General features: G+C 44.7%; 1 protein-coding gene across 2 annotated transcripts; it reads left to right on the forward strand.

Moving 5' to 3' along the window:
• The first annotated feature begins 5,938 nt into the window (after window positions 1-5,938).
• WSCD1 (WSC domain containing 1) lies at window positions 5,939-38,617 on the forward strand. 2 transcript variants are annotated; one of them, XM_055700793.1, is made up of 10 exons: window positions 5,939-6,010; window positions 6,250-6,294; window positions 15,262-15,958; window positions 20,869-20,983; window positions 22,747-22,931; window positions 26,117-26,238; window positions 32,207-32,372; window positions 33,880-34,044; window positions 34,751-34,951; window positions 36,877-38,617. In XM_055700793.1, exons 3-10 carry the CDS (start codon window positions 15,532-15,534, stop codon window positions 37,227-37,229), a joined length of 1,734 nt encoding a protein of 577 aa, XP_055556768.1. In that variant the 5' UTR covers window positions 5,939-6,010; window positions 6,250-6,294; window positions 15,262-15,531; the 3' UTR covers window positions 37,230-38,617. The 2 variants fall into 2 exon arrangements, with proteins under 2 accessions (XP_055556768.1, XP_005439745.1); XM_005439688.3 differs by lacking the exon at window positions 6,250-6,294 and having other exon boundaries at window positions 5,952-6,010.
• Window positions 38,618-72,089: the final 33,472 nt, after the last annotated feature.

The raw sequence follows: 72,089 nt of genomic DNA on the forward strand, positions 1-72,089 counted from the left end.
TTTCCTCTTAATTTAACAGTAGCTGCAACAGGCACCTTCATGGGTCTTGTCAAGGTACAACTTCTCTGTAGACAATGGGACGACACAGATGAAAAATACTGTGAGTTAAAACAAGAGTAGTGTCCTGTAGCTCTGAGTCTGAATACAGGAGAAACAACCTCACACATCATTCTTCATAATCAACACCACTCATGCCTCATCCCATACAGCACATATTTTTAACTTCTCCTTCCGAACTGCAGGTATTCTCAGCAGTCCCATTTGAGGGAGAGGAAGGTGACGGCACACCAGCTAATGCAGACGGATGCTAAAGGCCCATTATTCACACTCACCTTAAAGCTCTTCAGGTGGGCTTTTCAGTGCTCACCCTTTAGAGCGATGACTTTGCTTTGCCATGCTTGAGACTGCATTAGCACTTCAAACACAGAACAGGTATTTCTCTTTAAGGCATTTAAACTGCAACTGTGAACAAAATATTAAAACAAGCAGCCGCTTCAGTCAGCCTGGATTAAACAGAGCTGATCATCGCATAGCTTGGAGGCAGAGCACGCATCACAAGATCGACCCCTGCTCCCTGTGAGGGACAGAAAAATTCCCCAGGGAATGGGAGAAAAATAGTATTATTAACCAGACAGGAAATTAGGGAGTGGAGAGATTATGGCCAGGACTCTGAAGGATAGTTAAGCTTCCATCTCTCTTTGAAATCTGAAAAAGGCACCAGAACTCTCCTTGTCAAGGCTTTCAGACACCCCCACCCCATCTTAAGATCATATGGTGAGTGTGTGCCAAAGGTAGGAACTGAGCCCAGGTCCCTCAAGTCACTGGCCACTGTCTTAGACAAAATGTCATCATTTTCTTTTTTATCCATGTTGAGAGCAGAACCTGGCATAACCAACGACAGAAATGAGCCCCCCTCAGCCAGCCACCTTGTCGAAATTCAAATGCTTTTCCTGGGTCAGGTTTTCTACGGTTCTTTTTCTCTGGTCAGAGCTCTATTCCCAGTCCTAGAAAGTCCTCTCTTACTTTTTATTGAAGCCATGTAAAATAAAGCATTAAGCTAGATAAGCAGGCAGGATAAGATTCTAAAAACAGTACTGCCTCTTAGGATTTAATGGAAATCCAGATGTTGGTGAATTCCATATCCTGCATATTTAGAAAAACCAAAGTCCTGTTGATGAGCATTTGCAAAAGACCTCCAGATTCCTATGACCACCCCTAGATTTCACATCACCGTTTCCAGATAGAGGTCAATTATCTCAGCTGCCTTCCCATTTACCAAAAAAATGTGGCATTTCCACAGAAGCTCTCATTACATTTAACTTTCTGATTATTTTTTTTAACAGCATCATGTTTTTTGTCATCCACCTCCACGTTCCCAGGCTCACCAGACAGGGTCCTGCCTCCCATCAACAGAGGTGCAGATCTGGAGTGGTTCCCACGGCCTTTCTGGGAATCACTTCAGATTTGCATCAGGGCACAGAAAAAGCAGAGTTTGGCCTCCTATTTTCTCAACTGGAACACTGTATTGATTATTATTTTATCCATGTAATATCATTTTAGTAACAAAACGGAGCTGACATGAGCGCTGTGGAATGAAAGATAATTGCAATGTACAGAAAAAATGAAGTACCAGCACATCAAAGGGTAGGGGAGACCTTGCAGATTCAATATATAGATACTTCATACAAGATGCAAAGCATACTTGCTAAAATGGCCTCCCCAAAGTTACCATGGATTTAATCCCTATTGGTTACACTTGGGTAAGAAGAGAGCAAACTTAATGTCACTTGCCAGACAGTACTAATAGAGATTTGTTAATCATCTAATCACAGAATAGTAATTCTTTAAAAAAAATAAAAAGAGACTGTCCAATGTGATGCAGGTCTTATCAGTGCTGAGTACAGTGACAGCAAAGCATCCTATCTATGCTATATATATGATATATCTATCATACTATGGCATCTAATCCGTATAGTATAAATAAAATAAATAAAAGTATATATTGATTTCATTCAGCTGACTTAATTAAGCCTTTGCAAACCTTATGTGGACAACCTTACTTCAATTTATGAATGCCTTGTTTTGTTTACTGAAACTACATTATAATTCCCATCTTCACAGAACAGAGATTTCACGGCTCCCTGTGATTATTAACATCATCCTGTCCAAAGGGCTTACTGACTTCTTAGCCAGTCTCTCTAGACAAGCTAAACTGAAATAATCAAGCAAGCTTGAAAACAGTCTTTTGCTTGCTTTAACTAAGTTAATCAAACCAGTGAAACTTTGTGCAGAGCACCACGCATGCTGCCGCTGCCCGTGCCTGCTCCAAGGGGCCAGAGCAGCCGTGCCCCCACAACAGCGCACTCCCATGACTGCTACATAGTGCAATGCAGCATCAGCAGGGGACACGGAGCACCTCCTACCCTACCCCGAAATACTCCACTGCACTAATTTCAGGAGAGAGGAGTGTTGCCATCTCCCCTGGGGATAAAACCCTACCGTCCCTTTATTTTCCTTGCTGATCTCATCAACGTGGTGCCGGTTTGAATCTTGAGCAGTGACATGACACTGCTGCTTGCAGCCCATAGCCCCCTCGGCTGGGTCACCCTGTGGTAGCAGGGGTCTTGCCCATGGCTGCACCAGGACTTGCAAGCCTGCGCATGGTATTTTGTACACAAAATCCTGGAAACAAGCTGGCACTAAAGAGGGCTCAGTGCTGCAGGGCTGATGTTTTATAAAACCTAGCAGTTTGTCTGGGCTTTTCCTGAATTCAGAAATCAAGGCAGAGCAGCTACAAGACCCCCAAACAATAGTGGTTGTGTTCACATCAAATCTTTGACAATAGATGGTATGTCAAAGCGATAGCGTGTCCCCAGGCCACACTCATCGTGCCGAGCAGGTCTCAGCAACGCCTTCAGAAGCATGCCAGACGGTTGCAGACCTGAGCTGGCACTCGCTCTGGTAGCAAAGGTCCCAGCTGGCTGTTCCTGCCCGCACGCACCTTCAGAGACCACGCTGCCCACACCACCGGCGTGCCTGCTCCCACCAGCACCAGAACACTCCTGGCAGAGCTCAGCCACCCGTTCCATTCCTACCCACTGCACCAGGGAAGGGCTCCTGTGCTGGCACGGGTGTCCGGGAGGAGAGGTTTGCTTTCATGGCTGCAGCGCTGAATGATGCAGCCGCACTGGTGCAAGTGTCGCACCGCTGGTACGCTGCAGTGCAAAGCAGGAGTTTGGTACATTTTCAGCATCGTTTTTCTTGCTGATAACACTGAACTTCATTTCCTGCCACTGCTTTACCTGGGCAGATTCCTGTAATTCTATTGATTTAGGCCCCAACCCAGCATAACATTTAAAAATGTCATTACATTAAACATTTGATTAATTTAATTTCAGTAAAATTAAATTAATTTCAGACTTTTGCAGCCTTAAAGCTGTATGCACACATAAAGGTTGGATAGGTTGCAATCTAACAGACGCACAACTTTTCAGGGAGAGAATACTTCTCCAGCCATCACTATTTTAAAATCTGAATGTTACATTGTTAAGTCTTGCAGTCCTCCACTAATCAAAATCCACAAGATCACTGTACAATTGCAGCCCTATCAATACATTCGGTCCCAGAAAACATTTGTTAAGAGCAAAAGCATTTTAACTGTTCGTTTCCACATTTTACCAGGTCTGAAGGATCTTCAGATTTGTACAAATGTTGTAACAGCCTGAAATCCTTCCTGGATTTCTGTATATGAAAACTAATTGCAACTATTGCAAATTTGTTCATAGCAGGTTCTCCTGTCAGCAGCTGCCATTTTTTTCTCATCAACAACAACAGGCATATCTTGTGACTAAATGGACTTGCAATTGTCATTATGATACAATCTTTTCAAATTCTATCACGAGCCCCAAAGACCATGCTCACAGCATCGCAGCATGTAGTCAGACACAGCAAGGGATGCGAAGAGCAGGACAAGGTGCACAGTGCTGGGGGATGCACAGCTTGCCCACGATCGCTGGGACCTTGGGGGCAGGGCTGGAAGGAGACCCCCATGTCCCAGCTGTCCCCCATGGCGCTGGTGCCTGCCTCACCCGCTCCCCTCGCCCCTTGGAAACACACAGAGCACTACGGTTGCTGTTTGAAGAGGCGCCGCTGAGTGCAGGGTGCTGGCGGCAGCACCCTGGGCTCTGCTCCTGCTGCACAGCGCCTGCATGGGCTCAGTGCTTAGGCGAGGGGGCTCTGCTGCCCACCCAGCCAGGCTTCCTGCCCGGCACCCAGCCAAAGCTGCTTGCAAAGGGGATGCGGGGGGGTCAAGGATCTGGCAGTGAGCAGAAATGCAAAGTCCTTCTTTTTCGTCTACCATGACTGAAAATTATTCCCCATGTTCTGTAGCTAGAAACAGACTTTTTAAAGCAAAACACAACACGACAAAACATCCTTCAAAAAAGGAAAGGAAAAGTAAACTGAGAAACTTCAGTAGCCAGGCACAGCACAGTTTACTTACTAAGACAAGAAACACAGGTGGAACTAAAGCAATGCAAACACAAATGTGGTAAAATTACTCCCTTGATGCTGGCACCAATTAAAGATTGAACCTTTCCAGCACCACTGCGCTATTTGTTGCAAGGTGGCGAACAAGCGAGATCAATCTATAGCTCCCGTCTTTGGGAGCATTTCTAATCCAGTTCCGCTTCGCAGCTAGAAGATTTTGAAATTAGCTAGCACGTATGCAGAGATCTGAAACGAACAACCAGGTCCCTCTTTGCCTAAACTGCACAGAGATGGGAAAGCTGAGTGTAATTTAAGCAGCGTTAGCATTGTGTTGGTGGGTTCAGATCCCACTCACGGAGCTTGCTGTGTGGAGAGAGATCCATGCACACAGCATCACTGAAACCCACAGAACTGGTCAGAGCATGAAGTACCGTGCAGCATACAGAAGGGAAACAGGATCAGTTCCCAAGTGGCATCCAAATTCCCTCTTTCAGATCCAGGAACCCCCCCGGGTGCTGCTTTCTCACAGCCTGGCAGGTGTTTGGTCTGACATTACTGACCCACACTCCCTACAACTGCATCCGTTTTTGGCACCAAGAGACAAATCTCCACAGCTTTTGTTTAAACATGCAGAGACTATGGGGTGCTGCAAAACCACATGCAGTTACAAGCGTGCAGCCTACTCCCATTTAAATGCAGATGCTTTAAGAATAATTATAAATTGATCAATCTCCATGTGAACCAGTAGCAGAAAGGAGTCCATATGTGCAGCGAAGACAGCAGAGCAGGGCAGGCAGTCCTAAGGACACTAAGCAAACTGCCTTTCAGCTTGCACATTTATAAATAATTTACTTCTATCCACCTGTGCCCAGAATAACAATTTGCTGCCTGAAATCTCCGAGCTGGTGCCGGAAGGCTGCTGGGGACTCGCTTTCCTGGGACCCTCTGCACCTGTTGGGGAGGGGTCTGGGTCTCCGGAGGAGCAGCTCCAGAGGGATCTGCCCCTAGTGGGAAGAGGCATGGAGAAACAAACGCAGGAGCATCCGTTCAGCTGATCACATTAGGTCTTCATGCTGCTGCTGCTTAGGTATCTGCCTATGCAGCCATCCATGCGTTTAGACAAATATATAGACAGAGTGTATGGATAGGTCTGGAAACGTCTGTAGCTGCGGAAGGCTGCAGAGCTCTTCCGTGAAGCAGACGTAAAGGAGCGGCTCTGCTTCCCCGACCAGGGGGAGTGTTATGAAACACGAGTGTACCGACTGTGGCTGAGGATTCTGGCAGTGCAGCACTGAGGCTGCTCCAATCGTGCCTGTTGGCGCAGGAGGCCATGGAGCATTTCTCTCCCACCAGCCCCGGCACGGCGCAGGACCCCGGCACCCTGGCCCAGTGAGCCGCAGGGACCCCGGCGAGGGACCCCGGCGAGGGACCCCGGCGAGGGACCCCGGCGAGGGACCCCGGCGAGGGACCCCGGCGAGGGACCCCGGCGAGGGACCCCGGCGAGGGACCGTGACAGGCGGTGGTGAGCAGGGAGCATGTGCGGGCTGCGTGTTGGCTGGGTTAGTTACCGGTATTAACAGCTGGAGGAGCAGAGTGCCACGCAGCCAGGCAGAGCACGGAGGGGTGCTCCGGGATTACGGCTCTGCGCGCTGGGCGCGGGAGGCAGGAGGAGGATTAGTGGGGAAGGGCAGCGGGAACAGGATTTATCAGCTTTCCAGATATGCATTACAGCTTTTTATAATATTTCACTGGATTGTCTAGGACTTTGCCTGGCTACAACCGGAGTTCCTCGATCATAAAAGAAACGTGAGTTTTTTCCTCTTTTTCTTACACAGTTGCATTATCTGTGTCTGCAAGCTGCTTGTCAGCTGGCCTTGACACAAGTAATAACCAGACAACTTTTTGCAGAGGCTGAGGTATTAACATTCATCACAGTCTGAATGGCTGTTTGATTTATTAAATTTATCCATGGCATCTAAGTACACGAGGCTTAGCTGCATTATTTATAAATTGCAGTTTGCTCTCAAGATGCCCTTCTCTGGGCATCCACGAAACATTATACTGGAAAAGTAAGAATGGATAATGTGAGTGTGTGTTTGTGTCACATAGCCTGGTGAGGCAGACTAGAATGCTCGGCTTTTCTAAACAATTTCTGAAGCATCACTGTGCTAAATAAATAGAGTAAAAATTTTTAGTAGGTGGATGCCACAGGAATTTGGATGTCGAGGGGTTTATGAAAGACACTTAAATACCTATGATTTAGTTAAAGATCTGCATGTTATTATAATTCTAGTAGAATTCCTTGCACACAGGAAAAGATCTCATCCCTAGCTACTGTGGGCTGAGACAAAAATCAATATATGGTACCTATTTTACAACAGTACCTTGGAAAACTTCAGCCTACAGCTACAGCACCATGTTGGAGTTTTTTGGAAATTGCAGATAAAGCATCATTCGCTGGGTGCTTGAGTTCTTAAATATCAAAGGGACGTACATTATGCATGAATGCTTTATTACTGATCAAAATACTTTCTAGGTTCAAGAATACTGTTTGCTGATAGGTCTCAGTTTATCGGTGAATGGTGACAGCAGACCGCATGTTATCTTTTGAGTACACATCCCTCTGTGTACCGAATGCATACACACATACATATACATGTGTGTGCAAGCACACATATAGAGTGTAGATATGTACATGTCTGCATCTTTTCCACACTGGCATGGAATAAGACCTCCTGATTATTACTTTCTCACTGAGCTAAGTAGAAAGTATTGGATTAATGGAACAAATACCATATCGCCATGGTGTGCTTTCTGTGACAAGCTGTCAGTGGAACACTTTCCAAGTCAGCACTCTGCCTCACAACACGCCTTCCCGGCCCAGCTGCCTCCCGTGGGCTCTTCTGCATCCCTCACCACAGGCGACTGTGTTCACCAACAAAATCACTGCCTAGATTCACACCTACTTGTGCTAGAAAATTGGTCTCAAAAAAGTGGAATATCTAGTGAAAGAGCTGCCGTCAACCAAATTTGAACAAGTCAGCACTGACTCTCCAGCCTCAGGCTGCAGCTCTGTTCTGTGGCATTGCCTTTCACTTCCAAAGCTGAATTATCCATCAACTGTAAAACACCTCCCATGTACAATATGCAGTGAGTATCATGTATATTTTTAACTTGTGTATTTTCAACTTGATTTGACTAGTTTATGGACTATAGAGTTTTTTCTCCATCTTTCTGCTATCTCTGCATGAAGACTTTTTTTCTGCTGTATTTATCACAATGCATCATTATTTAACAGTTTTAACATGGTATCAGCACCAAAGATAACTTTGCAATCTAATTACATCTTGTAGCAAGCGCACTTGTAGCAAGCAGTAGTAAACTTGACAGAAAGCCCTCTCAGCTTGCAATGTTTCCACTACAGCATGTGGAGAAACTGTGGTGCTTGTACCTCATTTCTAGTTTGTTGGCAGACCTTATGTTGTGCTTCAAGTAATATTCAAAGCAGCACTGTTTCAGGAAATTGTTGCTCATGAGGGGGGATGTGCGTGGAGTCAGCACAGATCAATCCTCCAGCAGGTAAAACTTCGTAAGCTGGAAGAAGTGCTTATTGTTTCTGAAAGCCCAGACAGCAAGGCCAGATCTCTTGGTAGGGAAGCTGGCATGACACACCGGAGCTTCAGTGGTCAGGGCAGGCTGAAGGTCCCTTCACTTATGTCTCATTGGCCACCTCATTACTGAAAATTCCTAGATTATAAGCTGCATTTTGATGGGAAGGGGGTGGAAAAGTTTCTAGAAATATTTGAAAGTGAAATTATTCTCCAAATCAAACTATCGGAGGTGACTTGGGAAGAGATGAGGAAGAAACCCTTTTACTGTATTTAAATACAAACCCTCAGCAAGTTCTGCAGCAGCAGAACTGACTGACATGGTGTGTTTCACATGGAGCTTGATGCAGAATATCCATGAGCAAATCATGGGCACTACTTCATAGCCAGCTTTGCATGCCTGAGCTAGACATTCCTGCCTTGGAACAATGAAGAAAAGCAACCTGAGTTTTCCACTTGCCTTGCAGGAAGGGCAGGGGTGAGAAAACTGGAGAGCAATAGGACTGGTGTGAGCTGTGGCAGCTGGTGGAGCTCTGTGGCATGCTGCTGTGTGCGGCTTGAGTTGTGCCAGGGCTGTCTCCTGGTCCTGCCCGTGCAGGACGGCTATGCACTGCTGGGACGGTGGCTGTGGTTCTTCCAGGGCCTGTGATAAAAGCTTCGTCTGCGGGTTTATCGGAAGAGCGCGGGGCGAATGTCTGCCCAGGGCCAGAATTGGAGGGTGTTTCTGCCTCTCCATCTGCAGCCAAATGCTCTGGGAAGGCCAGGTTGTTGGACTCTAGATGGGTCTCATTTGAGCATTGCATTGTAACTGCCAGAAAGGTCAATGATCAGGTTATATTCCATAGACCCTTTCTCATAGAAAAGTACACATTTAAGTTGGTTAAGGAAATTAATATTATACTAACCCTTCATTGAAAATTTCCTCTCTTTTTGGTGAAAGAACATCCTAGGAAAGGTGACAGAATTACAAAATCACCTCTTCTTCTTTCCTTTGCATGAATTCCTAAATTACACTGTTAAGTTAGTGAGACAATTCTGCATGATGTTTTCTTAAGAGCCAGAAAAACTAAAAATGGACCTGAGCTAAAATTCATCAGCATCAACCTGTATCTTGATCTGAGTGGATTTAGGCTTAAGACAGTAAGAGTACCAGGACGTATCTTCTAAACTTAACTTTTAGCATGTCTGATTTCCACACAAATGTGGATCCACATTTTCATTTTTCTCTCTTTTTGCATGGTTTGGAAACTGGGATAATATGGAATTCCTCTGTCGACTCCATTCAAGGTATGAGGGGAGAGCTCAGACAGCCCACCTTTGTAGTCTTTTTTTAACCCCTTTCCCAAAACTCAAGCAATGGCTCTGGCCACATATGAAAGTATGGCTGTGAGAAGCACTTGCTGTTGGCCATCTCAGGACCAACAGAGGCAGATACTCAGGGTTACTCAGGATGCTTTTAGCTATTTGAATAAAGGAACCGCAAATATTTGATAGGATCCTGACATTAATTTTGGGGCTTCCCAAGAGTTTTTCTTCCTACACACATTCACACAGTATGACGTCGGCCTTGACTTTCCAAACAGCCTCAAGAAAATAGCACTGTGTATCCAAAAGAACGGCTGCAAGACACAATCCTCCAGCTAGATCCTAACCCACTACGTTTGTCCTCAAAGAAAGCTGCCAAAAGAAAGCAGAAAAGTGGAAGAGGGATGGATTTTTCTAAAAATAGTGTTCATGAGTCCAGTTCCCTTCAGTTTACAATAGAAAACACAGTCTTGCTTCCATGCCAAGAACTCTGAATTTGCAAAATCCTGCTGGTCTTTAGACAAATCAGCTATTGATGAGCTGCAGCTGTCAATGCAGCATTGACCTAAGTTTCTGCACTGAGTAACCTATTAAGTGACAGTCCTCAACAGAGCAACTCTTCATCTGCAAGTCTAGGGCTGTTCTTCAGTGTCTTCAGCTTTTACCAGCTTTCACAGCACCACTGAAAGTATTCAGTCTTCTCTTAAAAATGCTGTAACTATTCCTTTAGCTAGGGGAGTAGAATTTTCAAGAACTTTACAATTTTTCTTCTATTTCTCTTTACAAATATATTAATGCAGCTGCCTAGTGTGACATCTTCTGTCACACTCTACGAGATCATTTTGGAAGCATGGCACTGACCTGCTTTTCATTATAGCAATTTTTTAGTGGTATTTATACATCTGGTATTATATATGTAACAAATGAAAAATAAGGATTAAAAGAAAACCAGCACTTCAAATTGGAAACACCTCAGGTCTGGTGTTTAGTCCTGTCAGCGCACTTTGAGATGCAACGTACCAAGTTCACAGCCTGTGCTTTGGGATGTCTCAAGGCTGTGTATAACCTCATAGCATTATAAAGACACCAAGGGAAAGGCGTATTTCCAGCATGGCCTGAAATGATTAGCACACACAGACAACTCCCTTCTCTGCATCCTTCCCAAAAGAGCTCCCCACAGACACATCAGTGGTGCAGGTGTTCCCCTACCTGTTAACCACATTGTTTTTATGAGATATTGACAGAGCTCTAGAAAGATACTTTATCCTTTACCAGGCACAGTGGCTGTTCCCAGTGTCTAGAGCATGTTCAACCAGGGACCTTGCATCCTCTTGAAAATGGCCAGCTGCCTGCTGAGAGACGTACTCAGAGCTAGGCACTACATGGCTGCCAGAGCTTGTTTCAGATGATACCACTAATTCAGAGGATAACACTAAAGTTCCCTCAAGGATTGCTGCCTCTGCCACCCCACTCTCCTGGGCAATGACAAGATCCCACAGGAGCAGGCTCTGAGCAGCGTGGCCTGCAGGAAAGCTTCAGAAAAGCAAAACAGCTTTTCTGTGGATGCTGGTAGGACCATGCCTTGTTTGAGCATTGCAGCTTTGTGGAAAGCCTTTGGGAAAGCATCTCTTACAGCTGGCACCCAGCACCATGCGCTCCAAAGCCTGACAGCACCTGAATAAACAAATAACCCACCTGCAACAGTTTTCGGGAGCATTCCCCAGCACGGGGACAGCGCTCTGAAATCTTGGCTACCAGCCAGCAAATCCACTGGTGATCAAGTCACAGCAGATTTAGAGGGATCTTTCTTTTAAGATGTTGGCTTTCCCAGAGATAGCAAGAAGAATCACAGCGTTATCCATTTTAGGAAACTGATTGGAACAGATTCCTATATTGAGATACTGGGATGTCAGGTAAGATGCATTTTTCAGCTCTACATTCAATCCTGCTGGCATATATAGAGATCTTACAGAAAAAAAAACCCCTCAAACTATTTTTTCTAATGACGTTTCCAGTCAAAAAATTTCAGGCACAAACAGCTAAAAATGCCATTCAAACAACTGAATGGTTATGAGTTCCCAATAGCTAAAAATTTACCTGTGACTAGTAAAGTGAAAAAAATCCTTATTTCATAAAATAAAATCACTCAGTGTTTTTCTGAGCCACATAAAATTCTTGCCCTCAATAACCAGATAATTATCTATTTCATAAAAACATTGCCACCAGATGCACCACCATTTTAGTGGTGCAAGTGATCCTTTCCCTGCTGAAGGCACAGTACCCAGCTGATCTTCTGTACTACTGCTCACCATCTCCACAGCTGAGCCTCACCACTACTTATTATTTTCCTTTTTTTCCTCGTTGCAGCGTTAACCCTTTCATTGTTCTCTTCACCTAGAGGTCTTCTCTGCTGTTTAACTGTTCTCATTGCCCATCTCGAAGTCCTTTCAATTATCATTTTATGATTTCACTAACTCAACTCTCAACTAATATGGTCCTAAAACCCCTTTGGCTTGAGAACTGATAAATAGGAACAGAAGACTCTACTTTTCTTCCATTTTCCTTTATTTTTTTTAAGTGAAACATGTATGAAACAGATAAATGATACATTTTCTATTACCAGATAGTAGTTCATATCTTCCTCACTCTTTCCTTTTTAATATCATCATCAAAAGTGATGCATTTCAATTCTTTTAGGCATACTTTGATGATATTGCAATATGCCATTTATGGAAAAAACAAATGACTTTTTTTTATGTCAGCAGCATTCTCTGCTATTTCCCCAGTAAAAAGCAACGTTTAATTTTTGAGTTGCACATTTGCAGCAGTTGCTGTGGGCGGAGAGTCTGCTTATTTATTTGGTTGGTTTTTACTACAACGTACTGTCATGGTAACTGTACTGAGGGCGAATGCATCTGGAGGTAATTGATATATGTCATATTGACTGCAGTAAAATTGGCTTGTATCATTTAAACTTTTTCAACCACTGGGCAAGGGAAAAGTTAGCCTTTTGAGACCCAGAAGCAGCTTTTCCTTAGTAAGTAAATAAATAAACAAACTAGGCAGAGCAACAGGAGCAATGCCAAATGTTTCTTGATGTTTGGATGCAGAGCTTGCTGCATATTTAAATTAGGTTTGCTATCTTGGGTAGTAACTCCAGTTCTGCTGATGCATGGCAGGTTTTCCATCCTGCTAATGTGGGAGGCAGCACATCGCACCCTGCATAGCCATTGCTTGGGCAGACGGTGGCCAGATCCACCTCCCCTGGCACCAGGAGGCATTGCCGTGCGCTGCCCAGAAAAGTGGCAGAGCCTCTTGTCTGGGGATGACACCACTTCCAGCTGTTCCCCACTACCTCACAGCAAACATGAAGGAACTTTTCTGAAATTTGCTGAAAGATGCATGCAGTAGCACTAAAAGGGACTAAACTGGGCCGGTGATGCACTTTCAAGTATAATGTGCCCGACCATGGCTACACGGCTTCGATGCTCCTTCTCCAGCGAAGCTGCCACTCTCGGCACTGTGGATTGGCAATGCCTGAAGGGTCCCAGCCACCGCAGCACCTTCCAATGCAAATGACTGGGGAGCACTTGAGAGCTTTGCTCACTTTGTGAGCAAATCAAAACAGCTACGAAACCCGGAATTACAGTTGGATAAAGATGACTGCAAGTCTTACAAATTTATCTAGCCTCATCTTGCTACTAGGCGGGAAAGAAAAAAAAAAATCTTAAACCTTTTGAAAACCTATGTGATTGCTGCCACTATCATCGCACCTACGAGGGTTTGCGGCAGCATTTTATTAAGAGCCATACCTTTGCATTATAGATGACAGCTCAAACAGTGTGCTGTCTGCTCAGGTGCCAAAGCATGCAGCTGCCTCCTCCGTTGGCCAAGCCTTCCTCAAAATACTGTATGCTGTAAGGAGCACAGTAATTTCCCAGTTAGAATCTCAAATGGCTAATACATGCACACATCTTTCTTTTCAATTAGACAGCCTCTTTTGGGAATAGCTCAAGTTTTCAGTAGCCCCACGTTAGGAACAACTAGTGTATCAAATCATACCTATGCTGACAGACAGTATTTCTTCAGATAAATTAGCACAGTAACAATCAGCAGTATCTAATTATGGCTAATTTCCTGTTCATCTGCCTAGGTACTTCTGACCCTTTACTGTAATTCTTGAGCACTCACAACGTTGATCAGAGATTTTCAGTAATTTAACTTTAAGGGTCAGCTCTTTAGCTACTGTAAATCAATGCATTTTCTTTGGCTTTAGAGCTGATCAGAAGCGGGGGGTGGGTGTCAACTTCCACAGTAGAGAAAGTGGTCTTAATTTACTACAACATGCTATGGCCTTGAAGCCCTTTGCACCTGCTCACTCTCCCGAGTTCTTGGAGAAAGCGTAGCAATAAACACATAGAATATTTCTGGATATTACTCAGCCCTATACAATTGAGACCATGACACATGAACTTTAACAAAAAAACATTCTAAAAGCCACCTAAATCAGGTCCTCCAGACCACCCATCTTGTAAGATTAGAAAACGGGGACTCCTGCCTTGAGCCAACCCCATTTAGCAACGGAGGCTGAAAGGTCACACAAAAGGAATTCAGGCTCCATTGACAAAAGATGCAGCTGAGCTTTAATATATTTTTGGTCTGCAAGTTTTTGAGCTTTGTTTTTGATTTCTGCTTAAGATAGAAAGAAGTTCCACAACTAAATGACAAAGGGAATGGATGGAGACTTAATTGGCAACATCTATTTAAGAAAGAGGCATAAGTGAACATCCACAATACTTTAAATCAGATACCAAAACAAGAAGTACAGTGAAGGGACGTTTCTGTGCCAGGACTGTGGATTTCAGCAGTGTGCCCCAATTACAAGTTAAGCAAAAGCCATAATATTTTCTTTTCTGGAAAACACTGCATCTTTTCTCAACACTTGCCTGGCTCCACAGAGAAGTGATTGACTGGGAAAACAGGAACTTATGGGGAGATGCCAGCTTTTATTTGCTGCGGGAGGTTAAAGGTTCCCTAGAGCACAAAGGAGCTTTTCTTGCCCAGACAACCCCATCATGGTATACACCAGCACAACTAAAGCCTGCAAAGCTCAGAAGCAGTCAAGAGATATCTGGTGAAACCTGAAATTATTTTTTTCCAAACATTCACTAGTTTTTATCCATGGCATCCACACCTCAATATTTGGCAACAGAAATCTACTAAAAAAATAGCAGGATCTCTAGTTTCTTTTAAAGCAACATGCACAGCAACTCACAAAGCTCTGTAAGTACACAATCGTCAAATATCCTTCCAGCATAAAGCCTGGCTTTATTGCGCTGCAAAGAGATTAATAATCTTATCTATTGTGAGTTGATGCAATCTTTTTTTTCCCACACACACCCACACTGCTGTTTCCTTCTGATCTGCATTTGTAGCTTAGCTACTGTCTAGTTGAAAGGAAGGAATCTGATAATACCTTCCTAAAAAGATGCCTATACTGTGGCTGTCTGTTCCAGGCAGTGACAAAGAATGGAGATGTCAGCTATTGACAAAAGAAAACAAAGAACTTTTTTCCCAAACATCCCAAGAGAAATAACCTCATCATAAAGGTATTTCTTTTTCACTCCAAGTTAAAAGAGAGAAGGGAAAAAAAAAAAAAAAAAAGTAAGGCTGAAGATCTGAAACTAGCTTCTTGCTTAATCGATCATTCTCATTGGATTCTAGTTTTTGAAGTGCGTAATTATAAACAACAGATGGAGAAAAGCTGAGCTAAAAAGAAGGAGGGGGGTGGGAAATAGTCACCCTGATGATGGGTATTTTCTATTTGGATGTGAACCAACCTTGCCCCTTGGTATTTCAGGTTTCAGCATCGTCTGTCAAGCAGCTCAGCAGAGCACAACAATGGCATCACCCTGGGTGCGTGTGGGGCCCCTCGGCCAGGCAGGCGCCTGAGGCCGGCAGCAGTGCCGCGCCAGGCTGCTCTGTCTGCCACGGCCATCCGGCAAGAAGGCTTTTCAGCAGGAGAAGGCACCGAAGTGATGGGCTGAACTTATGGGAGGAACCAGTGTCCAGCCAGACGGAGATTCAGGGGCCTGTCAGGAGGCGTGAAGGGCCCAGTTTCAAAAAGGGCATGGCCAAAGCTTTCTTCAGGCTACAGAAGTTTCTCCGTCGGACCCAGTTTTTGCTCTTCTTCCTCACAGCAGCTTACCTGATGGCTGGCAGCCTCCTGCTGCTACAGAGGACCCATTTGGTTATCCAGCAAGGTTCGCGTGGGACCTCCACTAACCAGGCCCTGCCAGTGCTGGATGGGATGGCTGGGGTAGGGATTGTAGACCCCAGGATGCTGCAAAACCCCCGCCCCGGTCCCAGGCTGCTGGTGGGCATGGACGCTTTGCAGGAGCCAGCCCTGGACCAGCAGCACAGCCCACGGTGGCTCGTGACCCGCAACTCGGAGCTCAGGCAGTTGAGAAGAAGGTGGTTTCACAGGTTCATCAGCGATCAGGAGCCCATGCAAACAGCAGGATTTAAAGCAATGAAGCACACTGCTGAACACAAAGGTAAGGGAAGTACCCCTGCCCTGTCTTCTGGCATGTGTATAAACTGCACGTCCCCCTAGGACTGTCCCAGGTAGAGATGGGCGAGCACCACAATGCCCCTGCAGCAATGCCTTCCTCCTGGCTCATCACCACTTTCAAACCAGTTCTTAAGCATATCCACAGGCCAAAGTATGGTCCTGGTGTCCCTGGTCATGCTGGCTGTAACTTCCTCCAAAAAGTATTTTTATTGATTGAGCAGAAGCCCAGTGAAATATGCTTCCCTAATTTACATTATTTTCTCTTCAAGCATGCAGAAATGAACACTGTTTAACTGATTTTCTTTCTCAGAATGGGAATCACTTTAAAAGTGGATTTCATTAAATTAACTACCCAAAACCACGCAACACCTTAAGTCTAGAAGTGCCTCCTCACTGCTAAAGCTTTCTAGCATATACCAAATTCTGTTATTGCAAACACACTCACTGTTCCTGACCTACCCCCTGTGACCACCTCTGCAAACACATTGTCCTTAGGGGGACAAGATGTGGGCCATACAACCCTTCTGAACTGGAGACATGCTCCCAGTGTTTGGCAGATTTGCTGGAAATTTGCAACAGGCCAAGGGGAACACAAGGGGAATTCACGCCGCTGAACAGGTGTAGTGCATCAGTGGCCAGAGCACTGGGTACAAAACTCTACATTTTCCAACCCAAATGGAAAGCCATTCAGGTTTGACAGAAAAGTGAGTTCACTTCACTGTAAGCCTGATTGTGCTGCCCCAAGCACCGCTGATAAATACATGCATGGACTGCTTTGGTTCGTTCAGTAGGAAAGCTTTTAATAAACTATTATTCAGAGCAGGCAAAGCAGCAAAACAGGAGTCTGTAGATATTCACATTTCCTGCATGGCTTTACACCCTCATGACCCTCCAGAGAGCTGCATCACCCCAGCTAAGTTTGGGACTGCATCCCCTCACTGGACCCACGATGCTCTCCGGAGAGGTGCACAGAGCCGGATGCCCACAGCGCTGAGCTGTTACACAGCTGAGCAGCTCACCACGCAACGGGGAGCTGGAGCCCCAGCTCTGCAGTCACCTCTGACGGCTGAGCATCCCCATGAGGAACCCAACACAGAAAGCATCAGGATTCAAGCTAGCTGACTGACCATGCTCTCAAACCTGCAGCATCAAATCACGAGTTTGCAATCTTTCATCCTTTGCCTTTTAGAACTAGTTGTTCTTGGGGATGTTTCACCGACAATAAAAAAGGAGTGGGATCTGGATGACTAGACACCACATAACTAAACTGCTTCTTAGTTTGTTGAATAAATTTACCCAAACAAAGGGGCACCTTCTGCAAAATCCCCACAAAATGGGTGCCACCTCATAACTCCTACTGACTGACTTGTCAGAAATGGGAATAAGAAGGTGATAGTGATGGTGTATGGGAGATGAGTCACACAACGTGAGCCAGGCAAACTGTAACCACTGGAGTTACCTGAAACATCGATCTGGAGCTTCCATGAGTGCTCCACCGGTGCTTTGTAACATCCCATTTGTAGCAGGTTTTGGTGGCAGAGAGGAGAGGCTGCAAAGTGCAGATGTCTCCCAGAGAACCCTACTGCACTTTGTGATGTGCCCCGAGCACAAAGCCTGGGACCTCAGAGCCTAACAACAGCCCCTGGAACAGCACAGATCATAAGGTTACAACTGCTCCATCCCATGCATCAGTGACCAAACCTGGTGCAGGGCAGCAGAAAACTTTGGGGAGGGGCTCTGTCCCCATCCCTGTCCCCACTGGGAAGGGCAGGACGCAGACACCATCGGCTCTCTGCGGGAGGAAGATGCGCCTTCACCTTCAGCAAATATACATCTTTTGCTGACTTAGTCACCATCCACTTTAAATAAGCTCTTCATGGATAGTTGCAGAAAAGAGTAACATGAACCCTGCAGGCTACCACTTCTGTATGTGTACCTCATTAAAAAAGTATTTAATATTTACAAAATATTACTTTTTCACACTTTTGCAAGCAGCAGGCACCCTGGTCTCTGCTGTGCAGTAGCAGCTGATGATTTAACAAGGAGGGGTCCAGGCAGGGTGCTACCTAGGCAAGCCTGCTGTTCCATGTTGGGAGATTTGAGGGGGCCAGGGAGGACAAGCAAGTGATAAAATAATACCGGGTACATTACGTTCCCTTGCTCTGGATACCCTGTGATTTTGTACTTCCATGCTGCACATGCTCTGGTAGCACAGATAGTTTCAGTGGGTTCAACGAAGAAAACCTGGCTGGCTGAGCTCGGTGAGCGCCCACAAGCCCTCTGGCTTTGCCTCTTCCCCAGTCCTGACCGTGTAAAGACAGCACGGCAGATTCTCTGTCCGCGGACTGTAGCTGCTGGGGCTGCTCTAGTCCCTGCTGTGTTTGGTGACTTTCTTTTCCCCCCAATGAACAAAAGAATAGAGAAAGAGTAGAGAAACTTGATGAGTCTTTATAAGCTACTCTAATATCAGCCAGAGTTTGAACCTGTTCTTTAAAAACTTCAGTTAAAACCAAAAAGATTAGTTTTGAAATTTATTGATAAAGTTAGTTGAGACTAGTGCCTTGTTCAGGTTCTGACTGGTGACTGAGAGGAGCCAGAAGGACTATTTACTGCTGCATCTCACTGAATTATGCTGACTGAAATATGCACCATTTCAATATCTGACTGAGCATGAAGTGACATTATTAATAACAGTACTGTTAACAAGCACTGGACTGGAATGTTTTTGGAAATTATCAATTAAAAATTTCACTACCTATGTAGAGCATGTCTTCTTCCTGCCTCCTCCCCCCCCCCCCCCCATAGTAAACTTACAGGCTAGTCATCTCATTATGGATCCCTTCCAAGATATAATGAATTCCTCTGTTGCTGTAATGCTTGTTAAAGTTTCAGCATTGCCCTGTGGTTCCCGCTCAGTAAAGCGTACATTACCTTATCACAGAGGCTGTGTTTGTGCCCTCCTCACCAGTGCCACCCTAATAATGCCCGACATGCCTCCTGACACAGCACGGCTGCTCTGCCCCTGCTCAGGCACGGGGATTGTGAGCCAGCCGTCACCAGGCTTCCCAGGGCAGACCCTTAACCTGAGGCAAAAATGATGGCATCTGCTCCAGCATACTGTGAACACCTCCCACTCCCACCCCTGCCCCACCTTGCCTTGCTCTGTGTCCACACAGGATCACGCAGCCTTGGGTAAGAGAATTCAAGTTGTCCTTTTTTTTTTTTTTTTTTTTTTTTTTTTTTTTTTTTTTTTTTCTTAGCTCCACTTCAAGCTATCTTGCCTGCTTACATGGCAAGTGGCTCAGGGTAGGGACCACACCTTGTCCTGCCAGGAAGACCGGCAAATACTTCTAGTGCTACAGATAAAACCAGGAATTTGTTATGTAAAAAATGAAAAATTTCTGTTATGAAGGCTTTCAGCAGATGGGGTGTTTCATATCATTTCCCCTGGCCTGGTTATGCCATTGCACAGGATGCAGAGGTGGCAGGGACTGGCTTGCTGACATGACTTTCCACTCTAAGATCACAGAGTCTCTCCATGACTCATTCACAGGAGGATGTGAATGAGATATTACTGCTGCCGGCTGGCAGCAGTGGCGGGGGAGGCAGGGAGGAGCGGGGATACTGCCCGTGTCAGCTGGCCTGCCCGCACCCCCCAGCTTGGGCTCTTTGGCCCCACACACTGAGTCTTCTGCTGCTGCTGGTTTGAACCGAAGTACCCAAATCAAAAGTCTCCAGTAAAATGCAGAACATCCTTATTGCAGGTGTGTGGCTCCCATCTCGTTAACAGCATGCTGTGGGTGTATATTCACAGCCTGTGAATTTTCTAATTGCATGTTTGCAAATTACCAGTGTGCAGGTCTTTGGATCTACTGTTGTGTTTGTAATATTTAAATGTTTGATTTATTATTCCTATCTGCAGAATCTCTGTTAGTGGCCTGAACTTTCTTTTTCTTTGGATTATTTTACTGTTAGTATAATGCCTTTCAGTTTCATTTTTTATTATATATTCTCTTCCTGTCCACAGCTCACGTTATTTAATTTCCCTGTGTTATCATCTCAATACTGCTACTTCTAAAATCAAATTTCCTTTTTTCCTTCATATTTTAATGATAAAATGTACTTATATACACACAATTACTTTATAATAGTGGGACTACACATCATCCTTCTAATCGTATATTAAAAAATGGGCTGGATTTTTGCAGTATTCTGTTCGTGACAACAAAAAGGAGGGTTAACATAGGATGCATTCTAAGAGAAATATTTATCTTTCATATGCTAAATAAAGGAAGACATATTTTAAAAGACTCATTTGCACTGCAGAGAAAGAGATCGTTCAATCCGATAGCTAGACAGGGCTGCCTAGTTAAGACTGAAGTTATCTTTCCATTATAGCTTTAATATAACTCTATGTACCCAAAGAAAATTGATTTTCTTAATATTTCTTTTGCACCATCTTATTATCAACTAGAGATTTTCAAGAAAACAAGCTGTCTCAAAGTTCATACATTTTTTGAAGACTACCTTCTCCTTTACTTTAGCAACGCGCCACGCTTTGTCACCGAAGGGCAGGAGCGGAGCAGGCAGCAGCTGCCTGCAGGAACTGTGGCTCCAGGGCCGTTGCAGACTCTGGATCTGCAAAAGCAAGCCTGCTTAAAGTAACCCAGGCGAGGAAGAAGTCCCTTCTGCTCATTTCCATTGGGCATTCGAGCTCCCCCCTTCAATAACACCTACCATGGTTCAGTACCAGTGGACAGGTCTGCAGAGCAGGCAGGACTCCAGACAGCTTGTGCCGCTTTTGCCACTGGATTGCCGCTGAATGTTTCCCCCCGCCTCTCCCCCATCTCCATCCCATGTACATTGCCTAACTCTGGTCTTGCATGTACACAGGCACCTACATGGGATGCTTCAGTGATGACTCGAGGGAGAGGACACTGAAGGGAGCTGTGTTTTATGACTTAAGAAAAATGACAGTATCTCACTGTCAGGAAGCTTGTGCTGAGAGGTGAGTGGTATTTTTTCACTGCAAGTTTTCTCTTTTCTGACACTATGTGGAACTGAATTTGAAATGGGAAAAACATGCATATGTTAAACACATAGCATCTGTGAAAACTGTGATTATCTCATACCTTCAGGCGTGGCGTAGCTCTGCTACTTTGCTTAAAGTAGACTATGTCACTGCTGCCTATTCTCTTTTATTATAGCATGGCTACTTACAATATATTTTCTGTTGTACTGGTCAAAAGTTACTGGTTTGTTAGATAGTCTTTGTTATATATTGCCCTGTAACCGAAATCTTTCATAATACTGGAAAAACTATGAACAAACTAACACTCCCAGGAACAGGAGAGAGCAAGATGACCAGGTGCATGGGAAGGAGCGCAGCCATTCCCAGCACAGGCTGGGGAGCTGCCAGTCATCAGGGAACAGACAGGCATAGTTCCTGCCACCGCTCCACCTGCCCTGGTCAGCCAAGGCAGGATGCAGACCAGAGACAATCGTTAGTATCTGGGACACGACTATATAAAAATATTTATGAAAAAGACTTCCCATTGCTCCCAAGCATAAGGGAAAGCATAAGAAACAATGCAATTTAGAGCTATTCCTGTGAAATCTTCTTCCCTTGGTCTGTAGGGCAATGTGGTGCAAGTGGAGCCCGTCACTTTAGGAGTGCCTGAACTGCAGCTTAACCCTATCTTGCTGGCTTTTATATCCCTGTTCCAGCCCAGTCCCCTGCAGCCACACAGAGATGCTCCAGACAAAGCTGTCCCTTGGGCGAAGGAAACAGTACTCTCAGACGGAGAGACCGTCAGGCTGCATGAGATGCTTTTTGGAGACACAGACCCAGCCCTGGCTTGGTGCAGCCAGAAGGCTCAGCTGTGGGCCTGGCCACAGGGACCCTCATGCACCGTGCACGGGCACGACATGCGGTCGCCTTTGACATGAGAGGCCCAAGGGAGTGCTTCACCCTGCAAAGGGGACCCAAGAGTCTGTGCCTCTGTGACGGCAGGCTGCCACCTCCTTGCAAGTGCCGTCTCCTGTGCCACAAGCCCACCCAGACCAGACAGCACTTTCACACAGCATAGGAGGCGCTGGCAGCCTGCGGTGACAGCTCCTGGAGCCGGAGCGGTGGTGGGAAGCAAGCGCTGGCTCGGGCACCTCGGGAGAGGCAGCGAGCCCTGCGCCTGCTGTTCCAGCAACAGCCTTGCCTTGGTCTGAGCATCTAAAAATTGCCTGACTGGATCCAAAATGCTCAACTTTAAGTGCCAGTTGACAGAACCTCTGAAAGGGGCTTTTCTTCTGTCACTCTAAACTGCTCTAAACATTTCTGGTCAAAACCTGGTGGTAGCTTTGGCGGGAGCCAATGTCACTCCCAGCGGCGAGGCTAGCAAATCCGTGGTGCCGGGGGGGTGCAGGCCCAGCTCCCGCGGGATGGCACAGGCACGTCCGTACAGCTGGGGACAGGGCTATCGCTCGGACACCTGTGTCGGGAGACAAAGCCTGCTTCGCCCTCCCGACGAGCACCCTGGGCCCAGGCAGGCTGCGACAGGCCAACCCTGACCACCACTGCTCCCTGCCACTGCCTGTGGGATGCGGTGGCTGCCTGCCTCAAGGAGGCTGCGCTGGTCCCCGCGGCCAGCTGCCTCTCTGCAGCAGGGCAGCAGAAGCGTACACCATAGGCCAGGTCAGGCTCCTGCCCTCATTAGGTATAAACTCAGGATTAGATGGGGTGCCTGTACCAACAGTGCCTGGTTTTGTTCCCCACAGGGCTTACACCTACGCAGGCCTGGCGTACGGAGCAGAGTGCTACTGTGGGAACAAGCTCCCAGTGACCGCCTCGAAGCCCGAGGAGTGCAACAACGAGTGCAAGGGGGAGAAGGGCTCCGTCTGCGGAGGGGTGAACCGGCTCTCTGTCTACAAGGTGGAGGAGCTTCGTGCAGGAGCAAGACGACGTAAGTGGGTGTGCGACCGGAGAGAGGCAGCCGCTCTCCCCAGGAGGAACACTCGCCCCACAGGGTTGATGCCACAGCCGGGCTGAGCACGTGGGCTGTCTCCACTGCTCGTCTCGCTCCATTTGTCACCAGAGTTTGAAACAGCAAAGGACAAAGGTGCCCATGGGGCACTGTGTCCATTTGCTGCTGGTCCGGTCCCTGGTTCCCTCCCCAAAATAGCAGCTCTGCTCACTGCCTCGGAGTGGCGAGATGTGCCTGGCGCGGCTGCCTCTGGGCTGCCACGTGGGAATTTAGCATCACTGGGGAAGAAACAGAACACAGTGCTGAGCAACTGGAACAGCAGCACAGTTTCAGCTGAGAAACTACTCCCTTTCGCATCCACTGCAGAGGGACAAGCCCACAGGTGTTTAAGAAACAACCCTGGAAGTGGGTGCCTTATAACAGAAGGGCAGAAAAACACCCATACCAATGCCACCCTAAGCTCAGAAATCATCCTAAACGAAGTAAGTGCTATGTGACTGCAGCAGAAGAATAAGTAGAGACCAGAGAGAGAGAGAGGCATACCAATCGCCTTCCTAAGTGAGAGAAATGAAACCACAGAGTTTTGCTCGTCCAAGGACTTCTGTTCTAGTGGCAGTTGGGATTTTTGTTTCAGCTTTAGAGGACAACACTTGCTCTACTTGTCATTCAATTAACTACCATGGGAGATACAATAGATAAAGCTTTGGGGCAACACCAAGCACATAAAATATCTAAACAGCTGAGCAGTCTTTCCCTTTGGCAAGCTCACAAGACCTTACGGATGTTATTTGATGAGAAGAAGCACCAAGACCTTAGGTTGTGCCAGTATTGACGGTACTTCATTTCTTCTTAAAGACAAGTCAAGGTTTGTACAATAATCCACCCAGCTACATATAAATTATATATCAAAGGTACATAGACCCAAATTGCTAGTGTCAGGCTGACAGGCACATTGGCAGGTTTCCCAGGACATGCATCACTGTTCAAATCTTCAGCATAAGATATATATGAATATTTCACAGGAAAAGGCGGCACTTATTTTTTTTCTTAAGTGTTAATGAATTAGTAATCAAATTAGTCTAGCCTGGAGCTAGATTTGTATTTTGTTTGCCCTTAGTTATACCTAATATTTGACTGTTTGAAGAACCCCACCGACACAAACTAGCTGAAGGGCCAATACAAGTATTAATCACGATGAACAAGTATATTGGAAAGTAACTCTGAAATTGTAACGGCATCCGTGATTTACTCTATGCAATATAGAGAACAGATCTTGCATAAGGCTTCTACTTAGGCAGAGCAGATCCAGTGGCATCTTCATTTAATCCTTCCCAGACATGGGGGTTTCTAGCTCCTCTCCCCGTCCCTCGCCTCCCCCTTCCCACCCTGGCTCCCCAGGCACCACAAGCTGCGCAGCTCCTGTACTGCGGGACTCGCGTCCCCACATCACTTTGAACACAATGAAGCTCCAAGCCTGCAGCTACTGCAGCCCTGGAATCACTGCAGCACAGAGTGCAGTGTTCCCTGGGGCAGGATTCAGTCATCCTTCCCCAGAGAGCAGGCAGATGCTGTAAAACAGCACACTTCCAGTGTGATCAGCGGGTTCTCTGTGAATGCACCTCCCTCCCAAAGTGCTGGTGTGGGCAGTTCAAGCTTTCTTCCTGACTCACTGAGACAACTCCAAACATGTTCATAAACACTTTGTTTCAGGTATTAAATACTAGTGTGAAATTTAGTAGAAGTCTTTCAAGAGCATCCTGAGAAGCCAAAAACCTTCTGTTCCTTTGTTCTTTGGTGCCACACTTGTAGTGATCTGGTCCCGGGGAGACTCCTGTTTCCCCCTAACTTGCATAGAGTTATTTTATTTCCACATCTCCTCAGTGATTCCAAAGATACAGCACTGTTGCTAGTAACTGGTTATTAGAAACAGTTATTAGAAAACATTTAAGCAGCTTCTCCTTAGATTGCTCTTGGTTCATGCTGGAGAATCTGGGTCCTCCTGCCAGGAAATTCATGCAGAACCAAATTTTTCCTTCAAAACAGCACTGCATCTCTGCTGTCATCCAACACATTTCCCACATCAGCTCCGGTGAGTATTGTTTAAGGTAGCCAGTGGGTATGGACCAGGACTCAGAAGACCCAAACTCATTCCCAAATCCACCTTTCTCCCTTATTGAGCCATGCTAGGCAAAATCTGCCAATAGAGAGTTAGTACAGAGCAATGAAGTAAAGGCGTTTTTCACCTTTGTAAAGCCCACAAAATCCTAAGAATTACAGAAGTGTCATACAACATGCAGACCTTTTTCTTTTCTAACCAGCCACACCGTTATTTTCTTCATTACCATTAGTTCATCTGTGCAAATGCATGGCTTCACCTGGGTTAATGAGTTTCCATGACAGCTTTGTGGTTTTCTTTTGGCTCTGACAGGGGACATTTCTCTCTTAAGCAGGAGGGAAAATTGTATTGCTGCTTGCAACAAGTATTCGGGCCAAATCCTGACTTCAATCACAGTGATGCAAAAAAACCCAACAGTTCTGCCAAGCTCTGTGGCATTTATACAGGAGCAGGTGAGACCAGAGGCTGATGCTAAAGACTTGAAGAAAGCTGTTCTCCCTGAACAGCTTACAAAAGCCTAGTTTAGATTTCGAAGGCTGCAGCAAACTCCCTTGGCCTGAAAAGAAAGCAAAGGGGAAGAGGAGAGGGATAGCTCAGCGACTCAGCAGATGTGCAGGAAGGTGGATCCCTGTGGGGGCCTTCAGGATTCATTTAAATTCCTTTCCTTTTCCAGTGCAGATCATGGGAAGCTTTGTAGATTTTTATCGGGGCTTTTAAGTCTTTCAGGGGAAAGCGTGTCTTCAAAAGAAACCTGGGACTTGCAAACAATAGCAATGCCCTCCACTGGTGGAATTTAATCTAAACTCTTTGCTGCAGCCCTACTTTCAGTGGTTTGTACAAAGGTAAAGGCATGGGCTCCCCTCAATACCACAGGATTTGCAAAACATTTTTCTAGTGTATATCATGGTTTCTCTTATTTCTACAGCATTTGGAATATAAAATTTATTCTATTATTTTCAGCTTCTGAACCTAGTATTGTTCTTTGTGAAAGAGGCAGGATACTATGGACATTGTTTTCTCAAGAGAAACCTATTTCATATCCCTGCAGGGAGGAATGTTATCTATCGAGGATGTTTTAGAGCTCCAGAAAATTTAACAGACACCTTTCCAGCCTCTTTGATACAGCCCAATTTGACGGTGGAGATGTGCTCTGAATTTTGCTCCAAGAAAGTAAGAACAGTTCTCATTTCACATCCTTTCTTCTTTTTTGTTATTTTAAATTTTAATCTACTAAGGGAATAGCAGAGATTAGTGCCTCAGAGCTTTGAATTTGTAAATGAGTTACTGAAGGACAAAACTCAGTAAATACACAGCGATGCATCTGGTCCAAACCCCCACTCTGGAATGTGGCTGGCGGGAGGGAAAGCCATCAGAGTGATGCCACTAAATACGATGCACAAAAAAACCCCAAACCATTCTAAGTGACGAGTATTGACCATAAAGAAACCAATACCATTTCCATGTCACATTCAAACCAAACCAGAGCCAGATCTGACCCCGGGCAGGTCTTGGTGGCTGAGGCTCATGGGGAGGCACACTGCCAAGGGTGGATGTAGACTGACAGCACCCAAAACATAGCTCCAGTGCCCTCTGGGGAGCTGGTCCCCAGTGAGCTCTTGGGGACCCATGTGTGGGCAGGGTAGGGAGAAGCAATTCCCAGTGCCCTCCACTCTGTGCAGCCCCTCCAAGGTGGTTCTTTTGGTCTCGGGCTCCTTGACAGCACAGCACCAAGCATTGCCGTAGCAAGCAAAAGGATGCTGAGCTATCTGCACACAATTTTTACATCAGTGTGTAACTGTGTTGGCTAGGAACGTGATACAATCTTAAATAGATTAAAAAAAAAAGCTGCCAGAGAAAAATTTTAGCAGATAAGTACACTGAAAGCAGGTGGACTTTCCTGGTACTTTTATACAAATGTGTCTCTTTCCACACCAGAAGAATTTATAACACTTTCACTATAGCCTATGTAATTTAAATCTAATTAATTTTAATTTAAAATGGAATAATTGTAGAACTTCATATTGATATATAAGACTACAAGAAAGCTATGAATATGGTCAGTTGTGTGCTTATTGGATTTTGAATAGAAGGTAAGAAGGGGCATCCTAACATTTGCTGCCTTTGTGCACACTCTTGGCCTGAAGCATCACCTTTGCTTGTTCTCCACACTTATCAAAGAGTAAGACTATGGATGTAAGAACTGAAGGAGTTTGACTTTGATGGACTTGGGTATCCTCGTGGGAGGGAATGTTTGGCCCAGGGCACACTCTTCAGTGGCTGTTGCTGCAGTTGATTCCTTTACCTTCCACCCCACCCCAATGGGCCTTATTTTTTTGTACAGAGGAGGGTTCACTGCCTGGTCAGATTTAGCCTGCAGCAACATTCAGTCTCATGCACTAAACTGAACATTCAATTACTTTGTCTTCTAGCATCACAAAATTGATTAAAACTATTCAGGCACAAACAACAAATCCTCTTAATTACTAGGTAAAGTGGGAAAGCTTTTCCCAGTCAACATATCCTCTATACCAGCTCATCAGTGTTTTAAGAATGCATCATGGAATTAACTCTATGCAGCCAATTGCAGTGAATCACCCATATACCCTATATGGTACTTTACAAATGTGCATACAAACACACTGTCACAATCCCCTATGCACATAAATGTTCAGTAAAGCAGGACTTCATCACCAATTCTTTCCAAGCTCTGCCATTAACCTATTGTTTAACGGTGGAAGAAAAGATCTTGATCTTTCTGTGTCAGTTCACCATGTTTATCACCCCTCCCAGCCTTTAGTTCTGCTAGGCACTAGGGTATTCTTTGGAAAGTGACTGTTAGAGAGTATCACCTACAAAGACTGGCAAGGTCTCCCTCCACTTAAGCAGCAGCAGTTGGATATCCACAAGTCAAATTGTTACACATTGATTTGTGCTTGAACTCTATAGATACCAAAACAAGTCCTATTATGACACCAGAAATGTTTATCCTGACTGTGGTTCCTTTTCTTTCAAAGAAAGATGGACTATTTCCTAGCTGATAGCAACATACCCAGCCCCCTGAAATCAGGAAAGCACTGTCGTTCTAATCCAGCCTGTTGTGCTGAAAGGAATTATCCCACCAATTCCTATGTATCCTGAAAAAGCTAGTGGGCTTTTAAATGGAGCTAGTTGGATGCTTAAACACATGACTAAGTCTTTTATTCTTTGGGACTTAAAAGAAAAGCTAATTGAGGCATACCATATTTATTTGTTAGTCTTGCAAATTGATTTGTGCAGCTGAAATGGAAGCTCTAGCCCTTAGAAGCATCTGAGACATGAAATTGAGGTAACAACTTCAGATGAAACCTGCTAAATACCCTTAATTATATATTTCTTTCTTAATTAACAGGGTGATGACATGGCTTAATAGCAACCCATTATCACCCCATAACATAGATCCATGAATGTGTTTCTGTGCTAGGTCCCTTGGCCAGTAGCCATAATTTTCATTTATGCCTTTCTGTAAGCCAACCTGCATACTAAATGAGCCATCTCTACTTGAATTTATATTTTTTAATAAACAGTCCTTTTACCACTCAGCTGCTGTATGCAGTTATACATGATGATAGGAATAAAATATGGAAGAACACTTAAGACTTCAGGAGAGAACCTCAGTATCTCAATGCATCCAAAAGCCACGCCAGTAAGTTTGCACACTTGAACATTACCGACTCTAAGGTGCTCTTTCTTTGCTTTACAAAACAATATACAGAATACAGCAATCTCCTACCTTCAAAAGCAGACGTGCTATTTTGGATTCCAGAGGTAGCTACATGCTATTACTTCCCCATAAACAAGACAGTCCTGACATTTTGATCCAAATTCCACTGTAGAATTCATACAGTGTTTTTCCACAGCTTCATTTAGATATTTTGTTTGTTTGTTTGTTAAACAATAAAACAAAGATAAGTAGGCCAGAACCTCAGCTGGCACAGATAATCACAGCCTTGCTGCTTTTATTGCAGCAGTGAGACAGCAGTATTTCAAATCATGGTCACACTGGGCTTAACAGTGCACTGAGAAACTGTCCCCTGGCCTCAACAGATCACAGTGTAAAACAAGTCACAATTTTTATGCACAGGCATGATTGGCATTATGGTATTTATTCTTTGCTCTCAGCACATCTGGTCCAACAAAAACTTGAAGAACAACTTCTAGGTTTGCTGCAAAATGAACATGCCCATTTTTAAATAAACCAAACTCACCATTTTTACTTGAGAGAGAAATTTCCTTCCATGGTCAACCCCCATCTTTTCTTCCTTTTGGTAGATTGTGAGAAAATGTTTAATTGCACCAGGAGAGTTAGTACAGGTAGTTGGAAAAGGAACTTAGCAGAGTAATCAGAGTAGAACCAGATAAGTGTATTATTTTTAACATATTCATAATTATTTGGATACAATCTGGTAAAAATCACTGACAATCATCACATCATCTGTGCTGCTACTGGAGAACGTCCGTTTTCCTTACAGCATTTAAACTACCTGTTGAGACTCCATCTCACAAATTCTTATGTAAATAGTGCCATTGACATCATCTCTGAGTTACAGCTTGCATGATGGACACTTGAACCTATCAATGCATGCTCTAAAGCTCCATCCAGAAAAATCCTTATTCACAGACCCGCAGACTTCTCTGGCAATACACTTGTGTTTAATTGAAGCATCACAGATCTATGTGCATTGAACTTGAGGACTAGTCCTGCACTTAAAAGTTACATGGTTGCTTAAAGCCATAACCATAGTTTGGGCATACATAAATACCCAGGTGAGCAAAGTGGATGGTTTGTAGTTTTGATTAAATACTGATGGGAAGGCAAGACTGAATGATGTTACTTTGCAATCACTTTGTGCGCTGCATCAGGTAGACAGTCCAAATAATCAGCCAACCGATGACAGCGCTTTGCTGACGCTGGGGATCCTGCTGTGATTCCCAGAACTACTGTCATGCTTCTTTGGATGCATGTGTTGCCATCGCTGAAACTTTGAAACTTTCACTTGTGAAGCTCACTCCCTGTTTCCCCGCTCCTCCAGCCCCTGGCTACCCAAGCAGCAGGAAGGCTGCAGAGGCGAGGGTCAGCCCGAGTGCCCTGCCACCGACAGGCTGGGCACTGCACACCACCATTACCCTCCTCCATGTGCGGGGTGGCTGCAGAACAGCACCACAACGACCAGCGCTTCTGCAGACACAGAAGTACCGAGAAGTGCCTGCTTAGGTCTCTTCGCAAAACCTCCAGCCTTTCAGAAAAAGTCCGTTGCTTGCAGGTGCTGCTTGGTGCATGGCACAACATAAATTTTTATTCTAGGCTGCATTTGAGCACCGGGACACTTACTAATTTCTTAAACTGAGAAACACTGCTTCATTGTAAGGGGAAAATTACTGTTTGCAGGCAAAACCAGAACTGTTTCACCCTTGGATCCAATCTGTAAATAGTTTTTGACAATGTCATATCTCATTTGCTAAGCAAATGTTGGCTGTTTGGCCAGAGATGGCACATGTGTTGTATTTGACTCTTTATCAGAGGATGAACACGTGGGGAAGAGTGAGAGATAAGCTGCTCAGCAGTCCTGCCACGCACTCCCAGACTCCAAAAGACTTTCAAAAGGCAAAAAGTGTTGCTACAGAACAGGTGGAATTGAATGCTATGTGCTCAAATAACCCCTGAATAGCTTTTAGCCATTCTGTAGCTGCATCAAGCCAGTCCCTGCATGCCAGCGCACCCCGGCCACTGGGTGAGGCATCAAATACTTCAGAAACCCAAGCTCTCCCGGTAAAGAAGAAAAACTGAATTTTAGAGCCAGTTTCAGCAAGGTAGCAAGCACACTTTTCCTCTGAGCACATTAGCAACTGCAAATTTCTTCAGCAAATAATTAACACGTTTCCCTCAAACTTCTATTAATTCTCATGAACATTAGCCCAGCCTCGCTGCTCTGCCGCCACACAGCAATGCTGCTTTGCAGCCTGTTACCTGTTTGGGTAAGACTGGTACACCAAAACCTGAATTACTTCTCATCAAATCCATTCTAAATAAGTTTCTTACAGCCAAAAATTTTCCTTGGGAATTACTTCCTTGCAATTAATGCTACCTATAACTTTCCTGCAGTTGCACATTTTACACTCTGCTGAGATACCTGTCACTTGCAGTGGTCAGTCTGGATTTCCCGATGAAGTTTCCCTATCTCAAAGCAAGTTACATAAAACAAGAAGTGTCTGTGCCTGAAGACAGAGCCCAGGCGCCAGCAGAGCTAGCCCTGCATGCAGGCAGAGCTGTGCCTGCCCTTTGCTTACACCAGCGTCAGGTATGGCTGTGCTCAGGCACTGCAGGCCCCCTCTGCCTTTTCTGGAGCAGCCCTCCTTCACAGTCAGCACAGCCCCTCTGAATAGATGTGCCAAAAATTACTTGATATCATATTTCTAAATTTTTTTTTTTCAAAGATATACACAGTAGCTCTCAAATTCTACATCAGTCCTTCTACACATTTATTTCTTGCAAACTGTAAAGAAGTCACAATAAGATACATACTTTTTTTTTTTTATGGCTTGACATTTTTTCTCTCTGTTTTTAGACATGATTGCAGCAGTTAGCAGACCTAGATTTCCCTCTTCCCTTCAATTTTTTAAGTTTAAAAGCAAGTTTCCTCTCCACAAACTGGTAAAATAAAAAAAAAAAACCTAACAAATTTTAAGATCTGACTTCTCAGTTTGGGGGAATATAAATGGAAGTTTAATAGATGATCCAATTCAAAATCCTTATTTGGGGGCAAATGAGAACAACTTTTTCTACACTGATATTTTGCAGGTGGAATTTTGTACTAGGTGCTGCAGGAATATTATAAAAGTATTTTTTATGAATAATGAAAAAAACAGAATATTGTGAATTTTCAAGCTTTACGAGGTTTGTGTCTGAAAACCAGTTTTAAGAAATTGCAATATGAAAGACAGTAGTATAAGAAGCATAAGCTTTACAATGATATATCAAACACTGCTTTGATCTTGACAGTGGCCTTGCGAAGATTTATTTTTCTTTGTATAGCAGCAGCATTCCCCACAGGCTGTTAATGCCATGGCATTTACGCACTGATCTATTTTCTCTCTTTCGTAGGAGTTCCCCTTGGCAGTCATCCGAGGGCGGGAGTGCTACTGCGGCTACCCCACTGGGCGCTTCTCCTTGCACAACGGCGCAGACGGGCTGCTCTGCAATGGCATGCACAACACCAGCAGTGTTGCCGAGGGAAAATACTGCCTAGTTTACCAGACACCAGTGCAAGGTACAAGCTCCAGGCCTCATTATGCCAGGGCCAGAGCCACCAATGCTAGAAAGAGCCCTTGTGCCCTTTCTGCAGAGGGTAGAGGTGTTCCAGTTTACAGCAGTCTTAGCCACAATGGCTGGTATCACAATACAGGCAGGAATTTAGGAAACCACTCTTACCTAAATCCCCCCACCTGCAACCTCACTTTTAAATATTCATTTTTCCAGGCTCTCCTTAAGCAGCACAGCTTTCCCCTACCCTGAAAAACTTAGTTATTTTGCAGATTGAGAGAACAAGGCAGAGCCTGGGAAGGCATACCCCAAGCCATGCAGCACCCTGGGCAGCTGTGGACAAGGACCCCATGCTCTGGTTCCAGTCCTGCTCATTAAATGCACACCCAGCCCCCATGTTACACAGCCACCGAGACAGCTCTGCAGACTCTTAATTTTGCTCTACCTATCTTCCTCTAAAATATTCATCTGCATATATGTTTCAAAGCCGGAAAATAAAGCAGAGAGTAAGGCTCCAATCCACTAAACCATTTATGTGGTACTGGCAACTTTATCCATGCAATGATTTGCACTAAGTTCACCGAAATTTCTCGCAAGCTTAAAATTAAAAAAATTAAGTGCTTTTTCTGGACTGGTGCCAGGCTTCCCCACCCCCCATACCCTTTTTTCTCCCCTTCATTTCCCAGTTCAGAGGTAGACTGCAGACACCAGCACATGAGAAGATCACACAAGAAGAACGCTTGCTTTCATGAAATTGCTAGTACTTCCCACACCTGTGTGGATCAGCAGTGGCAGAGGACAGCCTTCACTGGGCTCTGCTGGCACTTCCTAGCCATGGCTTCAGCTAGAGGCTGCTTTGAAGAATGAAGAGTAATTGATAATTTATTTCCTGGCTTCTTGTTGAATTATCACAGAGGGTCAAGATTAGTTCTCATCCTATCGTTGCTTTTATTAGCACACTAAGAAATAAGGTTAGGATTTACAAAATTATGTATGGAAACCAGGTATCTAGTCCCCATGGGAGATTAACGCAATACAGGCTCATCACTGCCTTGGGCTCTTTGGAGAGGAATGGCAGCACAGAGGTTTAACTGAACACCAGCTCCTTTCAGTAGGAGGGGTTTCTCCTGCATTATAAAACTCGCAATTTCCAGGTGCAATGGCACCTTTACAGTTTCACTGAAGAGCCAACCTGCCAGGCAAATAACCGTTAGCAAACAGACATCAAAGGGCTATTATCACAACTTGCCAGCAAGTACAATAGTTTGTTGTAGCTCTATCAAAAAAGCATTTCCCAACACAAAACCAGCAAAAACCTCTTCTGAGAATAATGTCTCTGGGCCCTTATGGCTGAATTAATTTTTGGAAGTAGCTGACTCACAACTGGACTCAAATTGATATCCTATATTCATAATAGAGAGAAGAAAGAAGCAATAAACCCCGTAATCAAGAGCTGTCAGTGAAATTATTAAAAAGCCACGATACTAACAATGAAATATCTTCTGTACTCGCAGACACCCGCTGCACAGACAGGAAATTCTTAACCACCAAATCCAAAGTGTTTGTTGCTTTGTCGAGCTTTCCTGGGGCTGGGAATACATGGGCTCGCCATTTGATAGAGCATGCCACAGGATACTACACGGGAAGCTATTACTTTGATGGAGCCCTCTACAACAAAGGTATTGTATTCAGAGGGATGGGACATGCAAAGCCCTTCTGAGGCATGCATCCTTACTTGCTCTGGCACCCTTCTGCTTGGAGCCAGCAAAGGCTGTCGCTGTCAGCACTTTTGGTAAAATTTAAACACGTGCCTGGAATGAGTAGTCTCACGCAGCACAGACAGCAGTAGGGACTGCTCCAGTGCTGCACTGAGCCTGCAGTGCTACTGTCAGGCAGCTACTGACAGGCAGACAACAGCCAGGCTCTCCATTTGCAAAATTTGCATGTCATCTGCATTGGTGCTGCGGTTCACATGCACATGTGCAGGTCCCATCTAAAAGACTGGTCCAAAAGACCAGTTGACTAAAAAAAAGTTGACTAAACCTTGAGCCTCAGCACATGAAACACTAGGGTTAAATTTTTAAGTGTTACTAATTATTCTGGGAGGACATTATCCTGAAGGCTTATGATATTTAGCAAGCACCAAGCATCAGCCCTGTGAAAAAACACCCTTTTGCAGTGATGGGCTGACAAAGTCCTCCCCAGTGGAGGAAAGCCTGGGTTCCAGCACAAGCCCAGCTCAGCAGCTGGGACTCCAGTCATGGGTTTAAGTGACTGGTACTTTCACAACAGTTCTACGCCACTGTAGGGAATTATTGAGAGTGTAAAAAGGCACAGACATATGAAATCAAGTAAAAAAGCCAACAATTCTGTCTTGTAAAACAGGTTTTAAAGGAGAAAAAGATCACTGGAGAAGCAGAAGGACCATCTGTGTGAAAACACATGAAAGCGGCAAGACAGAGATTGAAATGTTTGACTCGGCGATCCTGTTGATAAGAAACCCGTACAAGTCACTGATGGCGGAGTTCAACAGGAAATACGCTGGGCACCTGGGGTACGCCACTGACCGCAACTGGAAGAGCAAAGGTAATGTGCCAACCTGGCATGGGCTAGGGGTGCTCACTGCTGCTTTGGACAGTGTTTGAAACTCATCATCTCAGGATGCTGGCAAGGGCGGAATGCACTGGGACCCCAGTGGGCACTGCAAACAAATTCAGTGGGACCCGAGTTCCACTGCAGCCAATGTCAGTCCCAAAAGCTTTCAGACCTGCTCTTTGGGAGTAGTTGTGGTTCTGCCATACATCCACCACCATGGAAAGGAGGGTAGCGCAACACCAGTGCTGTGGCCACAGACACGCAGCAACATTCCTGCCATTGTACTGTTTGGCAGAGAAAACATGTCCAGGTACAACACCCCTGTGTACAGCTCATTTGCCAAGCTATGTGAGGTGAAGATAATTTGCCCCTGCAGCATTTAATAACTGTGAGAAATCCAATTTAAGATTTGGAGGATTCAATGGAGCATGACATTTCCTGAAGGAAATTTTACAGCCCTGCACAGGTGCTACTGCACTGCAGATAAATAAAGATAATAGCAACAAGGGGACTTGAGATTCAGTGTTCCTTGAACACATGAAAAGGCCTCCAAATATACCTGCCACGCTTCATGCATTTGACTGGCAAGCTGGATGGTGTGGCTACAATTTCCCAGCTGAATACACTGCTGCATTCAGACTCTGCAGCAGAAGAGATTCAGCTTGCATTTCTCCACGTGCATGTTTTGGGCATTACTGCTGTGGCTTGGCAAACCACGCAGCACAGAGCTGGGGGAGGCTGGGGGGAATTGTCCTCTGTCACAGCACATTTCTTGGCAAAGTTCATGTATCATCTTTCAACAGCTACAACTCAAGACCTATTCATCAAAAAACAGACAAAATAGCCCTTAAAGAAAAAGAGTCTGGAGGGAATGGCTTTCCTGTACTGCAGACTACAAACTGCTACCTTTCAACCACAAATGCTCTTTGTCCAGCCCAAAAGCTTTAGCTGGGACTATCCTGACCCTCAGAAAATTAAATTGTCACAGACAGCAAATACAAATTGAAGTGTCATTAATGCCCAAGGCAAAGGTAGGAAAATAATTCAGTAAATTTTGTCCCAGTTATCCTAGCAGGTGACCTTAAATTCCTTACATGTACCAGGAACAGAAGAATCTTCCCTATTAATCTTATTTCCTTATCCAGTCTCCCCATAAGCAGACTTGTAAGCATGCAGAAAGATAGGTTGTTTGACAGATTTTGAAGTCAGGAATACCTTGGGCTGCAGCCAAGATCAGTGTCTTGATGCTGCATTTTACAAAAAATCTAATGTACTACTATAGAATTATTATATATTATTTGCCTACATACATATTAAAAGATAAGCCTATCTTTCTCAGTCTATATCTGAAATAGAGTTATAATAGGGTAGGAAAACCATGGAAGTGAAAGAATCTGCTTGAAGTTACATGGCAAAGCATTGCTTAAGCCACCATCTGAGCGGGACCTGCTGTCTTCCCTGCTCATGCCCCACCACCAGCTTTCAGTCAAGCTCTTCCTCTGGGGTGTTTCATCGTGCCCCAGCCGCACACATGCAGAGAGCTCAACTCCTGTGAACAAGGGACAGTAAAGATGCAAAGTTGGAGCTCTGCCCACCTGGCTGCTGCCATGCCCTGTCCATCCCCGAGGCTCCCTCGGCAGCAGAGTGGCACTCCCAGCCCTGTTAAGGGCCATGAAGCCTGTGCCATCCAGCTGGCTGAGGGCAGTGGGGGTTCAGTATCATCTGTCTGCAGGGCAGAAGCTGCAAAGCTGAGCTGCCATACCCCAGCAGCCGGCCATGCTGCACTTCTCCAGAGCACAGCAACATCAGGCTGTGACCAGCCATGCCAGTCTTGTTGCACAAGGTAACATTTGGGTAACTGTTGAAATGCAGCGTGGTTAACATTATCTCATTTTCCTGGTTTTCTGGTCATCTAGAGTGGCCGGATTTCGTGAACAGCTATGCATCCTGGTGGGCCTCCCACGTCCTGGACTGGCTCAAGTATGGGAAGCGCCTGCTCATCATCCACTACGAGGACCTGAAGCAGAGCCTCATCCCCAAGCTGAAGGAAATGGTGGAGTTTCTGAACATGACAGTGACAGAGGACCGACTGCTCTGCGTTGAGAACAACAGGGATGGGAATTTCAAGCGATCTGGTGCGAAGCAAAAGGATTTTGAGCCATTCACCCAGGAAATGAAAGATCTTATCAACAGATACATCCTGACAGTGGATGAAGCCCTGAGGGGAAGAAATTTCACAGGGCTGCCCAGAGAGTACGTGCCAAGATGATAGCCTGGTAGCACTCTGCTGTGTTTAAAAATAAAATATTTTTTTTCTTAAAAAAAAACAAAAACAAACCAAACCATAAAAAAAAAGACAGACCAGAGCTTTACCAGAGCTTTATAGCAGTTAAAGCAAAGACACTTGTGGAGTCTGCTGAGCATTGCAAATTCTCTCCACTCTTGGGTGTTCTTCAGGGCACTAAGTGCTCCAGAAGGCAAGCAATGAAGGATGGAAATTGGGTTATAAACCAAGGCAAAAAGCTGTTAGTGTCTACCTGTGTGTACCCCTCCCTGCACAAGCGGCTCAGAACTTCCCAGCGAAGCACCCCTGCTTCTGCAGCGGGCATCCTGACTTCTCGCCCCCACTGCCATCACAGACCTGCAGGGGTTGCTTTGGTTTTCATAGCAGCTGTGTTGTAAATGGATGTACGTAAAGGGAGAGGGAAAGAAAACAACAAAAAAAAAAGGTCTTAACACTGATCAATTTTTGTCTGAGTGTTTACGAAAATCAGTTGCTTTCTTCTTAGCATAGCCCACTAGTTTCCTTCTCCCCAGTTTGCTAGTCAGGCCACCTGCCACAGCGCTGTCAGAGATGCCAGGGCAGAAAAGCACCGGTGGGCAAAGGCACCCCGGATACCAGGCAGAGAGGCACTTCAGGACCGACCCCAGCCTTCCCTGCAGGAACAGCACAGCCTGGGGCCAACACAAGTTTCACAGGGAGGTGGGTGGCCATAGCATCCCCCCCAGAGCAAGGTGCACAGCTGGGGACCCATAGAAGAAAACAGAAATTCAGCATAGCCAGAGGTGGAAGTCCCTGGGTGTCACCAGTACCAAGCAAACCCAAGGCCTGGCCGTTGGGGTGTGGAAGAGGAGGGGCTGCTGCCCATGCCAGGGGCTCAGCACAGGTTTCTGCACCTCCATCTCTGTGCCCAGAGAGTCACAATGGGGCCAGAGAGACACTGGGGCCAAACATCACCGCGCTTGGTACACTTGGTGCTGGAAGTGGCCACGGCCAGGCAGCACTGGCATGAGCCCAGGCCATCCAGGGAGCAAGGGCAAAGGGCACAAGCCCCAGCACAAGCAGGACCCCACCTCACCTCGATCCCTGGAGGAAGACAGAGGCAATCCAACCTGAAAAAAGTTACTTATTGCTGCTCTCTGGAGCCACCCCTAGCAGCGATGCGTGTTTTACCTTTAACTCACTGCAGTTCCCTGTGGTTTGTTTCATCCCACATGCGTGGTGCAGAGGGAGCATGCTGTGGTGGGGGCAGCTGGCCTCCTGGTCCTGCCTGCAGGCAGGGGCTGCCAGAGATGGTTAAACTGCACAGCCAAAGGGGCTGCCCTGTTGCCAGATGCTTTTGTCCATGAGAAATAAAGGATTCCTTAAAAACTTGAGTGAAAATCCTAGTTTTAATAAAACAAGAAGTTTATATAAATGGAGCTGGACTTCCTCTGCGTGTGTATCATTGGTGCTTTAAAACAAATACAGGACATTGAGCACATTTTGGCCTGAATCTCTCCCTGTCTGTGCTCCACGCGCGGCTCGTCTCTGTGCTCAGGACCACCTGGCTGGTGAGGGCCTCTCATGCACCCATCTCCAGTCCCAAGTTCCTTCCCTGGCAGCAAAGGCCCCGGGGGCCACAGGTGCAGGATTGCGGTCGACTGAGCTGGCACACAAAGAAAGCTGAAATCTCATTTTGCTTACATTAAGTGGCACAGCTTGGAGAAAAGCAACTGAGTTAGGATGCTGCAAGTCCAGATAAAATTAAGTGGGAAGAATTTAAAAAAGCTACTTGCTTTAAATAACAAACCCAGTCATATTTCTAAAACAATACACACACTACACTGTACCTTGCCTTCGAATAAGCAGATCCCAGTTTTAATGAGCTGGAGCCTTCCTGTTTGCTGGGAGCATGTGTGGGCATCACAGTGTGCATGAGGACATGTGCCACAGACTCCGTGGTGCCTGCACAGCCCTTCTTGGGACACGGAAGCACAGCTCACACACACACGGCCATGTGTCCCCGCAGGAGCACGGGTTCCCAACAGCCTGGGCTGGGGATCCAGGAGTCACAGGCGCAGACACAGCCATTAGACCGCCTGCTGGGGAGAAGCCAGACACCCAGGCTTGTTCTGCCTGGGACTGCTACCTTGCAGTACCCATTAGTCTGCTTTTAATACTCTCTCCACAGGTCCCCTACTAGCCTCAAAACCAGGTAATATTGTGCTAGACAGATGTAGCAAACACCACCGATAGTATATAAATGCACATGTATACAACCACATAGGTACAGAAACAGATGCATAAAGTGGATAAATTAGGATGCTACAAAAAAGGGCTATCATCATCCTTCCTGTGACTTAGTAAAGAGCAGATTCTTTGTGAAATTAGGCATTAAAATGCTTCAATAGTCCATTTGGGTACAGTTGCTGTTGAATGTGTGTCACGTCCTGCAAAATTTGAGCCTCTGCAAGGTGCACAAATATTTCACAAAAAGAAGTTGCTCTCAGTCTCACTGAATCGCATGAAACGACAAACCAGAATTTGGGTCCAACACAAAATGTTAAGATTATGAGGATGATGTTTTATTGTATTGCCTTTCTAGCCTGGTATACCTTTATAGGATCATTTAAAAACTATTTTATCATTCCAAACCTGTAAGTGGTGAGAGTAAGGGCAGTTTGTGAACTCTCAAGAAGGCTATTTAATTATATGCATGTTCTGTAATGAAAACTCTAGGTGGCTACAATTAGAACTGGCAAAAATTACGAATATTCATTAGCTCTGTGTATGCCACCAATCATCTCATTTAAAAAAAAAATTGTAGCTAATTCTTAATATATGAGATATGGGACTGACTCTTTACTTATACATCTGTTGTATATAAAATATATAGACACTTATATACATCATACATCTATATGTATACAAACACAACATGTATATATCAGCCTGCTATACGTTCTGCCAGGGCTCATTCAAGACCATAGGAATAGACAAGGACTTCTCAGACCACTGCAAACCATCCCTGCACCATGCATGCAAGTTATTCACACAAATACATGGACTTTATCTTAAAAACAGTTGCAGTATTTTTACCCCTTGCTCTCCTAGGAAGAAGGTCGCAGAATCTTTTTCCTCTAATCATTAGTAACTGCCTCCAAACAGGCAGCCTGAACATACATGTAGCTCACACTGCCTTCCTTTGTGCTTTTTTTCTTTGCCAGCACTGTCTCTTAGCTTAAGAAGCCCTTCTTATTTGCCTCCAGATGTGCTCACAGACATTGATCATAGCTTCTCTCAAGCTCCCTCTTGCAAAGGCAAATAATCTGTGTTGCTTTAGCCTTATATCCTAAGTCAGCAATTCAATGGCATTTGGAAAGACAAAGCTCTCTGCCACAGCTGACCTAAGCGCTGCAGCAGGTTTGCACAGCAGACACTGATGCTGGCACACCGCACTGCACCATAAGAATTGTGCACAGATATTACATCCATTCATTGAATATGAAAATATGCATTTCTTTCAAAAACAGCATGCAGATTCCACTTAGGTCACTGCTGAGTGCACGCACTCTGGTAGATGCACAAAAGAAGGAAGAGTGAGCCACCACAGGTGGCTAGTGCAGTCCAGGTCAGAAAGGAAAGCTTCCATCTGGTTTCCTCTCCTGGAAGATCACCTCCCTCTGACCACAGAAAACTTCTGGAAGATTAAGGCCCACAGAACTTGACTCAAGTAGCTGTATTTGTCCCATTTTCCCTAGAACTTGGTTCAGAGATCACTCACCCTTCCCGCTCTCCATGGCATTATCTCTAACTAGAGAATATCCTACAGTAACATAACATTTCAGACCCTCAAATGGTGCAAGCTGCCCAGGTAAACCTCTCCATGTACCAGGGCAGGTGAAGCAATGGTCAGAGTCCAAAACCTGCCACCAGGATCAAGAGGACAGAAGGCTCTAAAGAAGCAGATTGCTCTATCCAGTACAGATTCTGGACCATTTTACTGGGACTCCTCTGCTTCATGTCAGGTCAGGGAGCAACACTGGCAATAAATCTACTAAAACTGGGCAAATTAAGTTGCATTTGGGACTGCCACACCATAGAAGCTATTGGTGAATAGTAGGTTTTATTGAATTATTTCTCCCCCTGCATCCATTTTAATGAAACCTAGGGGTAGATGAAGAAAACTACTAAAAGAAACCCCAAGCGATTTCCCTGCAAGGCAGGTTTTCCTACATGCAAAAAGTGCTTTGCTTATCACACTGAGCTTTAATTAACCAGGATGTTTTAGTCAAAAAAAATAATCTATCATGCCATTAAAAGTCATGTTGATGTTCACTCCGCGTACATTTTCCTCCTTATTTTGTATTCAGTAGTAGCATATTAGAAATAGAAACACGCATGCAGTTCCCTCAAGCTTTCAGTTTTCTTCAGGAAGTTAAGGCTATGATGAGTCATAAACAGGCAACTAAGAGATGCTACATTTGAAAAACAAGTAGAGTTTAACGCCTGAATTTTTCAAAGGGAACAACTGTGAGAATAAACAAGTTGGAAACAAGATTCTCCATTAAACTGAAGTTATGTTTTGCCCTGCTGCACATCTGAATTCAGGTCACCCTGACCACTCTCCTGTTCGATCCCGATCGCTCTCCTGCTGACTCAAGAGCTCAAAGCCAACCTCCAGCCACACTACCAAGTTCAGCCTGCTTAAGGAAAAAGGTTGCCAATGCTTTGCATTTCTCCCCTCCTCCCAGAACAGCCATTGACAGGACCTACAGGTTAAAACATTTGCAGACACCCTCCCCACCACTCTGCAACCCAGGCAAGGTCCGTTGTGTCAATGAGCAATGTTCCCCAGGTGCTCCAATACGAAAAAGCCTGGTTGCTCAAGCCAACACCCCCGAAGCCAACAGGCAACAGCAATGCAGGTGGACACACTCTCTACAAACCATGAACTGCTGTACACACATATGCTTACTACAGACACACGCTGTAATGGCACAAAACCAAAACCAAGTTTTGCCAGACTTAGCTTGAAGACAAGAACAGTTAGCCCCTCTCCCCCTGTCAAAGTTGAAGTCCTGCAAAACTTCTACATGTAGGTGGGAGACAACATCTCTACAGAAAAAGACTGGGTTGGTAATCTCAATTAGAGACCTACTTACTCCTCAAGCGCATGGGCACTGTTAAGGCCGGGGGGAAGAGGTAAACCTCACTAGGAACAGAGGACATAATAGGAGAGAAAATGGTTTTGCTTCCTGGAAACCAAGTGCAAAATAAAGCCTTTAAAGCAATACTAAAAAAAGCATGAACGTCATCACCAGCCTTATATGTAATTCAGCCATTCGCACTGCTTTATTAATTGTCCATTAAACTCATTTCTACTAAAACCTATTCTTCACTGCTAAGACCAAGCTACTACTCTACTACAGCAACATTAACCTCCATAAAATAATTAAAGGATGGATTATCAGCATGAGACCTTATGCGTCACCTCTCTGGAACCTAATGTGTCTTTCAGTGGCCTAGAATGTAATGAGATGTTCAAATATAGAAAGTTGAGTTACTGCTTTTCTCAGTTGTGACATTTATTCAGCCAGAAAGCTCCAACTTCTCATCTGCATTACTTATAATTTACTTTTGACCCTGGGTATTTGGGAGTAATCTTTAAGGAAGCTATCCCTTTGAATCTCCTTTTTATATTAGCATTTAATTACTCTAACAAATTTCCAGATGTACAAATTATAATGGACTGTAAATCAGCAATTCCCCTTTGAACCACAACATCTCATGGGAAGGCATTTTTTAATCCTTCTTCACACTCAGACCAGCAAACATATCTCTCTCAGCATGTGTTCTTGTTCCTTACAGCATCTATTTATTTCCAATTCATGGCCCTCAGGTCTGCAGTTTTTTGTGTTGCAGTACTCAGCCTACCACCCAAACACTGTAGTGGTTTCAATCTGCAGGCATCTCAAGTGGCACCATAATGGTATTTTTCTTAAAAATACAGCAACTCACATGCATATCCAAGAAAATGCAAGAAATGTATCAGAAAGTATACCACTTCGACACATGGGGCACGGTCATGGTTAATGGATGTATATTTTTGACCAAGCAATGTGAAAGAGCAGCAAAGAGAACAATGGCTGCTTTTAGTCACATGAAATGGTGTCAAGCACTCCCATAAATGAAGAAAGGTATGATTAAAGTGCATTTTTTAAATGAAATGTTTTATGCAACAGTTAAGATGGTGTGATAGGCCCAAAGGTTTTTAAATGAAATCAATTCTAATTAATGCAATCTCATTTCACCAAACTGGTCTTCCCCACTTCCCCTCCCCCCCACCCTCCCCCTTTACCACAGAGCTGTGTCTCTTCTCTGGTTTTGGAGCCTGCTCATTCCCCGTCCCCTCCTTGTTCAGGGGAGGGTGGTCCACAGCCACCAACCTGCCCACCTTGGGGACACCAGGCAGGATTCTTCTAAGGTTCAAGGCTCACCAAAGCCTTGGCTAGAACTCCTTTAGGTCGTGCCCCAGTGCAGTGAATAACATCTGGATGCCCACCTGATTATTGCTGCTGCTGCCCCTCAGCAGTGCCAAATGTTAAGCACTGAGGTTTGCAGACAGGAGATGCTATGTAATTGCAAGCTCTTACAATTACTGAAAAAGAGAATATTTTTTTCACGTGGACCATACTGGAGAGATTTTTCAAGGTCAGTTCTGCATCAGTGGGGTGGGTTAGAAGAAATACTGCGTAGCTGGAGCAGTTCCTGCAGATCCACATTGACTGGATTACAAGCAATTATCATAAAACCACTGCAGAGGCAGAACAAATGATCATAGCCTTTGGTTTTTTAAGATATGTCGAAAGCCTGCATTAACCTATAATGCTTCTAAAATAAAGCACTTAGCACTGCCTTAACAAAATTATACAGCTCATTTCATAGAAGAAAATTCATGTCACAATGGATAAAAAATACAGATAGGGAAATGATTTAAAGGAAACACCTTGCTAATGACAAGAACATTTCTTTGACTAGTAGGTATATAAAGGAGCAGTCTGAAGTAAAACTACATCCTCCATGAAGCATCAAATATGCTGGAAAATAAACCAAATCTTCCATGCTGACTTACCCTATTAAAATGATGTTCTGGAAAATTGTCAAATGCATGCGAGTACATGCACATGTGACCACACAGGCGGTTGGTCCCATGTCCTTTGCAACAGGACCTGGAGACTTGTTCCTGCCTCAAGTCCCCTGGAGCCACCATGCCACCTCAGGGTGTGCAAGGCCAGGACCCCCACCGTGCAACAAGGAGGGCACAGCTCGGGCAGTGCCACACAGAGCACTCACTGCCACAAAGCACAGCTATGCTTTAGCCACTGTACTCCAATGAGTATTTTTTGTTAAAAGACTGTGCAGAATATTTGTTTTCTTAGAAACTATATTTCTTTTGCAGTTACTCATTTAAATGGATTCCACTGTGCCTATTTTATGCCTCTCTTCATTCCAGCAGAGACTAAATTAAGCTTTGAAGTTTAGTGAGAAATCCCAATGGCATTAAGACTTCAATGCTATTTCCTGAATCCTGGGGAATTAAAGAAAGGGGGAGAGCAAGAGAAAAGAAACCATTTTCATTGTTTTCTACAGCTTGATCCTGAAGTGACTGACTTTGAAAATAACCTTAGTGCCTAACTTTATGCATTATTCATATATACTAAAACATGTAAATATAGTTTTCAAAGGTTAAAATAAAACTCCATTCGTATACAGGTTACAATTATTTAATATTTCGACACAGCAACTTACATCATTAATATTAAACAGCAGATTGGGGGGAAAAGTGACCTAAACGAGCATGTACTTCTCTCCTCAGTATAGAAGATCTACACATTGCTCAGAAAACTGGCAGACTACAAATATGCATAAGGTTTTCCAAAAAGGAGGGAAGAATTAAGCACTTTAATTTTGCATAAAACCGTGCAGCTACCAGTTTGCCATTGACTAAGTATGTATTCTGTCAAAATGTCTATTTGCAAGGATTTTCCTGGCATAGTAATAGTGTTAGGGGAACCAAGCAGTAGTATTACTTCAGTTTTCAGGAATAATAATGGTGATTTAGTCCCCATTAGAAGATAAATTAAGGGCTTGTATTCGATTACTACAACAATAAATAGGATGCACCTGGAGTGTACCTAGTATACATGAGTCTGGACTAATTTAAACCCATGTCCTTCCATACTGCAGAACTTGTATACATCTATGTACCACAGGAAAACCTGGAGATGCTGTGAAGGTTAAACAAAATATTTGTCTCAAGGAGCAGATCAGCTGATGGAATAATATTTTTTTGTAATTATTACTGGGTCTTATTATGAAAGACCCATACATTTGGGGTCTTTTTTCCCCCTCCTCTCCTAGAAAAATCTTCTGGTACAAGCAATCCCAGTCCAGCTCACCTCATGGCCCCAGCACAGTGCAAGGAGGGGTAAAGGGACCAGAGGGATGTTCCCTGGCCCATGTACTCACTGGTGCCAGGCTGGAAGGAGGAAGCAGCAGAGACAGGCAGGGCTGGTTGGACACCAGCCTGTCCACACACCCATGGAGGGTACACAGCTCCGCAGACCAACTGCAGAGCAGCCTAAAACCATGGCTTGCTGCCCCCATGCACTGATCTGCTTTCCAGTGCCATTGTGAGCAGCCATGCAGAGCATAGTGATGCTGCATGATAGCTGTAAGCCACACTGCTGGCAGGTATCCTGACACCATGCTGATGGACGGCTTCCACATGGCAAGCAATGCAGCCAAGGGCACAGTCCTCACTACTTGAAATGCTCCGTCTTGCTGGATATAGAGTTGGAAATTGTGCTCCAGCAGCGGTGACTGGAGGCACAGGAACCAGGTTAGCATCCCCTCTCTTTTCAGCAAGCATAGTAACTGAGAAAGCATCAATGTACGTTATTTATTTTAAATAGATTATGCTACCAGGAGAGAGATATGTGGCAAGCACAGACATGTCCCACATATAAAGGGCCTTCACCAAAAAAACAAACTGTCTTAATTATTCACTTAGTTTAACGGCTGTTAGATCACACAGACTTCTCCAACTTGGGAGGAGTCTTAAAAGCTGGGACCTGATTCTGTCTGCTTATCCATGTGTAAACCAGAATACCTGCAGGAGAAGTCAGCTGAGTAACCCAAATAAAGACAGCAAGAGAAGAGGTCTCGCCTTCTGACAGGCCCTCTCTAACAAGAGTGTCACATAATCATCCTTTTGAGGCCATCGTACTGCTCTGAGACCAGAGAAGAGTGAGCGAGCACTGCCTGCGAGCACCAACAAGCACAGCCAAACCACAGGAAATCTACTCTGCTTTCCAGAGGCTGCACAAAGTTTAGCAGGTTTTACACCAGGGAACAGTAACTGTTATAGTGATACTTGCATCATATTTTTAATCCACCCAGGGCATTATATATGTCATTCCTTATATATATATGTGTGTGTGTGTGTGTATTGTAGACAGACCATTACATTACTATAAAGTGCATTTGCCATCGAGAAGGTCAACCCGGTATAAATTAGAAAAAACTGTCTTTCCTATTCAAGGTACTAGGAAAGTTCACTTTAAAGATGAAATTCACTTTCAAACCAAATGGCAGCACCAGCCCTTTCATTTTCCAGCCTGCTAAGGTCAATTTTGAACGTTTAAATTGAGCTGTACTAGTTCAGAAGGCCAATAAAGATCCATTTGCAAGACAGCGTTTCTCCTGTTAACGTCAGGATCCTCAGCACAAGACAGCCTCTCCCACAGCTCCTCAGCTGCCAGAGATATTTGCATAACAGCTCAAATTATCTGTGCCTACTACTTCAAGGAAGAGGAGAAACACCATCACAAGTGGAGTTTAGTCTGCACAACACCTCAAATTTACAAGTAAAACATCTCCTGAATGGAATGGACAGGAGATGTATGAGGCAATTGCACGTCTACCTTCCTTTCCCAGCCTTGGTATTTAAGGGAGTGATATGTACAGGGCTCACCTTGCTACATGACCTTTTCAGAGTAGCCTCTGTCTATTGCTTTTACCTTGAGGCTGCAAGAGGAAGTTTTTCCTGTGCTGCAGGACCTGAGCCGCACAGCACTGCTCACAGCACCCTCCTATAATGCCAAATCCATCACAGCAGATGGGTACCAACGTGCACAATATCAGGCAGGTTTGCTGCATGCACTCATACGATGATCGGGACAGCCCACCTTAGTCTAGATGGATTTACTTAATCCAGCATGAGCTCCTCTCCATTCAGCCCTTCAGGGTTAAGCCAGAGGTCCCTGTAGTAATTCACACAGCAGAAAATGCCTTGGAGCATCAGCAATACAACATGTACCGAAGGAGAAGGTTTCTGTGAAGGTACTCACTTGTAATCGCCTCACCTAGAAGAGTTTACTGTGATACTACATTAAAATTGAGCATGACTAATTTTCAAGTTCCAGTATGAAATTTAAAGGGTGTTTTCTAATCCATTTTGTCTATAGCAGCTTGGTTCGCACCTGCGTGTCTCCAACACATGTACAAGAAAAGCATGCAAAGCATGCAAAAGGGACAGTAGCAGCTTGTTATTAAAACCTTCGGGGTCTGCAAGGGAGAAATACATGTAAGTACTGAACATGAGAGTCCACGTTTCCTCCATATACAAGCAAGCCAGGAAAAAGAGAGAGGAACAAAGTAATAATGACAGGATGCACAACTTGCTGAGTCCCAAAAGACTCTGACATGGATGTGGATGAGCAATTCACAATGTAAAATCCACACTTGGCGGGGGCGGGGGGAAAGTCATCAAAATTTCATGGAAACTAAAACAAATTACAATCGCATTTGAGAATGTAACAAACAAACAAAAAAAAAGACAGACTCATCAGGATAAATCCATCCACTTCATACCTTGAGAAACCAATTAAAACTATTCTAAACGCAAAATATGTCTGCAAATTCCATGCTCCTTGGGTAATGTCAAAGATATTCCATTCACCACTGCCATGATTAAATTTCCTTATTGAAGGATGAAACAGGCCTGAACTTTAAGCTTGAGTTCATTTCTTCTAATGTTGATTCAGAAAGGAGGGAGACAAGAAGTTCTGCCTTTGACAACTCTTTACCAGCTATAAACAGGATTAATCCTAATTGCCAGGGACAGAAATCCTGTTAGGCTATCCAGTCCAGCAATCTGATAGCACAGGATATCCCCCCGGGGTTCTAGGTTATTATCTATTGCTTTGTTTAGTCTGTCTTTGAGTTTCGTGTTGATGCCCATAACTAGTATGTAAGCACCTCTCAAGTTAATTACATTGCCAAGAAAGATCAATAAATTTCATGGACTCTTCAGTTCTCCAATTCAGGTCACTTCAGCACACTAAGGGAGCGGTAAGGTACCAAATACTAGATGCCAACAAGAACATTCTGCATCCTCTTCCTGCTCTGTCAAAAACTGCTTATGGAAAAAGGCCATGTTCAAAGTCTCCCCAGTTAAGAAAATAGATTTGGAAAAAAGAATTGCAACTGCCAAAGTAGCATTCATTGAAAAAGGCATGTTTTAGTTCAAAGTGCATTAGCTTTACAATTTCAGTTTATAGTTGTTTGGTTTTTAAGCAATTGAAGGTGAAGCAACATCCTTTCTGGGACTGTTTTCTTCCTCAGACTAATTACATTCATGCACGCACAAATGCCCTTTCAACTCTCATTTAAAGTGGCAGCAATATGAAAGATTAAAAGAGGGTAGATAAGAAATTTGAGATTTCAGTTTCCGGGACAGAAAACAAAATCTGCTCATATCTACAGCAGTTTTAAAATTAAGTTCTGAGCTTTTTTAAACATAGAGTCTTATTAGAAACACACAACCTCTATCTAGTCTCCACGTATGGTAAGCACAATGAAGTTATTTTCAGTGTGCTTTCTGCATTATTTGGTCAATGACCGTTAATGATGTTTTAATTGCTATTGCTGTAAATATATGGCCAGTTGTAATTAGAAAAGAAGATGTGAACCAGATGCTGACTTTCTCTGGAGTTGCACGAGAAAGATTCTTGGTTTACAGAATAACTATAACCCCGTAACAGCACACTTTCAAGTTAGAAAAGCTAAAATGCTTCATTTTATCACACCCTGCAAGATATATGCTAAGTATAAATATAGCCAAGTTGGAAATTGCTAAAGCATTAGCATATATGTAAAATACCTTCAATCAGAACCACGCAGAGCAGAACTTCCAAAACAACTTGTTTCCACAGCATTTTATGAAAACCAATATTGCTATTTGTAATCAACTAACTTCCAAAAATAAAAATAGGCCTGCATCAACAGTGTTGAGAAGTTACATAAAATTCTGGTCAATCCTGCCAATTTTATCTGTCCTAGAAGCACAATAGAAGTGTTTTCTTAAAAAAAAAAAAAAGGAGAATGGCTTTTATTTAACTAATCTAAGAATTAATTTAAATAAAGATTTGCTGTCACTTGTGAGCATCAAACTAACACAACATTATTCTAATAATGGCTTATTACATTATTTTTCTGCTAGAATGCAATATTGATTGGAAATCCTTGGGATGGAACAAATTGAATATTTGAGCAGATTTAGCAACTGTTTACTTACAAATGCAGACGCTTATTGTTTAATTTGAAAAGAGTCTATAAGCAAGTTCTAGATGTTGGCAAAGAGGGTCCAGTACAAACACAGGTGTAAGTGGTTAGACCCACAATTAGTTCATCTTGGGCAGTTTTTCACTGTGCCAAGGTGTGACTTGGCCCAGCCTTTCCCAAAACACATCATCTGAACCCACATTCTACCAGGTGGTGTTTTAGCCAATTGTTCAGCCCTGCAGAGTCAAATGTGCCAAAAAAAGCAGGGCTGGCATTCAGGGCAGGGCACTGCCTCCCCAGGGTACCTGGTCCCTGCCTCAGTCCTTGCCTGGACTCCCCCTAAGGGGCTCACCCCAAGGCTCCTTCCCCACCACGGTGCCCACGCAGCGAAGCACAGAGACCAAAGCAGCCCCAGACCTTGCTGGTTACTTGCAACACTACCTCTAGCGTCATCTATTTAAGAAGATTCACAAACAGCTTGCTATGCACAAATGCTGATCCACTGAGAACTGTAATGATGCTGAGCTGATATCAAAGGAACATACAGATGTAACAACGATATCCAGAGGTTAGTTACCCTCCATTTGTAGCTACTGAATCCACTGCACCTTGGACTTAAGTTTCTGGATTCCACAGCTACAACTTAACTGATGCCAAGGTCTCAAGGCTATAAGCTTTTGATTATTCTAATTCAGTAAAACGCTTTTCAACCAGCTGGCTGAAAAAGAAAATTAAAAAAAATATATTAAAAATTGGAAGCAGCAAGAGAAAAAAAATAATTTGCTTCTTGGTGTGACATGAAACATTTCAATCCTGACCCTCGAGAACTGTCCTTTGCCACAACAGCACGATTTGGTCTACATGTCCGCTTTGATCAGTATTACTAACAGCACAGAACGGCCTTCCTGCTTCCAGTGGGGCTGCCTCCAGGTCTTAAAACAGTCAGTGCACATATTTAAATTAGAAACAATAGCACACCCATGCTCTATAAATAATTTTCAATGTGTCAGCAACATGCAGAAAGCTCAGAAGGCAGCTAAAGCCTCTGACAGTGTCCATGTTCAAACCATTCTGCTTTCTTAGGTTTTAAATTCTGTATTATTTTTGCTGATTTAAAATTTACTACTACTGCCAAACATAACTGCAGGCTTTTAAATGAAACAAACAAGCACCTGCAAGGTAGAAGGGGTGGAAATTAATAGAACAATACCACAGAATACCAAGTTGGCTTATTCTACATGAGCTATACATAAAATACACATTTCATTTCAGACACATCACAAAGACCTTAAGACTGGCTTCTTTTTGGCCCAAAGCAGACAAAAAACTTTCTCTCAGTTTCAAGCCACTAAATCTGGACACCAGAGCAGTGCCAGAGCCTTTCCCTGAATCACAGCCCCATTGCACTGCATGGGCAGCAAGAGGACAGTCTCTGCACGGGCCACTGCCACCAAGGCTGGAGGGGCAGGGACAGGTGAAGAAACCCCTGCACAGCACCAGCAATGGTCTCTGTCTTCTGGCTCCCTCCACGTGCTCAGATCTTGACTTGGAGAAGATTAACATGGCAAAGAGGGAAATTTGAGGACAGGCACTGAGAAGAGATGGTGGAAGGGTGCCACAGCATCCGCTCTCAAGTCATGGAAGAAAACATTAACACGAGCTCATCCACAAAGCTTAAATTCCCTTTTGTACCTGCCATAGCCAGGTTTACAAACAGCAGATCTGTTGTATTACTGAGTACTTGGTCTTATAAGTCATCAAGAAAAAAGAGCAAGCAGGTTTTTTAGTAGTAATGTGTCTCAACGCAGGCTTTAAACCCTCAATTTATCTCTGTCATTGCCAACATTTAGCTTAATCTGTTGCTCTGTCTCTTTCTTATAGTTAAGAATCCCAGAAGGATAAGGAACTAATATACATAAAGAACTGAATTTCAATTAATGCAGGCTCTTGGTAGTTTCTCTAACATATAACTAAAACATTTTAATTCACTATTTTCTCATTGCTGAGCCTCTAGAGAAAATGCTTCAACATATTTATTTTTTCTGCAAGTTGGTATTTATCACCCACTGTAGCTGTGTCAATGCCATGAAGGTTTGCAAGCAACGCCTCTATCTTCTACCTTCTCAGAAGTAAATATTTCAATTAAAATGAGAAGCAATTTAAATATTAGCATGAGGTTTCCAAACAGATTTAAATAATGCCCCAGCTGCACAGTGCCTTGTTCTTGTTCGGTTCATCATTTTAAAGCAGAACATACGATATTAACCAAACAAATACATCTCATGTTCTGTCAACACAACACCATTAACAAGGCTAACACCAAAACACACAGGAAAAGCTGAAAATTCTTTTCCATGGAAAAATACTTCTCTGTGGAAGCGACATCTGTGGCATGTTTGTGCATTCTTACATAAGGCCAGGACAAGCCAGTAACATCAGAGCAGCTCCCGGGGAAGGACCACGCAGGAGGTGCTGCTGGGGACCCAGCTCCAAGGGACCCCTCTGCTTCCCCAAAGCCAGCAACACCAACCTCATCAACACTGTCAGCAAGGACCAGTGTCCTACCAACCCAGAAGCTACAGTCAACAGCCAAGAAATCATCAGACACAGCACATGCAGTAACACCTGTCCCCCAAGACAGCTGAATTTCTAATCACTAATTATCTTCTGGTAAAGTCATTGAAAGGTTACTCTGCCCTAGTGAATCTGAGCCTTTGCACTGGCTGAACGCTTTCCCAGAGCCAAGCACCAAAGAAATTATAACATTCTACTCACGGAACCAAGCAGAGACTCGACAAACCCACCAGAGCCAGCAGTCATGTGGTGAATTAGCATTTCCTGCTTCATCAGGAGCTTCCACCAACAGCAGTGAAACAAGCTGCTTGGCCACAAGTTGGGTCCCTGCTCCCCCAGGTGCAGGATCCAGGGTCTCTGAGCTGCACCCAGTTTCACCATCATCTCCTGCCACCCCATCAACACAGCTGCCCTCGCAGCACCCAAGGGCCGAGCCAGGCCAGCCCCTTAGCAGCAGGATGATTAGCACCTTGTTTAGAAGAGGACCTGCCCTGGCCATGAATTCCACTGGTCTTATTCTTACCTCTGAAAAACAGCTGGTGTACCAGAAGACAGGTGAAACACTTCCAAAGTAAGTTGGTTAATCCTAATGGGGAAGAAAAAGGGAAATCCCCTCTCCCTACAATGACTGGTTAAAGGCAGGAGCAGGAACTTTTTGGCATGGTGTTACTAAGAAGACCTCTTGCTGATACTGTGCTTTGTTAAAGCTGCACGGCCCTTTTTGGAGGGATCTAACACTAAGCCTGGTCCTAAGGACTGTGAGCCCCAAGGCTGAAGGTAAGCCCATAGCTACAGCAGACTCCCCGAACAAAGCACGACGACCCAGTCTGTTAGCTTTTCAGCAAAAAACCAAACCACTGTAACATCAGTATGGGGGTGATTCCACAGTCTCTCCTGATCACCACAGTTCAAGCACTTTTATCTCTCCATTTCGTTTTCTCAATCTGCCTCCGTAGCCGTGATGTGTCCTGCCAAGGGGCAAGCAGATATGCTCCGGGACATGTGCTGACGCCCATGGGACAGGGCACATGCAGGTGCTGGCAGGGAAGGGAGCCCAAGGCACTGGCCACAGGGGTCTGCTGAGGGAAGAGAGGGACAAAGAGCTCTGCAGTGGGTAGGACCTCACACACAGTGAAAATCACCACAACCATGCTGACCCAGGGACTGAACCCAAAATACAACTTTCAGTTTCAGCCCATTTTTAGCAGCAATGTAAACAAAAATAAATCCCCAGCCTCAGGAAAGAAAACATACAGATTTAGTTGATTATGCTAAGTAGAGCTTGCTCATATTGCCTCATTTTCTCACAAACTAAAACCAGCTTTTTGAATTCTTTTGCCACTGAACAATGATTTCTTTCTAAAAAGTCAGTCTAGAAATAACTGCACTGCTATCTGACAAGCTTAAAGATAAGGGACCATTCAGCGTCTTTCCAGCATTGGTACTTGCTTTGCATGTCTGCTTTGTGCTATTAATTCATTGATCTCCTATATCTGCACTCCATTCAGATTTCTTCCCTGCTGTTTTCCGAATAAAGTAGTGCTTTGTATCTTCCAAGTGTCTGTTTACTGACTAAAATAAAGAAAACAAGACTGTACAAAGAAGGCCATGCCTGTCCTCTTCAGCTTCAAAAATAATCATGTTTCTTTTTATCTTGAAACCGTAATTCACCACAGAACTGAGAAAGCCACATTAAAGAAATTATACCTCTTCTTCGTGAAATCTTTGTTTTTATCTCTCTTAATTTTTATGTCAATGTGAAAAGGGGTATGAACTGTTCTCCACATCAGTTAGCAGTTTTAGAACAATTTGGTATTTTCTTTTGGTAAGAATTGGGACCAAAATCTGTGCAGGCACTCGCTGCAGGAAGGGGCTGCCACCAAGCAGGCTGCTGCCACAGGTGCTGTACCTGTAGCACTGGCAGGGAAGGGGGAGGGGGGGGGTGTTCCTCTCCTGATGGAAATCAGGAGATTTCCATCTCCTTCACTTTCCTGCTAAATATCAGCACGGAAGCCCACAGAGTGTTCACAGGGTGCGAGTTACACATAAACGTTTGCAGGATGCTTTTCATTACCAAAGTGCCTGTTATTTCCTCTCTGTACAGTGCTTAGACCTCGGGTAACACTGCCAGAAGCCATCCTGTCAACACCTGAATTAAATAAGTTTTAACAAAAGCCATAAATGGTTTTTAAGAGTCATGAGCATGTCTCAGGCAATCAATAAAACAAGCTTGTTGTAACCATGGAAGGACTCCAAACGCAGGAGGTGATCAGGCTGGAGTCCCCACAAGCCAGGCACGTGCACTTTGAGCATCCTGTGGTCTGCAACAAGACTTTGGGAGGAAGCCAGAAAGCCTACAAAAGAATGACCCCATTAGTCCAAAGGTAACATGAAGGTGCCATATACTCCATATTCACAGTTACGTGAAAGGGTGCAGCCAACAACCGTTAAAGGGTAAATGGGGCATTTGGAAATACATTTGAAGAATACTCCTGAGGAAGAAAGTCTCCAGCTTCAGAGCTGCACCAAGATGTTAATGGAACTAAAGTAACCTAACAGCCATTAAGAGGCAACGTCAAACCAGCAATGACACAGCCTGACCTTCCTAGGACTGAAAATGGTCTCTTTGGTTTCCTCTGAATTTGATTTTAAACTAAAAGCCCATTGTTAGCTCCCCTTCAGCTTCTATAGGCTTTTTGTTCTCCAGATTCTGTATCTGGCAATTTTAAACTTTACTTGGCTTTTACCTTGCATCCTAGTGCAATTTTCACAATGAATCCTAACAGCAATTTCTGCAAAGGAACAGTTTGATAGAAAAGTTGAAAGACTGCAGAACCTAGGCTGGAGTCTCGCCCTGTAAGCCTATGGGCAAGAGGGACAAACCTTCCTCAGGATGCTAGGCTTTTAAAGGATGCCACACAGGCTGGGATCACTGGGGTCACTGCTCCAAGCCCTGCCCCGGCTTGTGAGCATCTGCCTGGCAGCAAGATGCTGCAGGATGAGGCAGGCACTGGGATTCTGCAAAGCAGGAAAAACGTGCCAGGCAGCTTGGCATGGCATAGCTGTGATTTGCCCAGATGGCAGGGGTTTAGAAAGCCAGCCTTTTAACGTTGCAATCAATGAAGTACGGGAAGTCTTTTCAACTACTAAGTAAGGTTTTTACAAACAACCCTGTCTGCTCTGTGGATGCCAGATGGTCCCCATGTGGTCCCTCGGACTGTGAGGACCATCACTGCTCCCTTCTTGCCCATTTCTGCCCTCTTCCTAGTAGTGCCCCCAGGAACTCAGATTCTACCTGGCAATCACCGACGAAAGGCACCACACTGGACAGACAATGAGGGGTAACAGAGAGGGGCCGCTCTCCCACGTTGCCTTCAAGGATGCCAGCCCCCATGAGCTCTGGTTCCTGCCAGAGCGGAGGACCAACTGCTGCTCCCAAGGCAGGGACCCAGGGCACAGGGCCACCGCAGCAGCAGTTGGGGTACACCCTGTGCTGTCCGCACGTCCCCTGCTGCAGCTCTGCCTGCAGCTCTCCTTCAGGAAACTTGCGCCAAATTGCTGGTGACAAGCAGGAAGGTCACCATCATTGTCAGAGACAAGCAACCTTTGAGGCAGAAGTGCTCAGCAAGCATTTTACTCCCAGCCCCAGTCGGGCAGTAAGAGAGAGGAGAGTGCTGGAGGGGAATCCCATCCTGTGCAACATGTCATTGCTTTGGCAGCACTTTGCTTTCACCACAAGGAGAGCTGTCGTCTCTGCAACTCACAGGGGATCCCTGAAGGAGCAGACAGTATTAGGTCTTAATCAAGAGTCTCTGCAGGCCAAAAAGACTTTTTTTTTTTTTTTTTTAATCTGTCTCTAGGAGTGAATCTCACAAACCACCATGTAGTATTACCTACTAGGCAAGCAAATTACACAGCAACTTTCTTCACCTTTCAAATGGGACTGTTTGTTTTGGGTTTCGATTCTTTCATTGTACTTTTCCTTTATGGGCTTTGTAGCAAAAGGAAGTGAAAGGAAAGCGGGGAGGAAGCAGCAATGCTGTGGCTGAGAACATATCCCTAGAAAGTAGTAGCCCCCCTCGAAGTGCAGGGGGGGCTGTTCTTCACACACATTCACACCCACCACTAAAAGTGCTATTGAAGACAAAACTACATTTGTTATGGCAAAGATCGAGCATGTTAAAATAGAAAACTTCTGCTCCCCTTCTGTTGGGAAGATGAGTAAGTCTGCGTCACAGAGCTCTCAAAGACCCCTTTTGCCAGAAACTCCTCCTGTCATCCAGGCTATTGAACCCAAACTCCGAACAGGAGGGCAGAGCATCCTTTTAGTACGGGTCAAGACTGAAAAAAATGGGCGTTTAAATTATCAGCAAACAGTGCTCAAAGAAACCAGATTTTAAAGAAAAAGCATGCCAGTAAGTTTGGAGAGCTTTTGTTGCTTTCAAGAACAGATAAAAAGCATCTCATTCTCTGCTCTCACCCCCACTGAATTCACCTGAGTTTTGCCATAAAGTTATATGGCTCAGGAGTCAGCCACCCTGCTGCTCTAGTGCTGTCAAGGTCCATTTCTTTAGCTGGTAAAAGTTAGCATCATTCTGTCGACTTCAAACAGATTTCTTTTGGTTTATCAGCTGCTGAGGATCATCTCCTTCAGCCGTTTCAGGGTAATAAAAAGGTTGTTTAAAAAACCCATTATGACTGATAAACAGTCCATGCAAGGAAACATTAAAAAAGGTTTCTAAGTGCAAGTTCTACGTCTGAAGAAATGCCTCAATGGTATTTTTATATTGCTGTTTGTGCAATAAAACAGACAAGGGAGTCATGAAGTGACTTGGATTTGGATACCAAAAAAAGGGCAAATAGAGGGGAGAAGCAGCATAGATTTCAGAATATATTCATGATAATGAGATTAGCAAAAGAAATGCAGTATCACAGTCATTATAGTCACTACCTCTGCCAGGAGGGTCAAGCAGAAGGAAGTAGAGGACCTACATGTTGGCTCTATGTGAAACAGAAATAACAATTACAAAAGCTGTATTAACTTAACTTATTATATATGCCAGATGTCATACATAATAATATAATAGAGGAACACAACCCAAATATTCATGGAAATGATGTGTTCACATACTTTGCCCAATATCCCATCCAAACCCACCACAGCAGTTAGACCCAAATGCCAGTCACTGATCAGAGGGACAGATGGTAATTTTCATTTTGCAAGGATTAGCATGTTGGCAATAGGCAAAGTTCAAAGACACTGTTTTCCTTGAGCTTTAGAAAAATATCCAGAAGCAGTAACATGTTAGACTATTTTTTCTGTTTGTGGCTTTGCACCATGCAATACCCGAGTTACTGCAAAAAAAAAAATAGTTGTGTCCTGTGAACCGAGTTTTGGATTAATTCAAAAGCTCCCCATGCTTCTGTTAAGGTTCTTCATGGCTATAGCCAGGGACTGTACAAGGTCAGCCCAACTTGTTCCTCTGCTCTGGCTGAACACAGTCCTGATTTTCAGCTAGCAGATCTGGGCTGGGTTTGCCTGTCCGGAGCAAGACATCTACAGCACAGTCACCCACCTTTCAGCAGCTATGCACCTTTGGCGGTCAGTCGAGAGCAATGAGCACCATCACTGCACGATTCCTTTGATGTTATACATCTACTTTAAGATAGCACTTACACTTCTCCAGAGTTTGTGTTCTGAAGTGACTAATTTTCAGAGGAAGTATTTGCTATTCTCATTCAGTTTGTAAGTTTATACCAACAAACTGCCTGAACCACTTGCCCTTCTGGCCTGCAGTCAGAAGTCACCAAGTCAGAAACTGGCAGCAGTGACAGAACATACTGAAAACATCTTGCTTTGTCCTTTTTCAAGTACATTGTCATACACTAAGGTCCTCACAAGTACTTAGCATTTGGTCTTGCAAATGCCAGTTCTCCCTAAGAGGGACTGCGTATGTGTACCACATAGCACAGCTCTGTGTTACAGATACCAGCTTGTTTGGCAGCAGCCTCATCAGTATATTAGCCTCACATTTGAGCAGGATTGTCAAAAGGTTGGCAAAACCAGGGATGCAGTTTTACACAGAAAAACCTCAAACACTGAAAGTAAGGTCTCTTAATACCCACAGGCATCTATCTCTGTTGGGAGTCATAGTGTAATAACTGTCAAAACAACTCCCAGAATTCTAGAAAAAGAATTTGTAACCACCTTTCAGAAGGAAGTATCAATAATTCTGCTGGTTTAATATTCAGCACAGACAAGGTCACCCTCATATTTGTATTTTGGCCAGTCACAGTGATGGGAGTGAAATGGTCCTGGCACCTGAACCAGCTCAGCATCATCAGCTTAACAGAGACAACTTGGGCTTTTGGAAGCAACAAAAAAACCACCAAAGGAAGTAAACAATTACTGCAATGCTTTGGGGATATCTGAGTGACGGAGGCAGGACAGATAGCAGCTATTAAAAAGCTCCATAGACCTGTGGGTGTCAGCACCCTCCAGACAGCACAGGCTGGCCAAGGTGATCCCAGGACATGCAGATTCAAAGGTTGCCAAGACTTCTTACAGTCCTGAGGCAAACAATATGCTTCACTGGACTCAGTCAAATGTTCAAGGCCAAATTCCCAGTTAATCTAGATCAGCCACAGATTTTGCAGAAGCGCACTGATTTGAACACAGTGATTATGTGATTTCTGGGAACCTCCCTGTACAGGTGATGCCAGAAAGGCCAAGATCATTGTCACTAAGCCACAAACCCATTTTGGCCAGACAAAGCCAGCCTGAGCAGCACAGACGACTGACCTGCACGCTGTCTGGGCAGGGCTCTGTCCTGTCCTTCATATTTTCAGCCCAAGCACGGCATGCCATTCCCCACCACAGCAGCTCTCCTGGGCTTGATGGAGAGGCCCCTCATGCGCCCTGGCTCCCACCGCACTGGCTCAGCTCAAGCCAGCAGCTTCGGCAGCCAGCCTGAGGTGCCGTTGCTCCCCAGCACCGTGTGCCAGCTGCTGCCCGACATGGGGCCACGGCCTCCTTTGACAGCAGTGGCTTTGGGGCTGCTGTGCCGGCAGCCAGGGCACACCACTTCTGACAGAACCCAGGCAGGGAAAAGGCGGTCTAAATAAACTATAGTGCAAGCAGTTCCCATTTAAGAAGAATAAACTGCCGCCTTTGTACTTCCTGTCACCTGCTACACCTGAAGTTCGCTGGCAGTTGATGTCAGCAGCTGAAAAGACCTGGGCAGGGGCAGGAGCCACTGTGGCTGGGCCCCACCGCAGGTGTGGGTGGCCCACGGCCCCACTCTGCGGCCCAGTGCTGTCTTGCCACACAAGAAGTCAGAGGGCTGTTGGGGGCAGCCTCGGGACAACTGGTTGGGGGACCAGGAGTAGAAGTGACTCTCTGCTCCATCCCCCCACTACAGGGGGTGACGCGGTGGCACAGGAGGTGCTGGCAGGCCTGGCTCCAGCCCGCAGCCACCAGCACAGCCGCGGTGCTGGGCGCTGGCTGGCCCACGTGGCAGCAGGTCTGCCAGCAAGGGTCTTCAGAGAAGCCCTGCTACCTCCCGTGCAAAGGGCTTTAAACTGGATTTGAAGGAGGAAATCAATAAAGCCAGGCTCCTAGAGAGAGCATCTCTCTCTCACCAGCATCTCACACCAGCATCTGAGGGATGGCATGCCAACAAGGTCCCTCGCCCTGCCCATGGTGTGCCGAGCACACCGAGCACGCCCGAGGCTCCCCTGCGGTGGCACCAGCCTCTGCGCAGGCTGCCCACCGGCGGCAGATGCCCCAGCCCGGCACAGTCTGCATGGGCCCGAGCCAATGTAGCTGAAGATGCCCCTGCTAGGACTAATGACCTTTAAAGGGCCCCTCCAAACCCCCACCGTTCCATGGTTCTATGAGAAACATACAGCAGGTGCAGGGAGCTCTGGCCCAGCCCCAGAGCATAAGCAAAGCCTGGCAGGATGAGCCCTGCAGCCGCCATGACGGGCCATTATAGGCCCTGCAGGGGACGGGTGAGGGGGGGCACAGGGTGTAAAGGCAGGCTGATGGTTCTTGCCATGTGGGACAACACGGCTGAGAGCCTCTGGGTGAAGATAAAGGGGGACCTGGTCCTTATGGGTCCTTTCCACCTCAAGATATTCCATGATTCTGTGACTGTATACAGATTCACACATACACTAATTAGTATGAAGATTATGGCGTTGAATGACAACCCCAAATGAAAGCAGATTTGTTCTATGGTGCGCCTGAAGAGAGATTTTATCTCAAGTTGCTGGCTATGAAGCAGTAAGCTAGAATTAAATAAGCTTTCTAAATTGAAAAGTACAGAAGATTGTTGTGCAGTTACTTCAATTCAGAGGGTTTGCATTTTATTTTGTGGCCCATTTGTCCAGCCACATGAGGTCTTCCCAGAAATAAGATTGATCTTTTAAAATGAAAACAAACCTTTTGGTTTTTCCCCTTAAACAGCTCTCAGAAACCTTCCAAATGAAACCCAGCTATATCCAGTACTGCAGACTGACAAAGCCCGAAAGAATAATTCCCAGAGATGCAAACCACTTCTATTTATCAGAAGAGCATGTTAACTTTGCAATGCAATTATGACAATTTAAATGTCGGCATTAGCTGTTTTGCCTGTGCGTTCGTCATCAATAAAATAGATCAAACATGTTGTTAAAACTCTATTTTACAACTCAGAGTTATAGGCATCCTGTTTTCCCAGGGAAAAAATAAAAATTAAAATCTAGAACACTGAGATCCTGAAAAAAAACCCTACACAACAACCAACAACCAACCCCAAAAAAACCACATAACACCATGTGCTGTCACATCAGGAGTGACTTCTGTAATTCACTGAGTAAGAGGACTAACATCTCCAGAATTCATCTGGATGCTACACAAACTCCCACAGCAGGTGACCAGTGCCAGCTCCAAGCTGCTGCCTCATATTTAGCTGTTCAGTTTTTCTTTAACATATACATATATAATCCTGTACAGCTATTACAAGCATGTAATTATAATGGTGAAGGCTAAAAAAGTCAAATTTGCCCTTAAGACCAAGACTTGCTTTTGACTACTCTGCCTCTCCTGCACAGCTGACCCTCTGCCAAAGACTCAGCAATCAGCTACTCACACCTCCAAGACAGCATTCCTCCCCAGGAAACAGTCCCTTCAGGCCACAAATGACTGCAGTTGGATTTTGCCGAGACATTAGTATCTGAAGAACCAATCTTTACATAGTACACCAATAAAAACTCACATCTTAAACCAAAAGCACCACGTGTATAAGAGCAGATTCCCTAATACCTTGCGAAAGTGCAATGCATATGTTTAAAACGCTATTTTCAACAGCAGCATTTTTTGTACATTTGAACTGGTGCCAGCCAACTTCCCCAGCGAGGCCATTGCTTTGGATTGACTGCAGTGGGAGGGGTCAAGCAGTGAACATGGACCTTGCGTCTTGTAGAAGGATGGACACAAGTGCTTGAGACTGGCATGGGGCCATCAAAGCTTTGGATGATAGAGGAGAAGCCATGGCGCTCACATCTGCACACCTTGCCAGCAGAGCAAGGGACAAAGCCACCACTAACAGCTGTGTGGTCTGGAAATGTCCTTGACTATGGGTCAAAGGGGGACTGCAGACATTGAACCACAGGATACCAGGGTCACTTCACCACCCCCATGATGCAGTGTGTGAGGGTGACAGCAGACAAGCTCCCACACCCTTAAAACCCAAAGCTCATTTAAATTTTTGGTTTTGGCATGCATTACAAGAAACTACATTGGTCTCAGTCTTCAAGGCACATCATAATCATGACCCAAAGCACCCCCAAGATTCTCTGAAGTTCTCACCAGTCACACACTTCCAAGTCAATACAAAGGTCGCATAGAAAGTAATTTTTTGCAAGCATAAGGAATCTTCAGGAGCTTTGCCTAAGTCTCAGCACGCTTCTGAAGTTATCTAAGCAGCATAGGAGCACTCACCACTGTGCCGTGAAGTTCAAGCCGTACAGCTTTCCCAGGTTTGTCATCACTGGTTCATTTTAACTGTAGGAGTAAGCCAAACAATGAATATTAATAACTCTGCATAAGTACTGCCACTCTCACTGGTCAACTCCCAACTGATGTCTAACTCCCTACGCACTTACATACTAATTAGACACCCTGCATCAATTGAAAAGCAGGGTTGAGCACTTTTTTCATTGTTACTAAATTGAAATCCTAATTTTCCAACTGGCAAAAACAATCCTTGCATTTCAACCTTAAGCAACAAGCATGTGTGGTTTTGTGCATGTGTGTATATGTAAAAAGGAAAAAGACACCCTGACAAATAACCGAGTTTTCTTCATTTATTAGTTCGTTGCTTCATCCTTGTATTTCTGCATTTCCAGATGAATCTAAGATCATGCAAAATTTCTGCCACATTTGCAAAAAAACCTAAAACTCTTCCTCTGAACTCTATTTCCAAAGTTTTTCCAGAACAGTTTGGTTACCCTATTTCCAGTGCACATTTAACTTAAACAATGAGATTCTGTCATGTTTTAATCTCCTGCTGAAGAGGATTAAGTAGAGCATCCAACAAAAGCACTAGCAGTCATGGGCTGCACACAGCAGGAGCTGGTGAATCCTAGCTGAAGCCTTGGTTACCTGCTGACAGCGATTTGACCACGATGATGGTCAGGCAGTGCTGCCGTGCACCTGCAGCTGCTGTGTTTCCCTCCAGCTGCCCACCCGCCAAGGCCTGCCAGCAGCCAGCATTCCCCTCCCAGCCAGAATCAGAGCCTTCCCACTCTCTTCTACCACTCCAGCAGAAACTCGGGCCACAGAGCCTTGACCCTTTAGTCACATACAGTAGCCACTGTATAAATTAACACAGACACTCAGTGGAAATACAGTTATGATGTGAGCTGGCCTCCACTAAAAATTATTTACTCACCTTGGGTAAAAGACCAAAATAGTATTTTTAAGTTTGTTTCAATTTTGTTTCAGCTACAACAGATTTATCAACAGTTTTGCATTTTCTAAAGGCTCCAGTTCTTGCATTATTCAGAAGCAATCCTTTCTGCAATCATTCTTTACAATGAATAGGTAGCATACAAGATTACCCTTACCTGGAAAAAACTGCATATGTAAAATAGCTGATGTACTGGTAAAGCATGTGCCTTGTTAGGGCCATGGAATCCTTGCAGTCACTGGAGATGCAGCCAACTAGCCTTACCCTATACTCCTTATCTCCATAATATCTGTATCAGATCAGTTTAAAGCAAGAGAAGAATTAGCACACATAACACGGAATCACAGTCAGAGTTAATAGCCCTGGGGAAGTCTCTTTCCAAAGGGCTCCCAGTAGGAAGCAAGACTTGTAAGATAGGGGGCAAATTACCAAGTCTTAGGTGAAATGATTTTAAGGATGGCCTTTGGGAACACCAGGCTAGCTTCCTTATGGGCTGGTTTATATTCTTACATTTCCTATGGTTAGAAGAAATCAGGGGGAAGGTTTCCGGGTGCTCCTTGAGGGTAGCTCTAACAGGTCTCCATCCTTCCCAGGAGGAAACAGTGTTTCTCTCCAGTCCTGTGCAGTTATTTCCAATCTTCTTTTAACAAGACCTGGAAGTTAGAACTATTGCTAGGAAGCATATGTAAATAAAAAACAGGCTTGGCTGTTAGGGCCTGAAGAACTGCAAAGCCATACTAGAATTTCTGCAGGTCCCAGCACGAGGCTTTGAGCCATTCCTCTGTCTTGAAGAAGACACAATCCAAGAGGCACGTATTTTTCAGGGCACTCTGCAATGCACCTCCCACACTCCAGCGGTGATAATACAGATGCTGTTGTCACAGGAAGAGTTCAATCTGATTCTGAAAGAGAAACACATGAATAAACATTCCATGTGCCACATTTAACAATAATTTAATTATGTTAGTGTTTTTTACAAATTATAAATGTATTCTTCAAAACCCCTGTGCTATACACTTGATGCAACTGTAAGGCAAACAATGTGAATATTTTTTTTACTATTTAAAATTCTATTTCAATTTTCATTTTCCCAAGAGGATGAGAAAATTCATGTCTTAGGAAAAAATGGCTTGATACTGACAAATAGCAAAATGAAAATTGAATTTTTACAGAGACACAAAGAGCACGCTCAAAATATAATACACAGATCAGAAACAGTGATGAATAAAGAAGAATATACTTACTGGGCCACACTGATCTCTGGTAATTACTTTGGCCTTCTTGCAGACACGGCAAGAGTCATTTTCACCTCGTGAATTTGGTTTCTTGTCTGTGACAGAGGAAATCTGAAGGAAGTAAGGAAATTACTCTTAGGAAACTGAACTAGCAGGGACTTTCTGGTTCCCTCATTTGTCCATCAAGCCACAGTTACTTTTCTTTTAATTCACCTTTGTATTGTGCTGGCATTAGAACCGTGGGACAAAAGCGTGGAGTCTGTCCCCAGACCCCTTGAGCCAAAAAAGGCTGCTCTGCCCGGTGCATCTTAGGATCTGCCAAGGTCCCATCGGATAATGGAGAGCGGCAGCCACTTCACCAGGATGTGCCAATCTGCCAGTGGAGACTTGAACTTAAATCTTTCCCTCAGTTAGTCAGCAGAATAAGCAGGAAAATCACTGAAAGGGTTTTGACACGTTTCCTTGTAATCTGGAGTATCCACAGAAACGATGACTGGGTGAGGAGCAGGGGTGCAGCCACTTGCCATCCCCCGAGGACATGAGCTCACCCCTCCACATCACCCCCCAGGAGCCACAGCCCAATGGCTCATGTACAGTGAGGCAACCTGCATCACCTTGACTGCAAGAAGGGGCCTTAAAGAGGACAGAAGTGACGTCTGCAAACTCCCAAACAGCCCTTTGTGTTTCCAGAGCAGTCAAAGCCAACTGTGGTATAAATAAGAACAATATCTTTGAGGTAAAGAGCAAGTTCTTTTACCCAAACCAATAAAACTCCTCTTAAATTCATCTTTTCCCAGGTCTGTAAATTACAATAATTGGAAGGGGGAAAAGAAAGGTCAAAGCTATTAGGTAATCTATGTCAGTGACTAACAGCTTCTGACTCCTTGCAGCCTGATCAAAAAAGAAAAAAGTCCAGGGGCCTATTTTCACATTGCCCTCCACAGGTGTAATTCCTGTACGTGTTCTCCATTGACATCTCACATCGCTACAACTCTCAGCTTACCTCCCTCAATAAAAAAATAACATATTTTTGGTTTAGCAGGGAAGACTCAGAGCTGTTGTCCAGCAGTCAGTTTGAAATTTCCCATGCCCTGTAAAGGCACAGCATACCAGAGGGATGCTCAATAAGGTAAAGTGGCAGTGACCCTTTTAAAAGGAGTCAGGACTGCCACCGGCACTGGAAAAGCAACCCAGTATCTATCATTTTAGTCTTTATTGAAAATATTTTGCTTTCCTCTTCTTCCATACAATTAAATTTACTACGGTGAATTGGCATGCGAAATTGCCCTCTTCATATACACTGTTGTTAAATTACTTTATAATTAGTACTAACATATTGTACTTATAGCATTTACTATGCTTGATGGTTCCATCAACATAACCTTATTGTGATCTATGGCAGAAAGAATAACAATTAAAACGGTATTACTTACTTCTAAAGAGCCACTGACAAGTTCTACCCACATTTACAAGCATCGTTTCCACCATGTTTAGCCACATCCATAAACACTATCAGTATTTCCATGGGCAGGACTGGGAGGCAGAAGGAAGGCCATGATGGGGTACCTGCCTCCCATGGAGCAAAGACCAGGGGCTGTCAGGAGCCCAGGGAAACTTCTGCCAACAGCTTTACCAGCGCTGGAAATCCCACATATAACACAGTGGGATTCAGGATCCTGTGTCCTTTAGGCCTTTCTGTAAATCCTGGTTTATTGCCCAGGAGCAATGCCCTAACCACGCTTGCCCAGGTGGGGAACGGGTGGGACCCACAGAACTCCAGGGCAGACCCCTCCCTGTCGCATGCCCGCGCAGACAGGGTGGGTGCAGCGGGAGCAGGGAAAGCACTGCTGGAGGGCGTGACAGACAGTGCCCCCAAACCTCTTGGCACTCGGGAGGGGAACCGTCTGCTTGCTGCTACACCACCCTCCTCCGCTGCAGCCAAGGACAACTACAGGGACCTGAGAACAGAGTGCAAACGCCAACTGCAGTGTTCTGTTTTTTAAAGAAAAAACACAAGACTATGCCCTGTTTGCCTGTCTGCAAGCTGAATTTGACCACTGAGAATTTTAAGGGAGCCATTATACTTTGTAAACCTGTCAGCATTTAAAGCTCATCCCATCAAAACCCACCATAAAATAATTGTAATATTAGCATTTCCCAAGCTATGGGAAGCAGCAGCACAGAACATGCTTGTGCAATGGTGAACAGCTGGCAAGTATGAGCTTTTATGTTGTGCCTGGCCAGATTTATCTGTCAGGAGGGTGGAATAAATGACAGGTTCTGATGAATGATAAAAACATGGGTTAAGGTTTGCAAAAGCATTTCTCCCAGGCACTCCTGCACTTCCAATGAAGCTAAAGGTGGTGTTTTCAGAGAAAGAGTGAAGCCTCCTTTGGGCAGAATGGAAACCAAGAGAGTGCCTTAGAAGGCACTGGGAGGACCACACTCTGCAACGAAACAACCTGGACCAGAGCACAGGCCAGAGGTGCAGAGCTCCTAAGTGTTGCCAGCAAGCAGGGGTTTATACACTAGGGTCAAGCTTCTAAATAAATTATTTTATGGTCTATGTTGTCTAAAATGTGGTGAAATTTCAGATCCTTTGGCTTCTGGGTGCCCAGTTGGAGACACTGTACCAGGAATTGCTCGGTAATGCCCCACCTCTCAGTTCCCGAAGCTGTCAGAAGTTAGATACCCCGAGACCCAACAAAACAGAGACGTAATTAGTCTGTTGGAATTATATCCAGTCACATGGACCTATTCCCTGTGCACCATCTTAGAGCCAGGGCCAAGATTTAGCCCTCGGTTAGACAGAATATTTATACATCTACTTCATACAAGCTGAGTGCATACCGCCATAAATAGGTAGCTTAACACTAAAATTACTTTTAGAAATGAAGTCTTCCATTTTTCATACAGAAAAGGAAATCCATTTGAATACTAATAGCATTCATCTTTCCCTTAGAAGCAGTGTTTCACATTTGTAGTCTGGTACAGAAGAACAGGGTGAGGAGGAAGGGTAGAAGTGACCTCAATTCTGACAGTCACATAATTTTGCAGTTCAAAAGTTATTGGAACGTTTCAGAGCATAATGCCCAACAATTTGCATTCCAGATACCTTCCATATAAACTGAAGGATTGCTAAAGGTTGCATATCTCAGCTTTTATGCTTGTGCCCTTTTCTCAAATTAGCGATACTGTCAAGCTCTGATGAGATCATATCTTTGACACAGAGCAAAATTATGGTAACATTCATGTGTGATCTTATCCAGTGCAACTCCTATTTCCATGGGATTAAAAAAGGAAAGAAAGTCCCATTAAACTATATTAAAGAAGGTGATATTCACCCTGCAGCTATAGGAATATATTTGCGCACTACGTGTTGCATCCTGTGAAAAGGAAGTAGAAAATGAAAATTCAAAAGCAGCAACAAGGATCCAAGCAATCGTGTAATACAATCCCAGCTACAATTTAGTGCTGATTATAATTCTAGGTTTCTAGGCATAAGTGAAGGAAACCAGATGAAGTTTGGGAGACTGTTTCCACGCATATAATTTAAAAGGGTGCCTATAGCAGCTGAGAATCCGGTCTTATTTGTGAGAGGCAGGGTTTGAACAGCTTATTTTGCCTATAATTTGGCAACATCCAGAACACATTCAAATACCTTCCCACTTGCTTAAGGGGAAGGATGATTAACAACAAAAAGAGAGGTATGCACTGCACTGATGGCAAATCTCTCTCTTCAGGAAGGATGGAGCAGTACAGGGCTCCTGCACCCTGGCATACCAGAGCAGCAGTTCAGGCAAGCCCCTGGGCAGCAGCCCCCCAGCTCTCCTGGGGGGCTCTCACATCCCCAGCACAGGGCATGGCTGAAGGAGTGGTGGCCAGCAGCAGCTCAAGGCCAGGCAGGAACACATAACCCCACTGGACAAAACCAAGATGAGCCTGAAGCACACATCCTTGCTGCCTTCCCTGGGCTAATGCAGCTCCTGCACATGAAGCTCAGCAGCTCAAGGGGGTTTGTAGGCTTGGGCAGGCCTTCAGCCCCTACTCATTAAATCAAAGACCACCTGTTTTAAATGCTACTGGAAACTACTACCTATCTGCAGCATTGCCTTGCACTTCAGTCAGGCTTTTCCTGACCCCCACTGCTGCAGTAAGCACAGCACCCTGCAGCCCTCCCGGGGGCCGCTGCCACGTGCAGGGCTTAATGAAGCTGCTCTGCTGCCTAACGAGGCCACAGCTGTAGGACTTGAATAGACCTAGGAAGAATAAAAGTACACGAGGGTCGTGCCACAGCTGAAGTGTGGTGTGTTAGTTAGAGGCACTTCAGTGCAATAAAACAGGCTGGTTTCTGTTCTGTCACCCATCCTGAGCCTAGAGCCGTTTTGTGTTTCAAACACTCTGAATTAACATCAGGGAAGACACACATGATCCGTGCCCTTCACGGCACAGTCACCACACAGTTCTAGCTGCCCCATCCCATTAATTTGGTTGCTTTCACAACAACAGTCCAGTTCATATGAAAATAATAGATTCCTTGGGACTCAAAAGTTCCTCCCAGCACACCTTCTGGCTAAGTAAGCAAGAGAAGTCCTAAAAGCTTCTAGAACCCTGTGCAACCAGCAGGAGACTGGCAAACCCCTTACAGGCTGGTGAAAAGCCATGGCATAAAACAACAGGCACTTACTACTGTTTAGCTGGACCTACCAGGTCAGCACCCACTCACACAGAGCACATCCTTGCTAGCAGCTCTGACCTCCGTTGCAGATGCTAAAAAACCATGACAAACAGAAAGCGGGATGATACCCCAGCTAGAAGACCTTCAAGAGTATGTGACTGTAATCACTGATAGCATAAAACCAGAAGTGACCTATCAAGCTGATCCTAGCCTTGAAAGGGAGAGGAGGGAAGAAGGAGGGGCTGGGCCCCCACTCCAGCTTTCAACCTTACCACAACTCCACAGAGATTGACTCCTGCTGGTTTTTATAACAGCCAGGTGCTGATCAGGGCAATCACTGGTCTCCTTAATAGACCTGAGATCCTTCTTTAAATGGCCATGCAGCTAAAAAAAAAGTATTGTTTTTAATCCTAGTTTCTGTAAAATAGGGCTAGAATTTTTTCTACCTATTTCTGTGCCTACTTTGAAGATTCATCAACAAATGTCTACATGTAGTTTTGAGAACCTCAAATGCTTGAAAGACAAGCAAATATGAACTTATTACCAAGTGGCCCAGGATGCAGCTAGGCCTGATCAACAAGCCAAAAGTCTTGGAGTGCCTACAGACAGCAGGAAAGCTAAGAAAAAAAATCTCATTTGATACTGTGGAGCAAATTTCCCCACAATTTGTGTGGGCAAGTCCAGAGCATGAGCATTTGGAGTGAATGCTATAGATTTTTCCTGAGAAAGTTTCTCTTGCATAAACTGAACCACTTTGGTGACTTCCCCCAACACAAAATCGTAGCCCCAGAAAACTCTTCTGTCCCCGAAACAGAAGGAGATGGGGAAGTGCCAGGGTGTTTCTCATGGATGATCCTCTGTACTGGGGACTGCCCTGGGTGACCAGGGCAAGGCCAGCATTTCAGTTTCAGCATTCAGCAGGTACCATGGTGCCACTGAAATCAAGGGCTCTCTGCCAGGTCACACCAGCTGAAACGTGTCTGCTGAGGAGGTGGATGAGCAACCTCTGCAGAGCAGCTGAGGTGTAGCCATCAGACGGGAGCTCAGCGCCTGCTCCTCTGGAAATCCTCAGCCATGGTGGGTGCTGGACAGCAAAAGCATTTGAGCGATGATTAGCTTTCTTCAACAGAGTGAAACCCGCTTGCCATTCAAAATTTCTGCTGTCAGAAAGGATGTAATTTCCTACTTCTTGTGCATAAAACTGGGAGGCAGGCTTTCCCAATCCCCTGCATCTTTGCTATTAGCCTGCTGTTTTCACACAGACCCTCTACACATCAAGTGATTCAGGCTGTGCATTCCCCATGCTCAGATCTTAACTGCCACACAGTAATTGCAGGGTTGGAAATGAAAATGTTACTCAGCTCACCGTGACTGATGCCCCTCGACAAATGGAGAAAATGCAAGCCAAGCACCCTCAACTTGCACACACAGACATGCGGATGGTTTTGATAAACAAGGTGATCTTGTCTTTGAAGAGCTTCAGTGTTGTCTAAGGTCAGCTGGTGGCCAGGGGTGCTCAGAAGAATTCTGGTAGCTTGGGCAGAGTACATGATCAGATTTGCTAAAAATATATACTGTGGCATCTGCATAAGAATACCTGGGAAGGCAAAAAATGAGCAAATGTGAAATGTAATTATAATACATGCACACAAAAGGAAAGACAGCAGTTATATTTCCTTATTTCAAACCCCTTCCAAAAAGTGTGGGTGAGAAATTCACGTTCTTCTTATGCAAGCCCATGGAAAAGGAAAAGAGAAAGTTTTTAAAAAGACACAGAAAAGCAGAAAAGTTTTAGAGAGGAAAGTGTAATGACCATGTCCAGGGTTTTCAAACCTTCAACTGAGCAGGGATTAACCTTACTGTGTACAGCCAGCACAAGGTGGGGCCTGTTTTTCTTAGTCCTTTATAAACCTGGAGTGGCTCATTTTGAATGCCTGAGGCAAAATTAATTACCCCTTCTGAAAAACCATGGTAGTGCACACACACACACACACACACGGCATGGGCATACAAGACTTGATCAACATTTCTGGAAAACCTGGGGCAAAAAATAACCTCATGCATTTTGAGGAAGAAAAGAGAAGGAACCCTGTGAGGTTCCCCCACCTGTCAACATGCTCTGTTTGAACACTGACAGGAGAAAGAGCATCCTTTGTCCTTCCATGTGTCCACACACAGATGGAACATGGCAACATATCAGGCTCCGCAGGCCTGGAGAACAGAACCTATTGTTTTATTTTAAATAGGTTTTTGCGTCGGAAAATTTTACTATTTCCTCACAATTTTTTGCCTTCGATATGCTGGTGACTTTCCCTGTTAATCTGCACAAAGTACCTATGTAATCATAGTCTATGTTGTGCTTTCCATCTCTCTTTGGTGTATTTAATCATCAAAGAAAAAACAGGACCATAATGAAAACATTGCAAATTGAAGTTTTTAGTCAAATATCAATATATCAGTGATATTTTGATAGACCTTATTCCAAATATTCAAGTACATGCTCAATATCATGCACACTCCTTTAATAGCAATTAAATATTGTCTCAGGCAAAGTGTCAAAAAGAGAACTGAATTAAAGTTAGTTAAGAGAACAGATGTTGTTATTTGTCTAAGAGGAGCTTAGCGGGAACTTGGCTTCCTGATAAATTTGTCCTTCCTCACACATCCATGTCGTATTTCCTTCCCCCTTATGCTCCACGCTCACCCCTAAAGCTGATTTCATGGGTACTGCTCATGTGCTGAGAGCTGCCCATATGCTTTATTAGTGCACAGAAGGGGGGGCCTAAATCCCAAG

Source organism: Falco cherrug, chromosome 1 (genome assembly GCF_023634085.1).
Source record: "Falco cherrug isolate bFalChe1 chromosome 1, bFalChe1.pri, whole genome shotgun sequence".
Lineage (NCBI taxonomy): Eukaryota > Metazoa > Chordata > Aves > Falconiformes > Falconidae > Falco > Falco cherrug.

Bases quoted from the DNA above. Each gene is read 5' to 3' on its own strand.
- WSCD1 (XM_055700793.1), top strand. From the start codon at position 15,532: ATGGCCAAAGCTTTCTTCAGGCTACAGAAGTTTCTCCGTCGGACCCAG. The intron at 15,959-20,868 runs GTAAGGGAAGTA...GCATGTACACAG, and splicing joins GCACACTGCTGAACACAAAG to GCACCTACATGGGATGCTTC. The intron at 34,045-34,750 runs GTATTGTATTCA...CTTGTAAAACAG, and splicing joins TGGAGCCCTCTACAACAAAG to GTTTTAAAGGAGAAAAAGAT.